Below are 61,632 nucleotides of genomic sequence, written 5' to 3' on the forward strand. Positions count from 1 at the left end.
CAATTTTTTTGTGGCTCACTTTTGACAAGGAAAAAAACTTAGTTGGAACATGAAAATTTCACAACTGTTAAATACCCTTCCAAAGTTGTTTCTAATTACAAAAAAATTTGCCCAGGTTCTAAGGGGTGGTTTTTAGGGGGGCAAAACTGTCATTTTTTGTTAATTTTGGTTTCAAGCACTTTTCAGAGATAAAAAAATGTAAAAAAAATCTGATATATTTATGGATGATGGATACATGACATATAGAATGCTAAGTAACAAAATTTTTAACCTTACCCCTGAACTTTTCATCCGGGGGGTCAAAATGCAAAACACTTTAGGAAATTTCAATAATATATTTACACTGGAAGGAAATGACATAAACATCTGAAAATTTCACAAATGTTAGAGAAACATTTAAAGCTGATGTTAAAATAAACATTTTACCTCTTGAAAAAGGGGGAGTATGTTAGGGGGGCAAAATTAAAATTCGGCCGTTTTTGTGTTTAGAGGTGTCTAAAAAACGTTTGGGAAGTAACCATCTAATGAAAATAGGTTAAGACAGACTAGGGCGCTGGTCTAGAATCCGTTACAAATTATTAAAGCAACGCACATTATTTGGGTTAGGGTGTGAGTTAGCGTTTGGGTGAGGGTGGGTCAAGTATTATTATTTAATAACATTGCTTAACCTATCCAAAACCAAACGTTAACCCGCTCCCTAACCCAAATATTGTTTGTTGTGGTAGGATTCCAGAACAGCGCCCAGACTAGAAATGTAATTCAATTTTATTTGCGTTACGTTGTTATAATAGGCAACAAATGAGCTTTTGTGAGGGAAATGGCTTCGTGGCCCGCACCTGGCTTCCACACGCGCTACAACGCTTCATACAAAGTTCTGTAACAAAACACTTCGCGCTAAATGTGTCAGGCATAACAACTCAGGTTCACACCGGTTCGCACCGCAGCAACCTTAGTTTACATGAAGCGGTGTGCAGACTGAAACGTACACTCGTAGAAGCTACATTGGCTAGAGACGACCTTTTGTGAATAAAGCGCGCTACTGTATTCGCTTAACAACCTCTGAATTCGTCAAACTAAACGCCCTTCATCCAATGTCATCATAAAATAGTACAGGGGCAACATTTTTCAAGTCACAGTTAAAAGCCAAACTCAAAAATGTATCACCGGCCCGTAATGGACCAAACTGAATATTTTGTTGTAAAAACATGTAGTTTTTAGGCTTTTTTAAATAACAACCGTTAATCAGGGGCGGATTTAGAATTGTTTTGCGATTAAAAATGGGTCTAATTATATTGAAATAAGCGTTCGCGCAAAGTTGCGTTTGTTTGGTTTAAAGTTAAAGTCCACACAGCGTCGTCAAAAACACAATGAAAAGGTGTCAAAAAAATAAAAAAATACCTTTGGGAAACGCAATAAATGAAATCCTTAATCTAGTTTGTCGTGTTATTACAATAGGATCGTTAAACTTTCAATGTTATGTCTAGATTTGACCGCCGACAATAGTTTGAAGTATGTGTACGAAAATCATGTAATTTTTTACAATAAAGCATAACTTTTTATCGGTGTAATGTTTGGAAAACGGCAATCTTCTCACAAAACATAATCGGCTTTAAGTGTCCAATATGAACAGCTTTATCTCACACAGCAATATTTTAACAACATGAACTCAAAATGTTATCTGTTGGAATAGTAAAACAATAAGGACACTCCTAACGCAAATACCGCTCATCTTACATCAGGTGTGCACCTGCCACAGAATGCAGACTGACCTACAACCATGGTTTAACGTGCAACTACAGGGCGAATAAATACCAGTTTGCAAGCCTCCTATCTTTATTAAAATACTGTGAGGGTTTTAGAAATTGAAATGGCTATTTATCCGGATCGCTCAGGTACACATACACCCATTAATGATCAAGCATTGATTTTGAGTTGGGGTTTGCAGTTGGGTTTAAGTGCGAGTTTTGCAATATTTCCATGATTTGTTGCCGTAGCATCTGCATTGGAAAATCCAGCTATTATATCAATATTTATTAAAAGGTTCACAATGCTACCTACTTCTTTAGTGGCTTTGCTATTAGTTATACATCTAACTAAAACCTCCAGCCATTAGGCTACAAAGTTGTATCATCTAATTATCTGTAACCGTCTTTAACACATTCTTTCCTAGGAAAGTTCCAGGGCCGACTCACTCGTCTCATCTGCTTATTAATATATGTAGTGTAAACAGAACTCGCTTCTGTTAAGACAAACCTTCAATATAAATAATAACAAGAAGAAACAAATTGTAATATAAAGCAAACTACATTGAGTAGAATTAAACCGAGTTTACAGCAAATCGTAAATGTTTATCCTGCTACAGCTGAAAGTACGAAACTCGACCAACGTAAATTAAACCAACATACAGGCGAGTTAGGGTTTACAAATACAGAACAGTTCTTTATTTCACTCACTACAGAGGCGAACGAAATATCCTAACGTCGCGAGAGACAAACATAACTTAAGACAAAGACAAGCCCAGATCAAATAACCTGTACTCTTTGTTACAATAAAGGGCGCTGGTGTAGAATCCTACCACAGCGTTCGAACAATTATTGAATCAACCCACATTATTTGGGTTAGGGTGTCGGTTAGTGTTTGGGTGAGTCAATTATTATGATACTGATAATTTAATAATAATGCTTAACCCCACCAAACACAAACACTAACACCCAAATAATATGTAGTGTGGTAGGATTCTAGACCAGCGCCCACTAAAGTCCGTTCGGCTGTGCTTGGCTGCTATGCAACACAACAGGACTCAAAACCTAAACAAGCATCGCCATATATACAATGTGCACTTGCCATATGTGCACCTAACAGTTGACATTCGAAGGTGCACTACGCCAAAATATGCAATTTAGACCAGGATTTCCCAAACTGTGGTCCGCGGACCATCGGTTGCCCGCGACGACTGCACAGGTGGTTTGTGGCGATATGACAAGGAATTAAAAAGTCACACATAATTAGAGTTGCCATACCTTCCTTATTTCTAAGATTTGTCCTAAAGAGCCAGGTTTTAGAAAACTTAAATGTCCTTATTTCTAAGAAATGTCCTTATTTTTGACTTGCGTTCTTATTTTGTCTTATTTTCAACAACTAACTTCAATCGTTTTCCTCTTGTAACATGTGTTGAATAATATTCTAAAATTGTGCCGAGATTTTAGGACATCATAAATGTAAAGGTACTCCCGTGGCGTATAAGTTTCACGATTTTACTTCTAAGTGGTAAGATAGGCAGGCCAGTGGTACAGCAGTTTTGGCTGATACAGCAGAATAGGGTGCGGTGAAAGCTGCATTTTTTTGCGAAGTGGTTGGTAATGGGGAAATGGGTGCAGTGAAGTCGTGATCGCGATCGACCATTTGATCGCCACATTTTACCTGGTCGATCGCGTTATGATGCATTTCCAAAAACGTTTTTAAATACTAATCTAATTTTTCGGTTGTCCTTATTTTGGGGTCCTTGTCGACGGCAACCCTGCATACAATTGTACAGTACGTACCCCCGCAGTTATTTCACAACTCTAGGATTTCGAAAGCTTTTTCCATCCAGTATCGTGAATCTTACTTATTGCGCCTTCGTTGTAAAAAGTTGTTTACGAAAAATTCTCGTATTCCTCGTCTATGACGTAATAATATATATTCTTATAGCCATTCGGAATTTACAGTTTTGTTGATATCTTCCAACCGTTTGCCTACGCAAAAGTTAGTGAAAAAAATTGTTGTGAGGCAGAGATGAGAAACAAACTGTCCCATTGATGTTGCCAGTTTTGTAAATAAATAAAATTCTGTTTTTTTATGTTTTGCTTTGTATTGCGGTCCGTGAAGAAACAGATTCACTAATAGTGGTCCGTGGTTCAAAAAAGTTTGGGAAACCCTGCCTTAGAGCACATCAGTAAGCTGCAAAACATCTGCTAATATTACGATGAAAACGGAAGTGTGTCCGCAAAGCTATACCAGTTAATAGCGGTGTAGCATCATTAACAGAAGCTGTAAATAAGCGAATAGGCTGTAATCAACTTTTAAGCCTAAATAAATTCACAGCCGATCGCAGTTGCTTTTAAACGACTCTGACTTGTAGCTAAATCCAGCTTAGTATATTCCGGGGTCGTTTAAAAGCTAGTCTTTGCCGAATTTGTTGGTTTTATTGAAATTGTGAGCCGCAGAGCCTTTTTAGTGGACAGCGAGTCACTTTTGAATATTTTAGCGTTATCATAGAATTATTGTGTGATAGCCGTACAATAGATTCATTGCACATAGCCGTACTTTCATTCATTGCACATAGCCGTACAATACATTCATTGCACATAGCCGTACATTCATTTGCATTTATAGCCGTACATTCATTTGATTTTGATTTTGGAATTGTTATTTCAACTCAAATTTGAGGTTTCGACTCAGATTCGAGCGAAAGAATTTTGCTTATAGACCAAAGACTACCAAAATACAGTTTTGGGGGGTGCATGGCCACGCCCCCCTGGATTTTCCTTAGAGCACAGTAGTATATTTTGGAAAAGGCTATTCGCCCGGCAACCGGTTACCGAACTTCGTAGTAAGGTAACCGACCCATTTGTCATATATGTAACAATGAGCCGGTCTCGGAAGTTCGGTAAACGGCTATAGCGTTAGTTTGAGGAAGTACCTCCTTGTAATAAGCCTTACCTTACAGCGTTGAAACAATTATTAAATCAACGCGCAGTATCGGTTATGGTTGGAGGTCAAGTGTTATTATATTTATTATTTATTAATATTTCTTAACATACCCAAACGCTTACCCTCACCCTAACCAAATTATTATTCGTTGTGGTAGGATTCTAGACCACCTGCAAGTTCGAACGCACAGTCCGTGCACATTGCATTTTCGGTGAACATAAATTGCATATTTCGCCGATGCACATTTAGTGCAGATAAACCTCAACTCATTTAAGTGTAGCGTCAACCAAATTTACCTTTTCAACGATAGAGCCAACTGAACAGGTCTGGATGTTCCGCACAATCACCCCCAGCCTTCCACTAGCCGACAAACTCGTTGGCTTGTTAATAAAAAACAAGCCCCAAAGTTAAAAGAGGGACGGAAATGGTCAGCTATAGTGGCTTGTATAACTGCACTTTTGCAACTATTAAATCCAACAGGTATACATCGAAGTGAACAACATTAACTGTTAAATAAATGCAATTCGCAAAACTGCTAACTGCTGACGTTTCTCTGTGAATTTTAACAATTGGAATAAATAAATTGTGACTAAAAACTACTTCTTATTTTTAAATTTCGTTTGTGGGGAAACGTTTATATAGATGACATCACAAAGTTACATCTAAACGTGACGTCATAAAAAGTAACTTAGATCACCACACAGTTCGTTTATTTGGTTAATTTTAAAGTTTGAGGGGGGTAAGCCTACTTTCAATCCAAAAGCTATAACAATGTTATCGATTGGCGCAAATCGAAAAAACAGCATTACAACGTTTAAGTTGCCAAAACTTTTATATTCGAAGTTGCGATGAGACGCACAACGCCTTTGGGCTGAAACCATTGAATAAAAATATAGGTTAAGACGGACTAGAAATGTAATTCAATTTTGTTTGCGTTACTTTTTCATAATTGGCAAAATGCAGTTTTCTCATATACACTTGATTAATGTAAGTCATTTGATTGAACAATCTTTGGTCAAGTATTTTATCCGTAAGACTTACGTCACGTTATTTGAAAAAAGTGAAGTGCAAAAACACCTTACAAACTATGATTAAATATATAAAGTGGAAATTTTGATGAAATTATATTTACAGCAGCAATTGCATGAAAGGTACATTTATTTGACGAAACTATGTTAATATCTTGTGCATTTTGCTTTTGCATCTGGCAAAAAAAAAATATGGTAAATATTCAAATAAATTACAATAAAAAATAATATAATTGTAGATAAAAACATAAAAAATATTTTGCATGATCGGTATTCTTTCTAAACCGTCCGTAGAACATTTTGTGTTCAATATGGTATCGATAATAGGCAACCAATGAGCTTTTGTGAGGGAAATGGCCTCGTGGCCCGCCCCTGGCTTCCACACGTTTGCTGCGCTACAACGCTTAACACAAAGCTCTGTAACAAAACACTTGTGTCGCGCTAAACGTAGAAAACATAACAACGCAGATTCACACCGGTTCGCACCGCAGCAACCTTAGTTTACCCGAAGCGGTGTGCAGATGTGTAACGTACACTCGTAGAAGCTACATTGGCTAGAGACGACCTTTTGTGAATAAAGCGCGCTTCTGTATTCGCTTAACAACCTCTGAATTCGTCAAGCTAAACGCCCTTCATCCAATGTCATCATAAAATAGTACAGGGGCAACATTTTTCAAGTCACGGGCCAAATCCAAACTCAAAAATGTCTCGGCGGCCCGTAATGGACCAAACTGAATATTTTGTTGTAAAAACATGTAGTTTTTAGGCTTTTTAAAATAACAACCGTTAATCAGGGGCGGATTTAGAATTGTTTTGTGAATAAAAATGGGTCTAATTATATTGAAATAAGCGTTCGCGCAAAGTTACGTTTGTTTGGTGAAAAGTTTGAGTCCACACATGATCACAATGAAAAGGTGTCATAAATATTTTTTGTGAAACGACATAAATTTAATTGTTAATCTAGTTTGTCGTGTGATTTCAATAGTACCGTTAAACTTTCAATGTTATGTCTAGATTTGACCGCCGACCGTAGTTTGAAGTATGTGTACAAAAATCATGTAAGTTTTTACAATAAAGCATAACAATTATTGGTGTAAAGGCTGAAAAACTGCAATCTTCTCACAAAAAATAGTCTGCCTTAAGTGTCAAATATGAACAGCTTTAAGCGGCAATATTTTAAACTTTATCCCAAGTAGCAATATTTTAACAACAAGAACTTAAAATGTTAGCTGTTAGCGTTTTAGTTCCGCATTTGGCATTCCGTACTTCGTTAAGCAGTGGCCATAATGATGCTTTGCGTATTTCCGCACGAAGTTGGATAAAAAACTACCGTCAACGATGCACTCCTTACTTACTGGCAACACGTTTTTTTACTATTTTATTAAAAGCGAGCTATGCTGAATTATGTGAATGTACAATAAATCTATAAGCGACCTGACAGTATGCACTTTGAAATGCAACGACAGTTTGTTTTAGTGGAGTTCAGTTAGCACGGTGGTCATGTCTCCCTGTTAAAATATACAACTGTTTATAGTTTCAGGTATATTGGTTGAAGGTTGCAGTTTGACGTCGAATAAATTTGAAAGCCTGCACAGAAGTGAGTTGTACTTTTTACATGTTTCGAATAAATGCGATTGGATAAGCTGTACGCGAAACCTTCATCAGGGCAGTTTTATAAGCGATACAAGCAGCAACATTACATTCAATCAAACATTACTTTCAATTTCCCTAGCGTTGCACAATAGCAGGTCAACACATTCCACACTAAAAATCACACCTACTTTCCCAAATAGTCGAAGGTCCTTTAACTATAGTATAGCGAGTTTACCCGCAAATGGCAACACTAAGCTAGCAGAAACCTTTTTCTTTATGATTTGAGAATAGAATCCCCGCATTTCAGAACGTCAGAAATTAAGCTGTAACTTACAACCATTAAACGGTGTGAGGTTCCAATTGCCTTCACCAATAACTTGTTTCCTTAAACTGGTGCTTTACCTTTTTTTAATGCTAAGTGTGAGTATAGAAACAAGGCTTTGGCAATCCAATTCTCTTCGCTAAACCTTTTGAAAGCTTACCCTAACAACACTTAAGACATTGGAAATATTAACTTTGAATTTAATTAATATGAGCCATATCTTTGTATCGCTCCCACAATTTTCTCACACTTTTGCAAATCTTGCTTATAACCAATCTCAATAACCATGTGAACTACTGCAGTCGGCGAACCAACCAAATCAAATGGTGGCACAAAACATGGCTCGGAAGCCGGCAAAACTTAAACATTTGGATTTAAAAGTTTAAATTCAATTATCACGAGCCACGTTTTCGAATCTTGTCTTACAAAATTTCGTATAAATTCTACTCAGAGCCAATCACTATAAATCCATCCATGTGAAGTAGCAGTCGGCGACCCAACCAAATTAAACGGCCACCCAGTTTTGGGTCGCGACCCATGGGTTAAGAAAAACTGCGCTAACTTATCCATCAAACTTAATCGCGGAGAAAAGGCGGCTATCATAGTTGCGTCATAATAGAGAGGCTCGAGCGTCGACGTAACCTGAAACTATGGATGGCGACAATTTAAGAGGAATCTAGGGTAGACTACACTTCCCGTCTGTATACTATTTCTGCTATATGTTGTGCAAATACACGCTTTTGGCGGCAGATCTAGAATCCTACCGTTCTTTTACAGTAACGAAACGAGTTGTCAGAATTGAAATTACCAGCAAGAAATAAATATGAGAGAATAAATATAATATTTAACTAGATCAGTGGTTCCCAAACTGCGGGTCATGGCCCACCAGCGGGCCATTACACTAATTTAAGTGGGCCATAAAGCTATTTGAAAATATTGCAACTACACATTTTTAGTGGGGGCGCTATCTGCAGTGGCATGCAAACGAAAGGTAGACGTGAGATTTTTGGCACAGATGTTCATTTTGGCGTTGTATTTTGATTTTTGCCCGAACCCAACTTGATTTCGGTGTACTCCTTTGACTTAACTTATTTTATAAATGACTTGACTTAAGTTACAGCCTACATGCGACTACCAGTCAAATGCACTTGGGTGATTTTTAAATAAAATAGTCTGCATTTAATGAACGTATATATTTTTGTCTATGTTTAAACCATAAAACAAAAAAATTAACGTCTGTAAGTTTGAAAACATGTGCAATTTTGACAACCAATGACGTCACTATGACGTCATAATTCGACTGGAGATGTAAAAAAAATCTATAAAACAAAAACGTGAAATCAATCTATAAAAGTTATAAGAATGAGGGGATATATTGATAAGGAAGACGAAATTCCCATTCTTGCGATGACGTCATCAAAACGTAAAATAGCCATAACATTAAAATTATAAGTCATAATACGGGGGGGGGGGGGGGGAGTACACCGAAATCAAGTTGGGTTCGAGCAAAAATCAAGATAAAACGCCAAAATAAACATCTGTGCCAAAAATCTCGCGTCTACCTATCGTTTGCATGCCAGAAGGTTTTTTGACACATGGCTCCCCCACTATTTTGTTTCACTAAAATAGTTGTTGGCAAATCTGAAAAGTATTCTGACTGCGAAGACTGTGCATGCGAGTTGTTTACCTTCAGCAGACTTATCAGAAACTTATTGAAGTTCTATTTGTTGTTAGACAAATGCTCTTAAGGAATAAAAATGTTTATAATATTGGAAAACTTTCGTTAATTAATATCACTAGACATCATTAGAGGTGTTAAAACGGTAGGCCACCATCCTGTTTTATAAAAAAAATTGAAAACCTGAGGTTTTTGTCTGTGCAAAGTGCATTAAGTTTTTCGTTCGCCCAAGGTTTGTTTACTTTTCAAACGAAATAGTTGGCGCGCAATAAAAACGAAGGTGTCTGTAGAAAAACAAACAAACCGGGTCGGTAGCGTCGGACGAGAGAGGGACCTTCTGGTTAAAAATTAATTTGAGTTTCAAGTTGCGAATCGTGAGATCGATCACTAATCCTCACACAATGCTCGGGTTGCAATATAAATTATTGCAACATTAAGTTAATAACATTTAACACTTTTTAATCTGAACCTACGCGACATAAAATAAAATGGTTGCGTAAACCAGTTTAACCATTCGTAAACCAGTTGAACCATTCGTAAACCAGTTGAACCAAAAATGGTTTCGTAAACAAGTTGAACCATTCGTAAACCAGTTGAACCATTCGTAAACCAGTTGAACCAAAAATGGTTGCGTAAACCAGTTGAACCATTCGTAAACCAGTTGAACCAAAAATGGTTGCGTAAACCAGTTGAACCATTCGTAAACCAGTTGAACCAAAAATGGTTGCGTAAACCAGTTGAACCATTCGTAAACCAGTTGAACCAAAAATGGTTGCGTAAACCAGTTGAACCATTCGTAAACCAGTTGAACCATTCCCATTAAAGCAAAGTGATGGTTAAATATACAACGCCATGTTTTGCCAAACAGCTTTCTGTCTCTTTTATTTTGCGCTCCATACACGAGTAGCTTTTATTATCACCTTTGGGTTTTTCATACTAATGTAAAGTTTTTACAAGACTTCAATGATTCTCAAACTGTGTGCTTTGAACGATTCTCAAGTGACAAAGCGGCGTGAGCAAAACCGTAAAGCTGCTGATATTTCGGGAAGTTTTTAAATTCGCAAATCTTGCTCAGTTGCGCCTCTTGTGGCTTGAGAAGCTGACAAATTGGCGAGCTCATTAGCATAACGTTAGCGCTGTCTGGAAAGCCACAGCGCAACAATTACGAGAATTTAGAATTCAATTCGGCTCTCTGTCGCCTCTAGCGGACAACGGCGGCTTGCTTTACAGAGGCTGACAAATTGGCGAGCTCATTAGCATAACGTTAGCGCTGTCTGGAAAGCCACAGCGCAACAATTACGAGAATTTGGAATTCAATTTAGCTCTCTGTCGCCTCTAGCGAACAACGGCGGCTTGAGAGGCTGACAACTTAGCGAGCTCATTAGCATAACGTTAGCGCTGTCTGAAAAGCCACAGCGCAACAATTACGAGAATTTGGAATTCAATTTAGCTCTCTGTCGCCTCTAGCGAACAACGGCGGCTTGAGAGGCTGACAACTTAGCGAGCTCATTAGCATAACGTTAGCGCTGTCTGGAAAGCCACAGCGCAACAATTACGAGAATTTATAATTCAATTCGGCTCTCTGTCGCCTCTAGCGGACAACGGCGGCTTGCTTTACAGAGGCTGACAAATTGGCGAGCTCATTAGCATAACGTTAGCGCTGTCTGGAAAGCCACAGCGCAACAATTACGAGAATTTGGAATTCAATTCGGCTCTCTGTCGCCTCTAGCGAACAACAGCGGCTTGAGAGGCTGACAACTTGACGAGCTTATGGTAACCAATTCAAATTTCAGTATTAAAATAAGGGATAATAAACTGAAACAGGTAAATTCAGCTAAATAATAGGCCTCATCATAGATGATAAATTGTCATTTAAACTTCATATTAAAATGATTGAACAAAAGATTTCTATGGGAATTGGACTCTTATCAAAAATGAAATTTTATTTAAACTCTCATGCACTTCGCCTTTTATATTGTAGCTTAATTAATACTCATCTTCGATATTGTGTTGTAACCTGGGTAGAGCTTATCCGACTAAATTAAAACATCTTGACGTATTACAGAATAAATAGGCTTGCCATTCTTTAGAAACATAAATCCGGGACGCATATTGAAAACTGCAAATAAACTTAATGTAGATGTAATACAACAGAATTTAATGCAACTAATTAACTTAACGGGCTTGCGGTTGTTTTATATTTTGTCGACGGTATTTTCAGGGCCCTATTTTTAAGTGCGGTTTGTCTAAGTAATTTAAATTGCAATCGGATGTAATGATCTGTATTGTGAAAAAAATGAGTCGGGTAATTCGTGTTCCCCGGACCAAATCATTCTCAAGCATAAGTTAAACAAAATGTAAGATTCCATCAAGCTGGCCTCTTAAAACTATACTACATAATATGTTGTACGTCATTTGTTTGAGCCGCGTGTTTTTGCCGATGATTTAAAAAGATAATTTATCATGTTACTGAAAAGTAATGTTAAGGATAGCGTAATATCCTGGCTTGAGTGCTAAATAGTGTGTAATGTCGTAAACATTTTAATTTTTTCTAAATAAAACTTATTTCTCTTATGGTTAATTGTTATACATATATTTGTTGGTCGTCCCTTGAATATTTTTTTGGCTTATTGTGCCTGAAAAGGGTTAACTGAATGTTAAAACATACTTTAGCCTTTGTGAAAGCAGCATTTAATCGGATGGCGCGTTATAAATTAACGTATTTATCTTCGTGACTGTGAAACATCTAATTGTTCGTCTTCGCAAACTAACATTTTACATTTTGTTGAAACAAAATTGCAAATAATGTGTTCTTATATGAAATGACTGACAAAATACCCAACAGCTAAGCACGTCAAACATATTTTACGTAACGAAAACCAGTGACGTATATCGATAGGGAACCACAAACGTAAAACCTTAAGTTGTAGCAGCCATGGTTCGCATTGCGTGATACTTGAGCAAATACGTAATCCTGGTGTCATACTGCCTCCAACGTAAGTAAAATGTCGTATAAACTGAAAATTGGTTAATATTAAAACCGCCGCATTAAATACGAAATTTTGCGAACTCTACCTGACTTTTGCGCGGTAACAGACATCAAAAAGCTTTTAAACATTTAAGTCTTTTTTTTATATTTATCGATCCAGAATTACTAACAAACATTAAACTTCAAGTTATAACAGCGATTGTTTAGATTTGCGTAACAATCAAGCAAATAATACCGGCACCAAACTGCGTCTTACGTCAAAAAAATCCTTGAAAACAAAAATTGCCCAAGGCTGACCGGTTTGCGACGGCGCTCTTTTACCTTCCTCGAAAATATATCTCCCAGCACCCGCCGGATAATATCCATTTATATTTTTTTACTCACCACACACGAAAACGAAACTACCGGTAGCCCCAGCAACCTCACACCCATAAAATTATTTCACCCGCTGGAAAAATAATTAATTTATGTTAAAAAATTTGATTGACAACCTTACCAACCGAAAATGAAAAGTAAAAAGTATTATTTATAGTAGCAAGAAAGAGTTGCTAAGCGGGCTAACTCAAGAGTTTTTACATTTTTTGAAGTTTTTTATAAATCTCAAAGTGAAAAATCCGGGACAAATTGATTAACCGGCCGGGGCACCGGAACAAGTCCTTAAAACCGGGACGCATGGCAAGCCTACGAATAGGGCAATTCAAATTTTAAGCAGCACCCCTCCCCAAATACTTACATTCCCATAATACAAGGCTGCGGGGTAAGCAAAACTATTTTCAAGTCGGCGCCTCCACCAATTCAGGAAGAAAAACCATAGGATATTTAGGAAAGGCCAAAATATTGGGCGAATTTAGAGATAAATATTAAACTATTACCATACAAGTGATTTGTTAAGGAAGTTAAACTAATGTTGTTGAACTCTTACCACGAGGGAACGTAAACACAAAATCAAAATAAGCCCTAGGCAATTGAAATGGTTAAATCAGCTAATCTGCGAAACAGGAGTAATAATGAAGTATTTTAGATAAGGAAAAAAATAGGTACAAAAACACTGCGTGCAATCAGCTCTGCATCAATAGTTGTTATAAATCATACCATTTATTTCTCAGGCAACCTTGGATTTTACGTGAAAATAAAACGTTACGAAAATCAAACTGAATCAAATAAAACAATGCAGTGAACTTGAATGTTGACAAGGTAATTACAAACAACAGTAAAGTATAAAAACACCGACTTAATAAGAAAAAACAAGACGCTAAATGTGTGGACAGCAAACAAGCGAGGTCGTCATTCTCGTCGAAGCAAAGTTGTGAAGCGACGTTAGGCTTTGGCACAAACTCACTTATTACAAGGCAACGAGCAAAACGACAAAGCGCTTTGGGGAGACGAGCGCTCGCTCAAATAAACACCGCTGTGGTTTTGGGAAAGAGTCGGCCAAACATGAACAAAACAAAAGTAACAGCGGTCAATAAAGAGGGATGACGTCACATGTTGCATTAAAACGTCCATAAGAACACATTTCGTTTATACATGTTTTAGGTTGAGAGGTGTTAGTTTTAAAACACAAGCGACATTAGAAGGATGTCAATAAAAAAACGCCTTTATGTATTGTTTAAGTTGCGATGAGACGCAAAGATGCCTTTCAACTAAAATCATTTTATCAAAATGGAACATACTAGAACCCCAATGAAAAAAACTAAAATTACGCACAATAGGTAAATAATAAAAGGCGTGGCGTGTTGCCCCACCCCCTGGAACCGCCCCTGCCCCTCAGTTCACTTCCATCAACAGGAAAGCTGATAAATGTTTCGCATCACGGAGGGACGATTGTTGGTCGCTCGAAGCAATCCAAGATCAGTCGAACTTCAGAAGTCAAAAACGCACTCTGTTCTCCTGCAAACACACAAGATGAAAATTTAAAAGCTGATGAAAGTGTTTTCAACTGAAAGAAGAATTCCAACCCGTCACATCTGTTTACAACAATTGTAATCTAGCCCATCTGATGTTGTTGTATTTACATCGGGGGGTAAATTAAAGAAGTGTTGTTGAACTGGGTCCGTAGGTGAGTTGAGACCCAACCCTCAACACCTGTCCCCCACAGTTTATCAAGAGTTTCCATATTAATAACAACTGTTTTGCAACTGACTTTAAATCAGCGCAAACCCATCAATTAACTTATTTTCCTTGCTGAGAATGTTACTTCTCATACATTAAGGCTATTATGTCACACTGTTCGTAATTGTGGTTTAAAAAAAATAATTACAATATTAAAGAACATGTAAAAAAGTGACAACATTTTAAATATTTTTTTAAGTTAAAATCGTATTTCATGTGATGTGATGAGGTCTTAAGATTTTCAAAAAACCAACAGGATTGAAACAGTTTTATAATGAATGCTTTCAATAATCTTTGTTAATATTCACTGTGTGGCGGTGAAATAACAAATAATTCAAACTGTTGACACTAGTCTTTGGAGCAATACATTTCATACAATACATTAGGTTTCATTGAAATGAATTTGTGGCTAATTATGTAAAGAAAGCTTAACTGTTGACAAAACACTTCAAACATAATCAATTCTTTATCAAAACACTGAAATCTAGACTCTAAAAGCATTAACATTAATAAACAAGCATTAATGCAATACAGCTAGAAGCATTTAATTCACAAAAACAAAGATAACAACAATTTAACTAATATATATCAAACTGTTGAAGCCACTGTAATAGCACTAGCATAATTCAGCAAAGATAATGTCATAACAAGGTGTGGGTTATTTATTAATGCATTTGCTGGTTTTTAGTTTTATATTTTAGTGTTTTATTAAAATTATAAATGTTGCCTTGGTGTCCTTCAGATATGTTGAAATATTTATTCAATTAAGCTCGTTGAATATGTATTTGAGTTTATTAACCTATTGGTTAAGTTTTATTTTGCATTGCATTAAGTTTGAATTTTTGAAAGCAAGAACACTCATTTTAAATTCTTATGTTTTTTAACAAATTATAAAAAACAGATTTCAAACTATCCACGAAAAGCTACAAGAAATGGAGATTGAAGTGGCAACAGGTTTTGGATGATGACTTAATTAACCGAATCTCACTTTTGAACAACAACAACAACAGTTTGAAACATGAGCTGCTGACAATACACACCACTGTGACATCATAATAGTAACACTTGAGAACACTTCAATAATAGCTAGAGTGAAAAGTAAGGGACTTAATAGACTGCTTTTGTAGCAAATACGTTTCACTATTTTTAATTTCCTTTACTACATTTTATTCGTTTTATCTTCACTTTATTTCCACAGTTAATGATGGCATGAGTTATTGCTAAAAGTTGGAAAATATAGAATCTGTTGATTGCATTGAATGTTATGACATTTAAGTTGTAATAGAAACTACTATCTCTTGCAATATACTGTTTTTAAAATTCTAAACTCTTTTCAACATTTTTCCAGTAGATTAGAATTCCCAATCTAGAAATTACCTAAAATCATAAGGAATTGCAATTTGTTTCCTGAGAAATGTGAATGACAAAATTCTTAAATCAAAGGCAATTTTTAGGCTGTATTTTCAATTGCAGTTCAGATATTTGTTTTAAATGAAACTTAAAAACGCCATTGTACATTTTAAGTAGTTTGGGTCAAAATGGAAATTACATTAGAACTAGAATTTAAACATACAAGGAATCCCTAGATAACATTAGAATTAACTACAAACTGATCCAATTGATCGCAATAAAAACTATAGCTATCTAGTTATTAGCAAACGTGTTTCATGGAATAACAACACTATGATGTAATGCTTTGGAATGTGTTTGTAAAGTGGAGATATCTTGAGGTAATCATTAATCGAAATGCAGCAGCGGCTGGAAGTAGGTCACCACAGGGAAATGCAAGCATTTGCAAGCACATATCTCCACCAAATATCACTACTCATAACTTACAACATAAGTAACTCAAATTAAGTATTTTGAGGAATAAGAGTGATTTGCTGCTGTGCCAATCTCAGTAAGAAATCAAAATTCAAATACTTTTCAAAAGCTTGTAACTTGAAACTCAATTCATGTTTGCTAATTTGACAATTAAGGCCATTTGCCGGGATTTAAATTTTAATTTGTGAAATGACTGTTGTGACAGTGATTTCTAAACTCTAGTTTTTATTTTCACCTAAAATGTCTATTGTCCAAAAGCATTCTGAGTTTCTCGTTTGAAAAAAGTTTTTGGCCATGAAGCTGAAATGTTAGACCTAAAAATTGCCAATCTTGGTCCAAACATTTCAAATGCGACATAAATTCAAAACTTTTCAAAGAAAAAACTTTAGTTTTTTGAAAAACCTAAATTGGATCGCTCAATAGTTTTTGAATAGAATTCTAAAACAAAAAAGTTTAGATGCTGAGTTTACCACAACAGCAAACATAGTTGAAAATTTGGAAAGAAATGATAATTTAAGCTGACTGACAAAATTCAAAGACAACCAAATACTTGTGGCAACTCTTATTAGCGATAATATTAACAAATCATTTATAATCTGGTAATCTTAACTTATCATGATATGCTACATGACAGTTTAATAAAATTATAAATTATTTACCAAAGATAGTTTTAAGGAAAGCGCTATTAACACTGGATAAATGACAATACATTTATTACTATCTAAAAAAAAAATACTATTGCTGTGCGCTTAAATTTGTCTAAATTCATTTGCTAAAAGTTTCTACTTTGACCTGATAAAGCAGCTTGTGCAAAAGCTTGTCGAGGATTTAATACAATTTGTTGTTTTAAAGTGACACCTGATTATCCTATTTAGAATCAGACAAATATGGACATTTACAAAGAATCAAATGTGAAAATAATTGCAGATATTTATTCGCTTTCTTTTTCTGATTGAATGGAAACAACAGAATCCCTATAGGAACTTCCTTTCGGCATATTTCAAGTGTTAGTGAAAAAACAATATTAGGTTAAGCAAAATGTAAGTTTACCAAGAACATAATTATGTAGGTAGCTGAAGTGCAACTTTTCAAAATATAAATTTACCAATTCGCTACAAATCTGGTTTTAAACATTTAGGAGACAAAAGTGCAGGAAGTGACTCGTGGTTGTTATTTAATCAAGATTTACCTGTTGCTTAGTAACAAGGTGAACGTAATTGTCGATGATTTCATCCTTGGTTTCATCGCCGCGCCCAAGCGAACGCAGCATCTGCAAAACACAAAACACGATAACATATGACAAACGCAGAGAATGACTCGTACAAGTAAAAACAAATCCATATGGTTCATTACAAATACTACTGTAGGAAATAAGCATAAAATTTAAATCCAACAGGAAAACTTAAAAACATTATTTTCTCAAGGAATGGTGAGATTTTTGCAAGTTACAGTAACCATAGCGACTTCATTTTAAAAGAAATATTCAAAGAAACTATATTCAAGATTGAATCTCTAAGTCAAAAGTTTTATTCCGATTAAAATTTCTCTTTTTTAAATGTGTAAAGTGTGTAAAGTATAGTTGGTAAGATAACTATAAAATCCTAGTTAATCTGACAAAGTTTCCGCTTTCAAATAATCATGACTTACTTATAAAACGGAACAAACAATTGGGTTCATTGCAAATGTTCTATTATAAAAATTCAAATCCACTAAAAATTAAAAAACTCAAGTATAAGACTAGGGATGTTTAAAGTAGAATATTGAACCTTGGATTCCAACAAGCTGGACATGTACTACAGTTTCCAAATTGCTTGAAATAGCAGTTGTTAAGAATGTTAACATTTGTTAGAATATATTTTTGATTACAATATACACAGGTTAACACTGTGGGCCTTGTGGGTTGTATGAGCAATGAGCCCTCCTTCAACAGGGTTGGACCTAAGCACTCGCCCGCTCGCCAATGCGAGTGCAAATCCCGACTGGCGAGTGCCTTCGGCGAGAAGTTTTCAACCTGTGTTAAGCACCACTACTAAGCGAAATATTACTTAGCGCCAGTTATTTTCTCAAACACCAAGGCGCAAATACATTCAACACTACACAAATAATCAGTTTAATCGAAGTCACGTTCAAAGCTCGTATTAAAGATTTTTTGTCCGTGGTAAGATCGTAATAAAGACTCTTTGTCCCGTTTTAAAAAATCGTTTACCGGCAAACAATCAAAGACGCTATTGCTGCAGTGGTAAATAGTTATGAGATTTATTGTTCAACTTAAAGGTTAATTTTTAAAAGTTTAACCCGGTCGTTGATGCTCATGGAAGAGTTTATTGGACTTGCGATGTTCCCAGCGATAAGAATTTTGCTTTTCTGTATTTATTGAATTGTTTGCATAAGAAAATTATAAGCAATTACTGGAGTTTTTGGTAACAATAAGTTTGAATGTAAATGTCTTATATTATTTGTAGGCAGTGTTTTTTAAGACGTTTAAGAGACCGAAACGGCCACTGAACACTACGGTATTTTAAAAACCATACAGCTGAGAATTACCAATTAGTTAACGTAGGTATGTTGTTGCCCCGCACAGAAACTCTAGTGCATACAGTTGTTAACTATGTGAAAGAATGGTGTAGTTGTAAATTTACAATTATTTTGTGATTATTTGCTGTTTAACCAGCTACTATACTGTTAGGCGAAGTTTTGCGTTTTGTTTCTAGCGCGAAGCAACCAGCGGTGAAACGTCCTTCAAGCATAGAAAAACCAGAATATGAAAAAAAAAGTGCGAGCATTTAAAAAAAAATGATAAACGAACAGGCCGTGGCTACTAAATTGTCAGTGTTATTTTTTTCACTGAAGACTGTAAAAAATGTTCACTGCTTAATGGGTCAATAATTTGTTGAACCATGCATGGAAATAAACGACCAGACTCTTAAAAAACAAATGTTTCGCATAGAAACCACAAGACAGGTTAACGATAACCCAAGAAATGGCAATTTGCAGACGGCGTGCCAACGAATTTGGCTATTGTTATTCCGTCTGGGCGAGTGCTGATGGATAGCTGCTCGCCTTGCTGGCGAGTGTAAATTTTTTCTTAGGAACAACCCTGTTCAAACAAAATCAGGGTTAAATAATTCAATAAAAATATACTAGGATTCAATATTCTGGATTCGTTGTTCTAAATTCGAAATCCAAAGTTCTAGAATCTCATGGGATTCCACTTTAAACATTCCCCATATAAGACACATTCAGACTATTAAATAAAAAAAAATTCTGCCTAAAAAGGTCATTTTTTTCAATTACTTTAACTGTAAAAAAAATAGATACAACACAAAGTAAATAACTCAAACACAATGGAATCCTGCTTTAAAAAATCATGACTGAGTCTGCATTTGATTGAACCTTTCGACAAGATCTTGGGTGTGGAGCTTAAGTTTGCAGGTTAACTTTTTCATGCACACCGGAGGTGCAGAATCTTAACACAACTCAGCCTTTTTAGAAAACCTGTCTGCATTCTGTGGCAGGTGCACACCCAACCTTTTTATAAAGCAATTTGTGTGTACACTACAATTTTATTGAAAATTTAGCGAGGTTTGGTGATTTTAGGTGTTTTTTCAGCAGACGCTTGGATAAAACAAAGTATGAAGACTCTAATCTGAAACTCACAAGATGAACCAAAACAGATGCTAGAGAATACATTATTTTCTGAAATAAAAAATTTACACATAAATTTTGAAAAAAAGTTGAAATGTGGTTGAATCTGGAACGTCGTTGTGCATAAAAACATGATTACACAATTGCACACCTGAAAATTTGGCTCTGCACACCTGATGTCCTCAAAAAGTCTAATCAAGTGCAGACTAGCACACAGTTAGTAAATTGACGCAGCCAACATTTGATACTGACCTTTTCCCAACCTCTGAACGCCATTTTCGTGACGTTACGCTTCAACCGAGCGCTACTTTCCTTTCTATTTCCAGAGTCCGACATTTTGTCGCTAATTTATGAAACAATTTGAAATTTAAAGCACAACTGAATTCTTTGATTTTATACTTTATGTCGTAATACAAAACATATGTTCGACCAAATTTTAGTTTTGCAGCCTGTATGGAAATGGTAAATTGATGTTAGACCTGAAAAATTATAATAAAATATTGCTAATGGTACGTCAAATTCTTAAAAACCTGCGGTCTAAATGTTAATTGGAAAGCCTATTAAACTGAAACTTTCAACCCATGATCTTGTAAGACCCAAGATTGCATTCTGTAATTTGTGGCCGTAAATAATTTAAACCAAAAAATACTTTTGCATAAATCTTATTTTCAAATTCGGCATAAGTCTAGAATCTTACAAATTTTTTTTTAAGTAACCAAAAGAGTTGTCCAAAATACATTCAGTTACCGTATTTAACTCCCAGTTTGCAATTTCAATTTTGACGACTGGTTTCATAATTGTTTTTCATCATTGTACAAAAAGGTGGCAGAATTCTTAGCCTGTGTCCCAAATTCGGCGCTCTTTCACTATTGTACGTAAAAATTAATTAAAAAAACAACTTTCTTCAAATGCCGCATACCACAACACATATTGTTTGGGTTAGGGTGCGGGTTAGCGTTTGGTTGAGGGTGGGTCAAGTTATTATTAATAATAAACATAATATTACTTGACCCACCCTCACCCAAACGCTAACCCGCACCCAAACCCAAACAATATGCGTTGTGGTATGCGGTATTACTTTGTTTTGTTTTTTGCATAACTTTTCACGTACATAAGTGAAAGAGCGCCGGATTCTAGACCAGCGCACTTAGCCAGAGCCTAAATAATGTGCATTGATTTAATAATGGTTTTGTTTATTTACAGTTTGAACGCTGTGGTAGAATTGTAGACCAGCGCCCAATTTTTCACCTTTTGTATTGCTGCATTCCGACATAGTTTTTTAACTGTACAATATTAAAAAGTTTGACGAAAACTTTTGCAAATGTTTTTATTTTGCTGCAAAATTTTTACTTCGCCCTTTTCATAGAATACTTAAACACAGAATAACTTCGAGTCCAAATCAACACTGACCTCTAAACTGCAGCCGATTCCCGTCAAATGAAAAAACACTTTTTACTCTATCTGAGCAGGTTTGTGTAACAAAAAACTCAGGATCAATTAAATCTACGTGATTGGGTATTTCCGCATCGATGAGAGGCTTCAAGTAAAATGTTTGGTTTTTAAATCTAACGCTCTTTGACACCAAAACCTAGCCAACACACAGGGGTCAGCGCACAAATGTCACGCCAAATTAAACATATTTATCGTAAATATTTAAGAAAAAAATTTCACCACAACTATAAGAATGTCCTATATTTTCAAAATTAAAAAAAATATTAAAATATTAATATTCAAAATTAAAAAAAATATCAATATTCAATATCTTATTCAGCATTAAATATGCGTATTTCCGCGAAGTTTCATACCAACAACAACCGACCAAAATAGACCCAAATATCAATTAACACATCGAGAGACCAAATAATTCGTGTAGCGCTTGATCATACCTTTCCAACGATGCCAAACATGACCTGGTGAAATTTGAGGATATCGGCTTTTATCGTAGATAACCGATATTAATATTTATGGCGATAGCGGTCATTTTTAAACGTCTGTCACTTGCCCATTTAATTCGCAATCGAGCGAAATTTTAAAGACACTTCTACAAATTCAATTGAACTAACAAACTCTCCTCAACCGCGAATTAATGTTTATTTAAGTTTTTAATATTTTTTTTAATTAAGAAAATATAGGGCATTCTTATAGATGCTGTGAAATTTTTTTCCTAAAATATTTAAGATAAATATGTTTAATTTGCCGTTTCATTTTTGTGCTGACCCTGTGTGTTGGCTAGCTTTTGGCAAAAATAGTTTGTTGCGATATTTGAACTGCTGGTTTGTAATTGCAACGTTATTATCTTTTGACCGAAGGTTTCTAAGAATATACCTTCTTCAAAACTAAAATGTAGCAAAAACATTGCTATTTTGTGTAGGGTAAGGTTGCCCGTGATGGGATATTTTTGTTTCATATCATTGTAGCTTTAAACTATGACAATAAATTCAAAATATTTTTGGTCGAACTGTTAGTTCCGTCATCCCTGCTTGTTTAACACTTTCAAGTTTTCCTTTAGCATTTTAACTTTTTTTGGTAAATGGTGATTTAAAAATCGTACTTTTGTCCCGTCTCATGAAACTTTGGACAGCATGAGCCGCGAAATGGGACACATGCAAACTATATTATATTTCTTAACATTATTGATATACTTATTTTACAACGCTTAATGTATACCATAATGATACAAAAGCTTTCAACTTACCTACGAGAAAACATGAATTTCAAAATAACCATTTAAAAGACAGACATTTCCATTTATAACAACGAATATTAGAAGTTTAAAACTGACAATCATGAGCTTATGTACATATATCACATATAAAGAGTGGTCCTTCTGGGTCAGCACATTTCTCAAGTGCCCATATTGGCTGCATTGTATCCAGTCTTCTGTGGAGGTCAAATAGCTTTCACCACACACAACGCAGGACCAATCTTTTTTGGGTGAGGTTCCTTTTCCATTTTGTGGTCTATTTTTTCGGAATAAATTTTGTTTTGTTTGCATTGTTTTGTTTTGTTTTTTGTACTATAGTGTAATTCTGTTGTTTCCAATTCCCTTTTCCTTCAAAGTTTTTTTATACGGTAATCCTGTTAGTAAAGTAGACGACTGCGCCCTTCCACTTCTTTTTTGGTTAGTGGCGACTGGTGGAGGGCTGACATCATAAACCGAGATGGATTCTAAACCCTCAATATTAACGTTTTTATCTTGCATAGAATTAAAAGCTTCTTGAGAAATGTCGGACCTTTGTTCAACAGTTATTGATTCAATTGCAGTTGACGAACCAGGAACATCTGGTTGAATGTTCTGAAAATCCTCCTCAGGAATGTCTGATGTTGCAGAAGCCGCAAGTTCATGTTCTTCGAATATATCTTCGTTAATCGGCCAGACTCCACATTTTCTAAATGCATTTACAGCTAGTGATACAGTTGCAGCTTTCCCAAACGATTGAGAAACAGCTTCGGCGATTTAAAACTGTGTAAATGCTCTTCCTGGATGCTCACGCAACCAACGTTCAATTGCTTGGTCGTAGTCAGTGTTGTAATGACTTAAATCATTGACTTGACTTAAGTTACTGTTTTCAAATGACTTGACTTGGACGTAAATCATTTGTCAGATAACAAGATCCACATTTTGTTACTTGGTTAACCGCTAAGAGTCGCACCGTTCACCAGTGTTTCAACCTTATAAGGCTAACGGCACCCCTCAGGAATAATTAATAGATTGCGACACCCTACAAGATTTTTCCGTAGGTAATTCACTAGAATGTTACAATAAACGGAACTGAAACAACACACATCAACTCTACACAACTTACGAAGTTTTAATTGGATTTATTCCACTCTAATCTTACACAAAAAGTTGAGCAAAAATCAGATTCTTGAAAATTGCCAAATATGTCGCGGCACCCTTGAGGATTAGAAATGGCACCCTAAGGTTCCGCGGCACCCTGGTTGAGAAACACTGCTTTACACACATGGAACAAAGTGAATAACCTATCACTCCATTTCTTGCTCACTCCCACAAAGCGATCGCAGAAAGCGCGAAAAAAGTGCCTTTATTTTGTTAAATAGACAAAATTTTAATTTAGGAGACGCGACGCATTGGATAAAAATACACATTTCTCGATTTAATGTCCTATATACATGTTACTTGGGCATATTTTTGCGTAACTTATCTTGTTCGAAAAGTGTTACTAAAAATACAATGGCCTGAGGAAAACAGTCGGAGTCGAAACGGACAATAACTTTACCAAAATTTTTTTCGAAAAAAATGAAAATATACCCAAAAATGAGTAGACCATTAACACCTAATGACTTCAGGCTAATAGCTGTTACGTGTATTTTTGAAAAAGTAATGCACAATCAACTTCTTAATTTTTTGCAAAACATGAAACTATCAGTAAACATCAACACGGATTTAAAAAATATCACTCAACCTCACTTGCCACAACAGAATTATATAAAACCTATTTAATTAACCAAGAAAACCATAGATATAGTTGTGTAGTTTTCCTTGATTTAGCCAAGGTCTTTGATACCATAGACAACCAAATATTACTTAAAAAACTAAATCATTATGGTATCAGAGACCCAACCTTGAAACTAATACAAACTTTTTTATGGCAGAGAAAGCATAGTACAAAAGTAGGAAGAACTCTTTCTAATCCATCGATGCCTGTATGCGGTGTCCCACAAGGTCGTATATTAGCACCTCTCCTCTTTCAAATTTGCATTAATAACTTACCAATAAACTCAAATATAAATTGTAGTTTATACGCAGATGATTCTATTATTCATATCTCCCATAATGACATAAAAAAATACAACAAATAGGCCTAATTAAATAAATATAGAAAAAATTGAGCACTGGTTTCGGGCTGACAAACTATCAATTAATCATTCTAAAACACATTACTTGGTAACCAATTCAAATCTGGAAATAGAAAATCAATTCAGTATTAAAATAAGGGATAATAAATTAAACAGGTAAATTCCGCTAAATAATAGGCCTCATCATAGATGATAAATTGTCATGGATACCTCAATTAAAATGATCGAACAAATAAATTCTATGGGAATTGGACTTTTATCAAAAATGAAAACTTATTTATACTCTCATGCACTTTGCCTTTTATATTATAGCTTAATCAATACTCATCTTCGATATTGTGTTGTAACCTGGGTAGAGCTTATCCGACTAAATTAAAACATCTTGAAGTATTACGGAATAGAGCAATTCGAATTTTAGGCAAGCCATTTTTTAGAAACGTAAATCCGGGACGCATATTGAAAACTGCAAATAAACTTAATGTAGATGTAATACAACATAATTTAATGCAACTAATTAACTTAACGGGCTTGCGGTTGTTTTATATTTTGTCGAGGGTATTTTCAGGGCCCTATTTTTAAGTGCGGCTGGTCTAAGTACTTTAAATTGCAATCGGATGTAATGTTCTGTATTGTGAAAAAAATGAGTCGGGTAATTCGTGTTCCCCGGACCAAATCATTCTCAAGCATAAGTTAAACAAAATGTAAGATTCCATCAAGCTGGCCTCTTAAAACTATACTACATAATATGTTGTACGTCATTTGTTTGAGCCGCGTGTTTTTGCCGATGATTTAAAAAGATAATTTATCATGTTACTGAAAAGTAATGTTAAGGATAGCGTAGTTTCCTGGCTTGAGTGCTAAATAGTGTGTAATGTCGTAAACATTTTAATTTTTTCTAAATAAAACTTATTTCTCTTATGATTAATTGTTATACATATATATGTTGGTCGTCCCTTGACCATTTTTTTGGCTTATTGTGCCTGAAATGGGTTAACTAAATGATTCCCCACAAATGGGACACATACTTTAGCCTTTGTGAAAGCAGCATTTAATCGGATGGCGTGTTATAAATTAACGCATTTATCTTCGTGACTGTGAAACATCTAATTGTTCGTCTTCGCAAACTAATATTTTACATTTTGTTGAAACAACATTGCAAATAATGTGTGCTTATTTGAAATAAAACGACTTAATACCAAACGGCTAAGCACGTCAAACATATTTCACGTAACGAAAACCAGTGACATATATCAATAGGGAACCACAAACGTAAAACCTTAAGTTGTAGCAGCCATGGTTCGCATTGCGTGATACTTGAGCAAATAAGTAATCCTGGTGTCATAATGCCTCCAACGTAAGTAAAATCTCGTCTAAAACTGAAAATTGGTTACTATTAAAACCTCTGCATTAAATGCGATATTTTGCGAACTCTACCTTAATTTTGCGCGGTAACATACTTCGAGAAGTTCTTAAACTAAAAGTAATTATATTTAATGAAGGCAAAATGCATAATTTAATTTTTATTTCCACGCAGGCAATTGCGATTAAAGTTTTTTATACAACGCAACAAAGTGGGTAACCAAAAGCAATTTGGGAAGCACTCACAAACGTAAAACCTTTAAGCAGATACGTAATCCCTACAACATATTGTGTCGAACGTAAGCAAAATCTTGTATAAACTGAAAATTGGTTAATATTAAAACCGCCGCATTAAAAACGAAATTTTGCGAACTCTACCTGACTTTTGCGCGGTAACAGACATCAAAAAGCTTTTAAACATTTAAGTCTTTTTTTTATATTTATCGATCCAGAATTACTAACAAACATTAAACTTCAAGTTATAACAGCGATTGTTTAGATTTGCGTAACAATCAAGCAAATAATACCGGCACCAAACTGCGTCTTACGTCAAAAAAATCCTTGAAAACAAAAATTGCCGAAGGCTGACTGGTTTGCGAAGGCGCTCTTTTACCTTCCTCGAAAATATATCTCCCAGCACCCGCCGGATAATATCCATTTACATTTTTTTACTCACCACACACGAAAACGAAACTACCGGTAGCCCCAGCAACCTCACACCCATAAAAATATTTCACCCGCTGGAAAAATAATTAATTTATGTTAAAAAATTTGATTGACAACCTTACCAACCGAAAATGAAAAGTAAAAAGTATTATTTATAGTTGCAAGAAAGAGTTGCTAAGCGGGCTAACTCAAGAGTTTTTACATTTTTTAAAGTTTTTTATAAATCTCAAAGTGAAAAATCCGGGACAAATTGATTAACCGGCCGGGGCACCGGGACAAGTCCTTAAAACCGGGACGCATGGCAAGCCTACGAATAGGGCAATCCACATTTTAAGCAGCACCCCTCCCCAAATACTTACATTCCCATAATACAAGGCTGCGGGGTAAGCAAACTATTTTCAAGTCGGCGCCTCCACCAATTCAGGAAGAAAAACCATAGGATTTTTAAGGCCAAAATATTGGGCGAATTTAGAGATAAATATTAAACTATTACCATACAAGTGATTTGTTAAGGCAGTTAAACTAATGTTGTTGAACTCTTACCACGAGGGATCGTTAACACAAAATCAAAACAAGCCCTAGGCAATTGAAAAGGTTAAATTAGCTAATCTGCGAAACAGGCGCAATAATGAAGTATTTTACATAAGATAAAAAACACTAGTTAAAATTTTAGATACAAAAAACACTGCGTGCAATCAGTTCTGCATCAATAGTTGTTATAAATCATATCCTTTATTTCTCAGACAACTTTGGATTTTACGTGAAAATAAAACGTTACGAAAATCAAACTGAATAAAATAAAACAATGCAGTGAACTTGAATGTTGACAAGGCAATTACAAACAACAGTAAAGTATAAAAATATTGACTTTGCAAGAACAAACAAGACGCTAAAATGCGTGGGCAGCAAAGGAGCGGGGCGGCCACCAAACAAGCGAGGTCGTCATTCTCGTCGAAGCGAAGTTGTGAAGCGACGTTTGGCTTTGGCGCAAACTCATTTATTACAAGGCAACGAGCAAAACGGCAAAGCGCTCTAGGGAGACGAGCGCTCGCTCAAATAAACACCGCTGTGGTTTTGGGAAAGAGTCGGCCAAACATGAACAAAACAAAAGTAACAGCGGTCAATAAGAGGGATGACGTCACATGTTGCATCTAAACGTCCATAAGACCACACATTTCGTTTATACAAGTTTTAGGTTGGAGAGGTGTTAGTTTTGAAACAAAAGCTACATTAGAAGGATGTTATTAAAAAAACGCCTTTATGTATTGTTTAAGTTGCGATGAGACGCAAAGATTCCTTTCAACTAAAACCATTTTATCAAAATGGAACATACTGGAAACCCAATGAAAAAAACTAAAATTACGTAACAAACACAGTTAGGCAAACAATACAGTTAGGGGGGCGTGGCGTGTTGCCCCACCCCCTTGAACCGCCCCTGCCCCTCAGTTCACTTCCATCAACAGGAAAGTTGATAAATGTTTCGCATTACGGAGGGACGATTGTTGGTCGCTCGAAGCAATCCAAGATCAGTCGAACTTCAGAAGTCAAAAACGCACTCTGTTCTCCTGCAAAACACAAGAGGAAAATTGAAAAGCTGACAAACGTGTTTTCAAACCAAGGCCTTAAAATATGTGTGTTTAATTGTGGTAGAATCACACATAATTCAATCAGCAGCGCAGTTTTAAGTTCCATGAACGGAACTAGCGCTAAATTACAAGCAAGCCTTTCACCACCTGCAATACTAAACGAAGATCGTTTTTTCCTGGTGTTATTATGCCACGATTGGCGCAACAATTGCGCCGAGCTGTGTGCCAAGTCAGCTAAATTACAAGCTGAGGTTGAGGGGAAATAAATCGTGTCCATTGCACACTTAGAACGTGGTCTTAGAGTATGCTTAAAGAGCATAATTTTGCATTAACTATCATTACTTAAAAATTTATACTTTAAAACGCGCACGACAGTCACCATTATACCTCCTTTTAAGAAACGGCTTTATTTAAACAAATGTCGATGTTACACCAACACCGGATATTAGCGCAGAGACCGAACAGCGAGAAACATACTGCAGATAGCTTGACGTTTTTTAGCGAGAAAAAAAGAAATAAGGTTTGACTTAGCGTTGTCAATTGTCGAATACACACTTGCTAATCAGTCAACCTAAACCAGCGCTTCTCAACCAGTGGGGGCCATAAGAACATTTAAGGTGGGCCACAAACCAATTTAAAAAGCTAGATTTAGTTTCATTTGTGTCATTATATTTCATTTTAAAGGAATAATCGTTTGGGAGGAATTAAAATGGAATGTAAATTTATTGTTCAGCCGCAAGTATCTCACTAATGCACGGTTGATTAAATAATCTGTTTTGAAATATGTTCTGCTGTGTTTTGTTCTAAACCTATTTTAAAGTTTTTTCTTTCATAAAAATTCTTTTGGGCCACAGAATTTTTTTGCAAGGTAAATGGGCCACGAAAGAAAAAAGGTTGAGAACCACTGACCTAAACAAATAAGGAAAGAGAAAAACTATCCAGCGTTTACGGTCGACCAAACTAAAGACGAAAAACGGCGTTTTGCGTTTGATTTTGGATTCGAATTAGATTAAGACGCGTGACCCAATTACTGGAAAAGCACGCCGCTTCGAACAGTTTGTTAAACCATGACAAAAACGAACCAAAAACGATAATATCACTTACAAAAAGGGGGGTAAGAACTCCCGCCCCCACTAGATACGCCACTGGGGTCAATGGATAGTGTATATTATTTTTAACCTTCATAAGTAATACATATTACACTTACAAATATACTAATAATCACATTTTGAAATTCCAGGGGGGGCGAGTGCCCCCCTCCCCCTGCGGGCGCCCATGGACCCAACCAGTCACATCTGTCCCCCACAGTTTATCAAGTTTCCATATTAACAACAACTGTTTTGCAACTGACTTTAAATCAGCGCAAACATATTACTTTGCTGAGAATGTTACTTCTCATACATTGAGGCTATTATGTCACACTGTTCGTATTTGTGGTTTTATGCTGATTTGCATAATAACCATATTTCCAAAGTACCCTTAGAAGAGACCACCGATCAGTGTTTCTTAAGTTTTTACGTCATGGTGCACCTGTAGACCTCTAAACACGTGGTGGCGCACCTTGCGAGCGATATCAATTGGGTATACTAAAGCTTATATGTATAGTTTCAACGTAACAAATGCAAAATGCACAAAACAATCTATTTACATCACAGCGCCAAGTTGCACACAATATTGACAATCGCCATTAACATGCTTAATTTAGTGGCATACATTTGGTGAGGGATGCAAGCGTCGGGTTTTACAATTAGATCTAGTTTTTTATAGTTCATCTAAAATTTCTAGTTTTTTTTCTTCAAAATAAAGAAAACCAATTTTTATTGACAAATATAGCTTTGTATCTAAAATAATTACAATATCGAAGGACATCTAAAAAAGTGACAACATTTTAAATATTTTTTAAGTTAAAATTATATTTCACAGTCCTAGAAACTTGTACTACAACATCAATGTAGCTAAGTACACTACAGTTATATTTTTGAAGGTAGTTGCAGGGTTTGCCAAATAATTTAAACAATAGCTAAGAAGAGGCACGGTGAATAATTACATTCAATACGTAATGTATACTGAGCTAAATCTACCTAATAAAAGAGAAAGTTTGTGAGATGTGTGTGGCAACATGTTCTCCCAGTCATTTTACAATCTATTTGTGTTACATCACAATGGAAATGTTACGTCACACTCAATGCGATTTACAACATGGTACAATGTTACAAAGATTGTGTTTAAGCATGTATCCCAAGCCCCAGCGTTAGTTAATTTAATATAGGTATATTTAGAAGTTTTTGTGGACTCCCGGTTGAGAACCACTGTTATAAACTATGCTGACAAACGTGTGCAACGATCAAAGTAAAGACGTAAGTTGAACAATGCCAAATTTAGACAGAGTTCGCAAAATATCGCGTTTGTTGTCGCAGTAAGTAAAAGATAGTCCAAGTTCAATTTACCTGACGGAAAAAAAAAACTTATTTCCTTCATAAAGTAAAATTTTAATGTTTCCAACTAAGACTATTATGTTTAGGAACTTATTGATGCCTGTTTACGCGTAAAATTTAGCTAGAGTTCGCAAATATTTTAAATGTGGAGTTGGAGTCAGATTTGGGACTCGACGTACCGTAGTCGATTTGTTTTGCTGAAGTCGGACTGCCTGAGCCGAGTCCGACGTGCGCAGTAACAATTTTAAAACTAATAATGCCGCCAACTGCAAATTGAAAGGCGAAATAGCATATGGTGGATATTTTCCAGCAATGTATTGTGGTTGGATGAGATATATGACACTCCTATGAGGGGATTGTTGAAAATCCACCTTAATTTAGTTGCGTACATGGGTGAAATAAAGGCTGTAGAGTGGCAGACGCACTCGGAATTTGACGAAATGGCACATTTGGTCGGAGTCGGACTCGGGAGTTGGAGTCGGGTTATTTTTAACCGACTTCGCAGGCTTCTTTATATATAATAAAATTAGGAGCCTGATGTAATAAAGACTGCCAGCAAAAAACAAAGTATCCAAACAAAGTTAGCAGTCGACTCGCTCGTCAGGTGCGCCGCCACGTTTTGAAAGGTTTACAAGTGCGCCCTGGGGTGAAAAAGGTTGAGAAACACTGGTTTAGGCATAAGCAAATTTGATGACATTTAAAAAAATATGTTTGCATTATTGATGTCATTTACGAAGATCTTACCAATAACCCGTAAATATTATTTTGGGTAATACTAATTTACGGAATGATGAATGGTCGGAACGCTCACTAATTTAAGTGTTACCCCGTTAAAACAATTATTAAACCAACGCACAATATTTGGGTTAGGGTGGGGGTTAGCGTTTGGGTAAAGGTGGGTCAAGTGTTATTATATTTATTAATAATACTGTAACCATTCCGACCATTCATCATTCCGTAAATTAGTGTTACCCTATTCTTTGTAACCTGGCCAACGCCGGGTATTTCGTCTAGTCTACATAATAAAAGAGAAAGTTTGTGAGATGTGTGTGTGTGGCAAGATGTTCGCCCAGTCAGTTTATAATATATTTGTGTAGCATCACAATGGAAATGTTACGTCACACTAAATGCGATTTACAACATGGTACAATGTTACCAAGATTGTGTTTAAGCATGTATCCCAAGCCCAGCGTTAGTTAATTTAATATAGGTATATTTATAAGTTTTTGTGCACCCCCGGTTGAGAACCACTGTTATAAACTATGCTGACAAACGTGTGCAACGTTCCAGGTAAAGACTCAAGTTTAACAATGCCAAATTTAGACAGATTTCGCAAAATATCGCGTTTGTTGTCGCAGCAAGTAAAAGATAGTCCAAGTGTAATTTACCTGCCGGGAAATAAAAAAATAAATTAAGCATATTTCCTTCATAAAGTAAAATTTTAATGTTTCCAACTAAGACTATTATGTTTAGGAACTTATTGATGCCTGTTTACGCGTAAAATTTAGCTAGAGTTCGCAAATTTACGAAGAATTGAATTTTTATTCTTAAGCCGTTTGTTAGCGATAGTGATTGAGGCCAAAGCCTAATGACCTCTTACAACGTGTTTACCCACGCAATACTTAGCAGAGTTCGCGAAAGAAGCTTTATTGCAGCAGTTAACAGTAAGCATTTGTTTTTTCAATGAGCATTTTTCTCACGTTTGACGCAGTTTAGCACCGGGATTACGTAGTTGCTTAAACATGACGCTATCAAGCAAGTCTAAGCAATTGCTGCTGCAACCTAAAGTTTTACGTTTGGGAGTTATTCTCAATTGACAAACGTCAAGGGTTTTCGTTACTTAAAATATGTATGACATGCTTAGCCAAGTGTTAAAAAAAATTAGACATAAAAAGCATAGTATGTAAAATTATTTAAAGATGCAAGAATTTAAACCAGTGGTTCTCAACATTTTATGCTTTGTGGCCCCCTTTAAAAGACTCTCGACCCTCATACCCCCCTGCTTATAAAATACCAAGCATTGCGTTTAATGTATTTTTACTTGGTTTACTTCTTCACGTGAATAACAAATACAGCCATTAATAAACGAATAAATGCACTGACTTTTAAAAAAATTGTACAAATAAGTCATTTTAATTTAAACTAACTTAGTTAGTCATTACAAAGCTTGTTCTTCGACGCCGCCCAGTTTTTTTTTTTAGAGTCGGCTCTGTTTTGTACTGAGCCAAGCGATGTCACTACATTCGTCGAGATGATTTCTCAATTTTCCTTTTTATTAACGCGTTACTATTAGCCTACTTGAATGTTGGCCTAAAAATGACCTTGAATATTTGAATAACCCTGAAGCGTACTTTATGCGTTTTACGATGAAATGTTTATTTTGCAACTGAACGCTCTTAAAGGAACTTGCAAACCAAATACACATGAGTTGCTCGCTTAACAGCATTTGTTGGACACTTTATGATTATAGGTAAAAGGGTATCGGTAAGTAAAAATGGCCGGCCCGAAAAAAAGCAGATGCCGCACTGCATGGCTATGTATGAAGCAGCACAGTAATTACAGCGACAGGCCTTTAACCAAACTTGCCACACGCGAGCGGCCAATTAGGCATAACTTTCCACGATAAAACGATTAAAAATGATCTAATATTCTACTTTTAAACATCCCTATACTGACGAGTCAGGCACGTGCCAGAAAATGGGTTACAAAACGTTACAAGAAAGGTTTACAGTAATAATAAAAAACACAAAATTAAGTTAGCTGTGAAATTTTAAAAATAGTGACACTTTGGTTTTTGTCATGTCTAGCTAGAGAGTTATGCCTGTGGCCCCTCAATGACCGCTCCGTGACCCCCAGGGGGGGCGAGGGCCACGGTTGAGAAAATCTGTTTAAACAATAGCTAAGAAGAGGCACAGTGAATAATTATATTCAATACGTAATGTATACTGAGCTAAATAATGTACATTATGTAGTGAGTGATGTTACTTTCACAATTTACATAAGAAAGGAGACAATCGAAAAATAATTTAAGATAAGATAATAAATATGTATTCTAGGTTCATTCCGCAAAATCTATTTTTTTTGTAATGAAGGCTTTTTATAATTTTTTACTGGCAACCCCACATTGAGTGACTTTATAAAAAGTGCTACCAGACGAATTGTTTGTCAAGATGCATTTTACATAGGCCGTTGTTATTAAAAGTACATGATTATGAAAATATATTACCTTTGTATTATATTTCTGTGTTTTGTTGTCTAACTTCCAAATATATATTTTAGCGTATTTGCTGTAACCTCCTAATCACCATTGTAATAGTTTATTCCGATTATTACTAGTTTACTTCGGATATTCAACAACTTACAAATTTGTTGTTGTATTTGTTGTTGTTACTCACGTCAAGTCCAAGTTCTCTCAGTTTCGATCTGATCACCTCCTCGCCTTCCTCAGTGATGCCACAATAATCGACCCACAACTGCTCGATGTTTGGGAGGACGCGAGAAAGCTCAAGAGCTCCTTCGTCGTCGATGCGGTTCCCATTCAGACCCAGCCGCTTGATCTGAAACAACAAATTGACGAGCGAGGTTAGATTTTGAAAGTGAGCCACAAATGGCGTCAAGGCACCAAATAGCTCCAGGTGATAATGTTCAGCACCTTAATGTCGGATTTCATCACTTACCGAAACGGCAACTAACTGATATTTTGAGTTTTTTTGATATGGCAGTGAATGTTAATATATCGGGAAAGAGAAGTGGAATATGATTCAAAGGAAAATAAATATTCAAACAACCAAGTAGATAGTTTAAATATCATGAATGTGAAGTGACATACCGAGTGGTTATAATATGTTACAGACAAAAATAGGTTTTGTGTGGCCACATAAAAATAACCACTGTTGTATGATATTTGTTTTATCAGTTTGGTGGCTTTGGCAAATTATAATTTTTATGTTTGTTGCAAACTTAAATGGCCTCGAAAAATCACAATTTGACAACAGCAACATTTTCTTACTGTGTCCCCACCCTAAGCATTTAAGCAAATATTTTTTTTTATTGAGACATAAAACTTGAACTTAGGTCGTACGTTTGCTATGGACTGTTTCTTTTGCAAGGGAATTTGAAATCTCTGCACCTGGCATTACACGTTAGGTCTCGCCCAACGGCATGTGACCGACAATTGATATTATCGGCAAGTAATTGGCCGCCCGAAAAAACGCTGACGCCGCACTACATGGCTACATATAAAGCAGCACAGTTAATGTTTCGCCACAGCGACAGGCCCTATCTAAACTTGCCACCCACGTACGTAGGATAAGGCGTAACTTTCTGCGATAAACAAATAAAAATTAACCGATATTCTACTTTAAACATCCCTATACTGACGGGTCAAAAAACGTGTCTGAAAAATGAGTTACAAGAAAGTTTTACAGTCATAATAACTGGCAATTGATAAAAGTGGTGGCATTTTGGTTTTGCAATACTTAGCTAGAGAGTTTTTCCCGTAGCCAGCCTAAAATGTTTTGTGTGGTCAAATATTTTGAACTTTAACTAGTGAGAGTATTTGGTTTGGTGCACCGCCTATCGATGCAGAAAAAAACAAGACACGCTGAGTAGGTAAAAGTTGAGGCTGATGCTGATACCTCACAGCGATAAATCGACTGTATATAAAACATAAACAAATAACTATTTACTACGAATCCGTAATGACACTACGATTAAAATTCCATTATTCGCTTCCCGCCAGCGAGGCTCATTACAACTTGATCGCTTTTTCCAGTCCAGTGCATCAACTGCCGTATCGAAGACAAATAAATATGAAAGCTCAAACCGTTTCGAGCAGCAACTGACTGAGTTTTGGCGCAATACTCAAAAACCATTCAGATAGCAGAAACAAAATAACTAAAAATATTAAAGCTACATTACTAAAAGTACAGCAAACATAATAACTATGTTGTCTGTGACGTAACAGTGTATGGCAATTGAAGGTGTGGCGTGCCTGTGATTGTTGTGGAACTGTTAATAAACGCTACCAACAAATTAATTATTAGGAGTACAATATTTATCTTTTTCGGTGGGAGGGTTTTAGGTCTTTTTTCTTGGCCCCTGTCACCCCCTGGCTACGCCTATGCCCGTGGCCCCCCAATTACCGCTACGTGGCCGAAAACCCTGGGTTAGTTACAAAAATATTTTAATTAGTTAATGCAGTATTTATAAACTTAACAGTATTAAGATATTAAAGTTGTTACCCTTGCGCTCACGGCAGTGGGTACATATTATTGGTGAATTTGACCCATTGGTTAATTATTATTATTTACTTAGGACGGTCTATTTATTTAGTGAGATGGTTTACCACAGATGACACTTTGTGGGTGAATCGGTCGACACAAACACATTTACAATTGAGGGCACTAAAGCGGTGGAGGTAAAGTAGCAAACATAATAACATGCCACACATTTTTCATCACGTTTGTTTGGCTAAGGCACAGTTTAAATTGTTACCTGCATGCTGAAGGTGCAGTAACTAAAATCAAAATTGTGACATTAAAAAAATAAAACAAAACAAAATTTTAAGAAATTTCGTTGGAAAGGTAAAGTAGCAAAACGTTTCAATGTTTGATTTAATGTGACATAAGTGTAGGTACAGTTTAAAATCACTACCCACGTATCAAAGGTGCAATAGCAAAACACGACTATATACAATCTTTGATAAAAATTAACAATATAATCATGCCAAATTATAAATTTATTATTTTTGTTAAATTTTCAAAATTTGCTTGTTCGGCAACTGTAGCAAAACATGGATTTAATCTTTGAATGAAATAACAAATATTATTATGGAATAAGCTATTAACTTGGCTAATAAAGTTGTTTAAAATAATGTTTAATAACTAATGGGTGTATGTGTACTCGAGCTAGCCGAAAAAAAAAACACATTTTATTTTACTTTTTGCTAAATTTTAAATGGAACATTTCTATTAAATTTCACGAACTTGCTTGTTTGGCTACTGTACCTCTGACTGTTCATCGACAATCCAACTTTAAAAACAACCTACTTTGCAATCTTTGTTCTTGATGGCGTCGGTGAGTGGACTGATGTCTGTGATGTCACAATTCATCAACACCAACGCCTCCAACTTGTGAACAATCTCCGACAAACTTTTCACTTCGGCGTTTTGGATTTGGTTGTAGCTGAGGTTAAGCACCTTCAACTAATTCATAGAAACATAACGTCGTGAGTTTAAATATTTCTATTCAATGTTTCGTTGAAATAAATTATTTTGTACAATAAACGTCACAAAAAGTAATTTTGGACGAAAATATACAAAGTACCAAAAACACCGCAAAAAGTTTTATTGTTTGTTTCAAGGTGACGTCAGGGAAGGTACAGTTTAAATTATTACCCTCATATGTATTAGATATTTGAATCAATTACCAAATATTTTTAATAATGGAGTAGTTATAAACTTAACTATTTCCCCGGCTAAAAAGTAGTTTTAATTAATGTTTAATCACTAATGGGTGAAGGTGTATATGTTCGCAAGCAAGCCAAAAAAACTTTTTACTTTTATTTCGAAAAATATTCTCTTAAGTTTATACCGAAACAAATTTCAAGTAATTTTGGCCGAAAATTGAAGGTAAAGTAGCAAAACATAGCAATGTTTGATTTACTGCAGAGGTGTGCATGTTAAAGAAAACACAAATGTTGGTGCGCGGCACGTTTTATTGTGGTATCGATATTTTAAGCAGAATGTAAACCGCGGTCACGTTTGAACTCGTAATAATGACTCTTTGTCCCGTTTTAAAAACATCGCCATTGCTGCAGTGGTAAATAGTTATGAGGTTTATTTTTAACCTAAACGTTGTTAATTAAAAAAAATGTTTAACCCAGTCGTTGCCTTTGAAAAGTTTATTGGACTTGTGATGTACCCAGCGATAAAAAAATTAACTTTTTTGTATTTATTGAATTGTTTGTATTCGAAAATTATAAGCAATTACTGCAGTTGTTCGGTAAAAAATAAGTTAAATTGCAAATGTCCCATAATATTATTTGTAAGCAGTGTTTTTTAAGATGTTTTGAGGGACCGAAACGTCCCACTGAACAATGCGGTATTTCATCGCATACTTGTGCTACAGCCGAGAATTAGCAATTAGTCTACGTAAGAATGTTGTTGCGATCTCTTAAGTTCATAACGGTCAGCCAAGCCAAAGCCTAAAAAATAACTGTCTGTGAATATTTTATATCGCAATTATGTTTAGATACGAAACGAAACCATTGCGGACGCCCTTGGAAAATAGAAACGACCCACTAGAGGCGTCACGCAGCACGGAACCTCTGGTGCATATGGTTAACTTTGTAAATGGTTTAGTTATAAATTTACAATTATTTTGTCATTATTTGCGGTTCAGCCATATAACTGAACAAGTCAGCAAAAATGTTGTGTGGAAAAAGTAATTTATGCGCTAGAAAAAAGATTTTCTGTTGGAACTGACAGCTTCGTATCAGCCACAGCGATTGCAAGCTTCCCAAGATGGCCTTCGTTTGACAAAGAAGAATTAAAAGTAACTGGTTATGGAATAACTACAGTTTTAAGTTTTGATTATTTCTCATATTTTGCAGTATTTGGAGATAAAGAAGTGCAAATGATCTGTACACACTATTCCACATTGCTCGTAAGCGCTGGAATAGATAGTGTTAGCGTGGCAGAAAAATGGCAGCTGCTAAAGATGCATTTATGCAGACGGTATCAGCGTCAATCTAAAATTATAATCTATTTTAGTAATTGCAGTATTTTATTTAGATTCAAGGAATCGGTCGCGAAACTATCTTGGTATGAGGTTGGTCGTTCATTTGGTGACGATTACAGCAAGATTTTTGCTCTTATTGATTTACTGCTTTGTTTGCGGCTAGTTCTTCCGAAAATGAGCGTGGATTCAGCAACATGAAATTGACGAAAACTTGTTTGAGGAACCGTCTAGCCCAGTGGTTCTTGGCTCACTTTGGGGGGAATTGAAAATTTTGGGGAGAAAAACTATAAGACTTAAATTAAAGTATACGTGAAGACTAAATGCTGCTTTAACTGTGACGCCATAAGGAGTCTGTCTGGTTTACAATCTCTATATTGTTTCGTCACAGTAAGTAAAGTCTAGTAGCACCAGGGTTCGGACCCCCCCTTTTCGGAAGTGACATTAACGTTTTTTGTTCGTTTTCGTCAGGGTTTACCTCACCGTCCGAAGCTGCGTGTTTTTTTTTTCAGTGTAATTGGGTCACACGTCTTGCTCATAGGCGCCGAACGTGAGTGTGCAGAGCGTTTTTTGACGCCCTGGATTTCTTGCAGGGTGTCAAAACGCCCTGAAATTCGACCAGGTTTCATGTGCAATTAGTGTGCAACTCCATCTCTGTAAACACTATATTACAGCTAGCGCAATGTACACCGCTAGTAGCACAATCGTGGTTCACTAACAGTATGCGCGACTTTCCTGAATTACATGGGGAGAAGTACCATCTGCGAAAGTGTTCGTTCGCACGTATTAATAAACTGAAGCGCTGAAAGTACGAAATACCAAGTCGCGCTAACGTAGGTCAGGCTTAAGCTGATGCGAAATTTATGTTTAGTGAAAAATATTCTGTCATAAAAGATGCGTCAAGCCAATTACCGAGGCTAAAATATACAAGTGTTAACCTATTTCCTAAATTTTAAACGCCGAATAACACACAATGCTTCGTCTAGAGCAGGGGTTCCCAACCTGTGGTACGTGAAGGTTGTTCAGGTGGTACGCGAGTAGTTTTTCGTTTTTAAAAACCTGGATTCACAACTTTTATATTTTGTTTATTTGTTGTTTTACAAAAAAAATCCTGAAGCCTATTCATTGTTACGTAACTATCCCCGTTGTTTTGTACCATTATACGATCTTCGAAATACAGGTCATGTCAATAAGTAGCACAGTTGCTTTAAAAAGCCATACAACGCTGTGGGACAGTGGGTCCTAGGGGGCGCCAAGCAATTCTTAGGTAGGCGCAAGGTCTACCTTCCAGTATTTAACTTTTTATACTGATTTATTCAGTTCCATGTTGCGATAGGTATTAAATATGCTTGTATGCCGCCCTATGCATAACATCAAAATTACACGTTTAGAAAAGAAACTGAGAAAAAATCGAGTTGCGAACTTCGAGGCTGCTTATGTTTAATATAGTTTCTCGAATTTTGGGAGAATATTTGCTACTTATTACCGCCTATTGGGCTGTGTTTAGTCAGAACTGTGTTTAGTCAGCCTATTGGGCTGTGTTTAGTCAGAACTGTGTTTAGTCAGCCTATTTGGCTGTGTTTAGTCAGAACTGTGTTTAGTCAGCCTATTTGGCTGTGTTTAGTCAGAACTGTGTTTAGTCAGCCTATTGGGCTGTGTTTAGTCAGAACTGTGTTTAGTCAGCCTATTTGGCTGTGTTTAGTCAGAACAGTATGATATAGTTGAAGAAGATCCACCTTCTCCACAAACTGTGTTTTGTCAATTTTAACAACAAAACTACGTAAACATTTAGCGTTTCGCGCGAACTACGAATTACTTCTTTTTGCGCAACACTAATTGGGGGGAACTCAGACATTTTTGCGCCAATTTTGAATGTTATTTGCAGTAAATAGCCTTCGCATTGTGTGTCATAACACTTTTTAAAACACGATTACCGCAATATGTCTGTCAAAATCAGCTCGATGTAAACCAATATATCGAGCACGAGCAACTTTTGTGTGTCTCCCAAATGAAAGTTTAGCCAATACAAACCAAATGAACGCAATTTATTTCGCTCTTCGCGCCACGAAGAGTTAACTTTTACAGAAAAAACACGGGACAATTACCAAAGGGGCGCAGCAGAAAAATAGGTAAGAACCACTGTTCTAAAAAAAGTGGTACGCGTGGCAGTACAGAGTGCCCCAAGTGGTACGAGATCGTAAAAAGGTTGGGAACCCCTGGTCTAGAGTCATAATTCCTAGTGTTCAATATGCTGAGACGTTTGGTCACTCAAATCGATAAATAGACGTAATATTCCGAACAAAGCTTTTCAACGCCAAACTTATATAAAAATAAAAAAAACACTGCTTGTGTGGTCGACCGTAAACACGGAATGCTTTTTTTCTTTCACCTTTCGTTCAGGTTGGCTGATTAGCAAAAATGTATTCGACAATTGACCACCTTAAGTTAAGCCTTTTTTCTCTTTTCTCGCTAAAAACGTCGAGTTAGGGTACTGTTTAACACTGTTCGCTGTCTGCGATAGTATTCGATGTTGGTGTAACAACGGAATTTTTGTAACTAACGCAATTCCCTTGAAAAGGTAGTCTAACTGTGTTTGTTTAAAGTCGCCTTTTTTATGTAATGATAGTTGCCGCAAAATTATTTTCAAATCCAAAGACCACGTGCTTGGTGTGCAATTGACACAACTTATTTTCTCTAAACCGCAGCTTGTATTTAGCTAACTTGACACACTGCTCGGCGCAGATGTGGCATAATTCAACCCGGAAAAACGATATTCGTTTTGCAGGATGCGAAAGACGTGCTTGTAATTTAGCGTGGTCCCTTACATGAAACTAAACTTGGGAAACTGCACTGCTGATAGTCGAATTATGATTCTTCCAAAATCAATCACACATACTTACCGTCTTGGTCTAGTTTCTCGCCTGAAGTAAACGATTGCACACTGAGCTGTTTCGACGCACGTGTTCGCTTTACGTCTTAAAGGTTCGCTTTTTCTGGACGTTTATTGGCTGTGTCTGGTTGTATGAGTCGTTCTCTTTACTATTTTATAACGTCATTCCAGTCACTATTTTATGACGTCATTAGTGATTAAGCAGACAAAAATTAGGGTAATTCCCTAAGTTGAAATTTCGGGATTCCTCTTTTCAAGACTGTTTCAAAAGACGCCCTGGGATTTCGAAAGTTCGGCGCCTATGGTCTTGCTAATGGAAACCAAAATCAAACGCAAAACGCCGTTTTTCGTTTCTTGTTTGGTCGACCGTGAACGCAGGATATTTTTTCTCTTTCACCTTTCGTTATTCGTTCGGGTTGGCTGATCGACAAGTGTGTGTTCGACAATTAATAACATCAATCAAGCGGTCGCTGTAATTCATCGGGCCCGCTGCCTCTTTAACAAACAATACACGAGTCCATTTTAAATACTTTTTGACTATTTTAACTACGTAAGTGCGAAAAATTTTAGCGCATCGCGCGAATTTTCTTTTTACGTTTTGATGTTGTCTATTGATATAGATTAGCGCTTCTCTATCCTTGCGCCGTGGAAGGCTGCCAAGTGCGTCGCGGACAAACGGAAAACGTATTCAAAAATATTGGACACATATTTTTTAACATTTCTTTTATTTTTATTTTCGACAATGTAATAAAAACTTGCAAGAAATTTTTTAAAATGCCGTTTTCCCCCAAAAAAAATCGCGATCGCTTCGCTCGCCAGGTGTACACCTAGTTTAAAAGGTTAAAAAACACTGAACTAAATTAACTATTAAAGTGGCGTTTTTGCAGATGTTGCGCTAATCAAATAACACCGGGGAAAAGCGATCTTCGTTTAGTATTGCAGGTGGAGAAAGACGTGCTTTTAATTTAGCGTAGTCCCGTAAATAGATTTACCAAAATCGATCACATATATTTCTCCTGAAGTTAACGATTGCACACTAAGCGGTCTCGCAGCTGGTGTTACGTGCTTAATTAGCACTACAAAATTATCACCGGTTGCTAATTACGCCGACTGTAAATTCGAACATTCATTATTAATTTAGCGCCTTTGTTTTTAAATGTAGTGCTAGGAATTAGGTTTTCGCATTTCGGGACAAGTATATTAACGTAATATTCTTGTGCGCTGTGGTGTTCGCCGTTAATTGGACTCTAGACATGTTTTTTCCTGTCTCCAAACATTTCTGCAAATCTCACGATCATTTATCGCTTGTTTTCCGGCGCGGTTTAACTTCTCACGAAAAGGTCCGCCCAATGTTATCTTTCCACGAAACGGCCGCCCTGTAAGGCGGGCCTCGGGTTTCGGGAGCGCGTCGGTTCCCGTGAAAAGGAGTTTTGTTTTAGCGTATATTACGAGCGGCTGACCGCCTACAGCTCAGTAGACGTCTGGGTGTAGCCTTGTGAAATTAGCGAGTAAAACTTTAAGTGTCATTATGCTCTGTCTGTCGGTTTTTTGTAAGTAATTGTGTGTGTCTAAGTGTCATTATTGTTTGTGGTGTGGTAATATTCTACTCTTGCAACCAATACATCTGTACATTGGGTTTTCTTGTTGTGGTCTTTAATATAAGTTCTCTTTGGTAGGTTATCCAATGCCCGAAAATAAGGACTCACTAGCGACTTTACAGAAGGCCGAGGTAATTTTCTAGAATTACTAGTTAAAGTCGTAACACTGGCGCCTGGCAGGATTGTCGGCGACGTACGTGTGACGTTGTGTTTTGCGTCTAAAAGTTTGCTTTTGCTCGACGTTAATTGGCTGTTTCTGATGATTTTTTTACAATCGCTGATTTATGGCGATTTATGATTACAATCGCTGATTTATGACGTCATATCTGTCACTATTTTATGACGTCATTAACGTCAGACGGAAAAACGGGGTATTCCCGAAGTTGAAAATTCGGGACCCCCCCGTTTTGGATTTCTGGATACGCCCCTGGCTCGGATGAATACGACAAGGACAGTGATTGTGACCAAGCTACAATTGACAAATGTTGAAATGAAAAGTGTTCTCATTAGCTCGTGTAGCTCTCATATCAGCTTGTAAATATTGTCAGTGTTATTTTTTCACTAAAGATTGTAGAAAAAATATATTTAAGGAATTGTTACATTCTTTACATTGATGTTTTATCGCTTTTATCTTCACTTGATTTTTACACTGATGATGGCATGAGTTATTGCTGAAACGTCTGTAAATTGCGAAATGTCGATTTTATCGAATATTATGGCTTTGAAATTTTTATTAAAATTACTAAAAAAAACGTATATTGTGTTCCAAATGTTTACATTGTTTTAAGCGTGAACTGCTTTATGGGTCATTAATTTGTTTATCCATGCTTGGAAATAAACGAACAGACTTTCATGAAAACTAATGTTTATGTATAGAAACCATAAGACAGGTTAACGATAACCCAAGAAATGACCGCGCTAGGATGGAAATTTGCAGACGGCTTGCCAACAAATTTGGCGAGTGGTATTTCGGCAGGCGGGCGAGTGCTGATTGATAGCCACTCGCCCTTAAATTTAATGAGCGCCAAAGCGCTATGCATACTTGCGCATGTTGCGCCGCGGTGATTCATGAACTCTATAATAGCAATTTATCTTAAATCACGCTATAAATGGCGTTATTGCAAGGAAAATTCGAATGCTGTAAAACGATGAAGGGAAACATATAGTGGCGATCTATTCTGATCCTAACAAAGGTATACTTGCTGTCGTAGGGCCACAAATATTTAATATTTCCGTTATTTAGCAGATAAACTTTAACTGGTGGACACAAAGTGTTGTTTTATTGTTGTTGGTCTTAATACTATAGTATTATAGAGCATCCGGCTTTAAATATTGTTACTTTATAGATCTTATTGTTGGTTTCCGCTGTTACTTCACTGGGCAGTGCTTACATGTTATTTTACTGGTGCGATGGTGGGTGAAGTAGCAAGTTTGGGTATTAGAAATAACTTTATTTCTCTTCAAGAATTTTCTGTGATTGAACACATTTTTTATTCCAATTTCCCATATGAATTAACAACTCAAACTTGTACTAATAGGAACGAAATAACTTTGATAGGTTAGTTCAGTGGTTCTCAACCTTTTATGCTTCGTGGCCCCCTTTGAAAGGCTCTCAACCCTTGAGGCCCCTGCTTAAAAACAACTAGCATTGTATTTACTGGTTTTCACTTCTCCAGGTTAATAACAAATATAGCCATTAACCAACAAATAAAGGCACTTAGTTGGAAAAAAATTTAATAAATCAGTTATTTTAATTGAAGTTAACTAATTACTCATTACAAAGCTGGTTCCTGCCAAGGTATTTTTTATATTTGGCTCTATTTTGTACTCAGCCAAGCGAATGATTTATGGATTTTTTACTTTTTTTACATGCATAACCTAGCTGAATATTAGGTCTCGACCAACGGCATTTGACCGACAATTAATATTATCGGCAAGTAATTGGCCGCCCGAAAAAACGCTGACGCCGCACTACATGGCTGCATATAAAGCAGCACAGTTAATGTTTCGCCACAACGACAGGCCTTTATCTAAACTTGACACCCACGTACGTAGGATAAGGCGTAACTTTCTGCGATAAACAAACAAAAATTAACCGATATTCTACTTTAAACATCCCTATACGGACGGGGCAAAAAACATGTCTGAAAAATGAGTTACAAAACGTTACAAGAAAGTTTTACAGTCATAATAACTGGCAATTGATAAAAGTGGTGACATTTTGGTTTTGCAATACCTAGCTAGAGAGTTGTGCCCGTAGCCAGCCTAAAATGTTTTGTGTGGTCAAATATTTTGAACTAGTGAGAGTATTTGGTTTGGTGCACCGCCTATTGATGCAGAAAAAAACAAGACACGCTGAGTAGGTAATAAGTTGAGGCTGAAGCTGATACCTCACAGCGATAAATCGACTGTATATAAAACATAAACAAACAACTATTCACTACGAATCCGTAATGACACTACGATTAAAATTCCATTATTCGCTTCCCGCCAGCGAGGCTCGTTACAACTTGATCGTTTTTTCCAGTCCAGTGTATCAACTGCCGTATCGAAGACAAATAAATATGAAAGCTCAAACCGTTTCGAGCAGCAACTGACTGAGTTTTAGCGCAATACTTAAAACCATTCAGATAGCAGAAACAAAATGACTAAAAATATTAAAGCTACATTACTAAAAGTACAGCAAACATAATAACTATATCGTCTGTGACGTAACAGTGTATGACAATTGAAGGTGTGGCGTGCCTGTGATTGTTGTGGAACTGTTCATAAACGCTACCAACAAATTAATTATTAGGAGTACAATATTTATCTTTTTCGGGGGGAGGGTTTTGGGTCTTTTTTCTTGGCCCCTGTCACCCCCTGGCTACGCCTATGCCCGTGGCCCCCCAATTACCGCTCCGTGACCGAAAACCCTGGGTTAGTTACAAATATATTTTAATTATTTAATGCAGTATTTATAAACTTCGCAGCATTAAGATATTAAAGTTGTTACCCTTGGGCTACACGGCAGTGGATACATATTATTGGTGAATTTGATCCATTGGTTAATTATTATTATTTACTTAGGACGGTCTATTTATTTAGTGAGATGGTTTACCACAGCTGACACTTTGTGGGTGAATCGGTCGACACAAAACACATTTACAATTAAGGGCACTAAAGCGGTGGAGGTAAAGTAGCAAACATAATAACATGCCACACATTTTTCGTCACGTTTGTTTGGCTAAGGCACAGTTTAAATTATTATCTGCATGCTGAAGGTGCAGTAGCTAAAATCAAAATTGTGACATTAAAGAAAAAAATTTAAGAAATTTCGTTGTAGAGGTAAAGTTGCAAAACGTTTCAATGTTTGATTTAATGTGACAAAGGTGTAGGTACAGTTTAAAATCATTACCCACGTATCAAAGGTGCAGCAGCAAAACACAAATATTTATTATCTTTGATAAAAATTAACAATATAATCATGACAAATTATAAATTTATTATTTTTGTTAAATTTCACGAATTTGCTTGTTTGGCAACTGTAGCAAAAATGGATTTAATCTTTGAATGAATTACCAAATATTTTTATGGAATGAACTATTCACTCGGCTAATAAAGTAGTTTAAAATAATGTTTAATAACTAATGAGTGTATGTGTACTTGAGCTAGCCGACTTTTTGCTAAATTGGCTACTGTACCTCTGACTGCTTATCGATTCTTTAAAAACAACCTACTTTGCAATCTTTGTTCTTGATGACGTCGGTGAGTGGACTGATGTCTGTGATGCCACAACCGACCAACCACAACATCTCCAACTTGTGAACAATCTCCGACAAACTTTTAACTCCGGCGTTTTGGATTTGGTTGTTGTTGAGGGAAAGCACCTCCAACTAATTCATAGAAACATAACGTCGTGAGTTTAAATATTTCTTTTCAATGTTTCGTTGAAATAAATTATTTTGTACAAAAAGCGAAACAAAATCTCAAGTAATTTTGGACGAAAATATACAAGTGGCAAAAACACCGCAAAAAGTTTTATTGTTTGACTTAAGGTGACGACAGGGAAGGTACAGTTTAAATTATTACCCTCATATGTATTAAATATTTGAATCAATTACCAAATACTTTTAATAATGCAGTAGTTATAAACTTAAGCTATTTCCCCGGCTAAAAAGTAGTTTAAAGTAATGTTTAATCACTAATGGGTGAGGGTGTATATGTTCGCAAGCAAGCCAAAAAAATATTTTTACTTTTATTCCAAAAAAAATTCTCTTAAGTTTATAACGAAACAAATTTCAAGTAATTTTGGCCGAAAATTTAAGGTAAAGTAGCAAAATATAGCAATGTTTGATTTACTGCAGAGGTGTGCATGTTAAAGAAATCACAAGTGTGGGCTGCCGTACGTTGATACAAATTTTGTCAACTCAATAAAAGTTGGTTTGTGAAACTGACCTAACAGCACACATGTTATTAAATATAGTCCTAATGCGTCAAGTCTCCTTCTAATAAACCTCTTGCCATTTTGAAACCCTTTTTTAGCTTCGCGCGATTGACGTTAATCAGTTGCAAATACAAAGGCGTTCACTTTGGGTCGCGACAATCTTGAAATTATGTATAGCGGCGTATTTTTGTTACGATTTATGGTTTGCATAAGCATACAAAGGGAATGTGACATCGCTGCCTCTGGTTTTTTCACACAATATTATTGTCAATGTTTATTAGAACGTCACACAGGTCCAGGATTGGGCTTGTACCTTTAAGACAGTGGTCGGCAAACTGTGGCCCGATGTGCAACTTTTTGTAATTTTTAGTGGCCACAAGCTATTTTTTAATATTTCGGTCATATCACGTAGTTGTTGGGCCGCGTACTAACCGAACATTCATTGTACTGTATTTTATTACGGGTGGTTAAGAGTTTTTGTTTTGGCCCATTGTTGCATCACAGGGCAGCCAGGCCATGTGGCTTCGGCGAGAAATGTAATTAGTTGGTGTAGGACAACTCGTGTTAAGCACCACTACTAAGCGAAATATTACTTAGCGCCAGTTATTTCCTTAAACACTAAGACGCAAATACATTCAACACTACACAAATAATAAGGTTAATCGAAGTCACGTTCGAACTCGTAATAATGACTCTTTGTCCCGTTTTAAAAACATCGCCATTGCTGCAGTGGTAAATAGCTGTGAGGTTTATTTTTAACTTAAACGTTGTTAATTAAAAAAAAATGTTTAACCCAGTCGTTGACGCAATTTGAAAAAGTTTATTGGACTTGTGATGTACCCAGCGATAAAAAAATCAACTTTTTAGTATTTATTTAATTGTTTGTATTCGAAAATTACAAGCAATTCTGCAGTTTTTGGTAACAATAAGTTCAATTGCAAATGTCTTATAATAATATTTTTAAGCAGTGTTTTTTAAGATGTTTTCAGGGAGCGCAACGGTCCAATGAAGTTTAGATACGAAACGAAACCATTGCGGACGCCCTTGGAAAATAGAAACGACCCACTATAGGGCGTCGCGCAGCACGGTGCATGTAACTTTGCAAATAAATGGTTTAGTTGTAAATTTACAATTATTTTGTCATTATTTGTGGTTCAGCCATAAACTGAACAAGTCAGCAAAAATCGTTGTTAAGTTTGATTATTTGTCATATTTTGCAGTATTTGGAGATAAAGAAGTGCAAATGATCTGTACACACTTTTCCACATTGCTCGTAAGCGCTGGAATATATAGTGTTAGCAACATGAAATTGACGAAAACCTGTTTTCTCACTTGAAAGTACTGCGGAATTAATGAGCTAAGCTTAATAGGAAAGTAAAAATAGATGTTTTAAAATTTTAAAGCACACGAGCATAAGGTAAGTTAAGAAATTAGCTAAATAGCAAACTTTACTCTCAGACACGAAGGAATTTTGGTTCCTCAAGAAATTATGAAATTTTAGATTTATCTTCGTATTTGACCCTAATTTACCCAATTTCTCGAGAAGTTGTCTCTAACACATTCCGGGAATCGCTTAAATTAATTGTTATTTCTTTTTGGGTTTGAAAAAAAAAAATTGAAAAAATGTGATTTATTTTAAAAGAATTGGATTAAAACTAAAACATAGGCCAAACAACTGATTTATTTAAAGGATTAAAAGCCACTCTGTTCATAAATACTTTGTCGCCAATTTTAACATTCTTTGCAATAAAGAAACAGAACTTTTATTTACACTGATGATGGCATGAGTTATTGCTGAAACGTCTGTAAATTGCGAAATGTCGATTTTATCGAATATTATGGCTTTGACATTTTTATTAAAATTACTAAAAAAAAAACGTGTATTGTATTCCAAATGTTTACATTGTGTTAAGCGTGAACTGCTTTATGGGTCATTAATTTGTTTATCCATGCTTGGAAATAAACGAACAGACTTTTATGAAAACTAATGTTTACGTATAGAAACCACAAGACAGGTTAACGATAACCCAAGAAATGACCGCGCTAGGACGGAAGTTTGCAGACTACGTGCCAACAAATTTGGCGAGTGGTATTTCGGCAGGCGGGCGAGTGCTGATTGATAGCCGCTACCCAGACTGGCGAGTGTAAATTTTTGCTCATGAACAACCCTAAAGAACTATACTTTTTTCGCGTCACGAGCGAACTTTTATCCGTTTTAATTAAGTTCAATGAGCAGTTGAGCACTAAAGCGCTATGCATACTTCCGCATGTTGCGCCGCGGTGATTCAAGAATGCTACAATTGCAATTTCAGTCAAATTACACTATTAATGGCGTTATTTCAAGCAAAATTCGAATCGCTTCTTATACGTCACGTACATAGGCGCCGAACTTTTAAATTCCAGGACGTTTTTTTTGAATCAGTGCGAAATTCTTACAAAACAAAACGTAACTTGGGAAAGTGATTTAGTGCTTTCGCGTGTTAGCTGAATCGTACAAAAGAGCGGGGAAACGGATTGATCTACATCAGTGTTTCCCAACCTTTTTTACACTAGTGCCCCTTGCGCTCCATATTATTTCATATCGCCCCCCCCCCCTCCATCTTGCTTTACAGTAAAGTATTATGTTAATCGTTTTCTGACATTATACTGTCTGTACTTTTGTTTCGATGAGCTGTCAGTCATGTTTTAGGTTGACTAACATGCATTCACTATAGGAATTTACGTGAGCATGTGTATAAATTGAACTAAATTAATTGCGTAACTTAAAAAATAAGGCATGTAGGTAACAGGACAAGAGGACATAAAATTTACATACAACAATATTTCAGGGAGTCGAACCGGTACCGAACCGGAACTTTATGAACCGGGTTTGGATCGATTTTTTCCGAACCGTAACCGGTTTTTATAAGATTTTAAGGAGCTGAACGGGAACTGAACCAAATAGTTTAAAATAACATAAACCTTAGCCGAACCCGGACCTGTAAGCACTCCAGCATGACGTAACAACTTGTATTTTACAGAGTCAAGTTACGCCATGTTCGAAATTTTATGAAAAAAATATAAATATTGATTAAATAAAAGGTTGATTTTTTATTTTTTAGATATTTCAATATTGAGTTGCTGTTTTTTTAATAAGTCACGTAACTTAGATTAAATGACTTACAATTCAAAGATTATTCTCTACATTTATTGACCCACATTTTTAGATTTAACGCAACTTATATTGGATCCGAACCGGAACTTACGAACCGGTTTTGAAATAACGATGGTCGAACCGGAGCTGAACCGGAACTTTAAAATTGCTCGAAACCGAAACCGGAACTGAACCGAATTCCGAAATAATTCTTAAACCCGAACCGAACCTGAACCGGAAAATTCAAACGGTTCGACTCCCTGCAATAATTGCGTTAAGCTTTAAACACACTGGTGAATACTTCTTTGCGCTATTGCAATAAAAATGGCTGACAATTCAACATATAGTTTCATAATGCAATCCAGCTTGGCGCTAGCTGAACATAAAAGATTAATTCCTACTAGACATACATTATTTCACAAGGTTATGTTATTATCACGAAAAATTCAACTTTCTGCACCAAGACTTAAATCAGGGGTCGGCAACCTTTTTATAGTCGCGGGCAAAACCAAACTCAGAAAGATCTTTGCGGGCCGCACAAAATGTTAACTGAGAATTGTGTGATTAAAATGTTAAAACAACTGTAAATCAGGCGGGCCTCGGATATTTTTTGCGCTTAAAAACGTGTTTAATTACATTTAAGTGGCAGTAAAGTGTTGGCGCAAAGCGAGAAAAAGCGTTTGTTTGGTTTAAAATTCGAGTCCACATCATCCATACTACTAATATTAGTGTAATAAAACTACTTTGAGGAAACGCGACAACCTTTATAGTTTATCTAGTTGAGTGTTTGTTAACCTTTTTAAGTCCGGGCGCACCTGGCGAGCGAAGTGTGCGTGATTTTTTTTGGTACCGGCATTTCTTTTAAATTTCTTGAAAGTTTTTGCTACAATCCCGAAAATAAAAAATAAAAAAATGTTAAAAAATATATGTATATATGCATAACATTTTTGAATACGTTTTCCGTTTGTCCGCGACGCACTTGGCAGCCTTCCACGGCGCAACGGTAAAGAAGCGCTGCTATATGACAGCATCAAAACGTAAACAAACCGGAGGTAGAAAATAAAGCACATTGAAATTTTTCGCACTTCATATTTAAAATGGACTGTGTCTAGTTTGTCAAAGAGGCGGTGGTCGAATGAATTACATTGCCGACCCCTGTTTTAACTATACAAACATTTTCCCGCGTATAAAACGGTTAAGCGCAACAACAACCTTACATAAGAACAATACCCTTACTTTGTTACGTCAGAAGTTAAGAATGAGAGAGGGGGGGGGGGGAACTTCTACAAGTTCTTAGAACGAAATTTGCCATTTAAGCTCAAATGTTACATACAGTATTACAGTGCTGTTTGTTACTGTTTATATGGGAACTTTTTGTAAAGTTTTGTGGAAAGTACTTTTATGTAACGCCACCTTATGCGTGTTCGGCGCCCCCCCAAACGAGAAAAAAAAACACCCCCTTGTAACTCGGTACCGCCCACGTTGGGAACTTATGATCTACATGAAGCACATGATGCGCGTCAAGTACAAAATGGCGGAAACCCAGCGAAGTTTAATCCATGTTAACCGTGAACTCCCAGGCACCAATTATCGGATTTTGTTGATTGTCATCATAAATTTGTGGCGATATGTTGTGACCACATCTCTAAGGATACTCTATAACAGGGGTCGGCAACCTACGGCCCGCCGATGTAATTCATCCGGCCCGCCGCCTCTTTGACAAACTAGACACCAGTCCATTTCACATACTTTTTGACCATTTTAACTATGCAATTGCGGAAAATTTCAATGTGCTTTATTTTCTACGCCCGGTTTGTTTATGTTTTGATGCTGTCTTTTGAACTAGATCAGCGCTTCTTTGCCGTTGCGCCGTGGAAGGCTGCCAAGTGCGTCGCGGACAAACGGAAGACGTATTTAAAATAATGGACATATATTTTTTATCATTTTTTTATTTTCGGCAATGTAACAAAAACTTGCAAAAATTTAAAACAAATGTCGGTTTACCAAAAAACAATCGCGCTTACTTTGCTCATCAGGTCTGCCCTAACTTAAAAGCTTAAAAAACGCTGAACTAGATTAACTATTAAGGTTATCGCGTTTCTCAATGTAGCTTTATTAGACTTTTCATTAGTAGTATGGATGACGATACTACTAACATTAGTAGTATGGATGATGTGGACTCGAATTTTAAACCAAATAAACGCTTTTTTCTCGCTTTGCGCCAACACTTTACTGCCACTTAAATGTAATTAAACACGTTTTTAAGCGCAAAAAATATCCGAGGCCCGCCTGATTCACAGTTGTTCTAACATTTCAATCACACAATTCTTAGTTAACATTTTGTGCGGCCCGCAAAGATCCTGAGTTTGGTTTTGGCCCGCGACTAGAAAAAGGTTGCCGACCCCTGCTCTATAATATGCAGTACTATTTTCAATAAACCTAATTCAAATGGTTAAGTTGTGTGGAAACGATAACTGTCTCAATATAACGATAATTATTTTGTGCAAATATTATTAACAACACCCATTACCTAATGTGTCCAATGTCCATATACCTATTCTAGCCTAATATGTATATATATATATATTAAAATATTGGTGAAAATATGAAATGTTATAATTTTAACAACAAATCGCGAAGTAAACGCCAAACCAAGAGATAGAAATTTGCTTAACACACTTGTTAAGCGACTAACCTACCTCTTACAAACCACCGTATTTAAAAAGTTACCACCGTCTTAAGACTGGCTTGTATTTTTAAATTTTGAAAAAAAAAATAATTTAAAAAAAAAATATATTAATATTCAATATTAATATTCGCCATAAAAATAAAATTACAAATTTTTAAAATGTAGACAAATATACACGTTGTTTTAATGGTAACGATGGGATGGGTGCACTTGCTTCTTTGCTATCAGTTATGTTAACCTCTAACGAATCACTTATTTGAGTGAAGCAATCACGAACAGTCTTAAAACCGTGACCGTATATAGCCCACAGTGTCAGCGCAGCAAGCTGTAAAAACGTAATTCTTATTAGCACAACGCAACACTATGACGTCACAATGGACAATTTAACTTAAAGCGTGCAATGACGTCAATGGACAACTAATAACCAACTTGGTTTGGAAAAGTAAGCTGCCTGAAAAGTTTATTAAACAAAAAAAATTCTTCTTCAGGAGCGTCGTGTTGATTTTTTGTTAGGTGCTTCGCGGTCCCAGAAAATTGTCTTGCGGCCCCCAAAAGGACCGCGGACCCCAGTTTGAGAACCACTGTCTTAAGCCAAAGCGTCATAAGGATTTTGAACTCCATAAAAATATAATTTAATAGATCAATGCGTTTTTGCTTAAAGCGCAATTCCTGTTTAGTCTTTGCAATACAGTTTTAATGCTTTCGAAAAAAACGCTACAAACTAACATTCGTAAACCAATCGTTTAACATGTTTGTGGCCCCTGAAGTAAACTAATAAGTTGTCCCGGTAATTAATTTCATATTTATTCTGTACCTTTAAAAACAGGGGGGGGCGCGATTCTGTTTTAACATGCTTCCTTATATGGGAAACCACGCTACAAGTAACTGTTAGCCAGGGCATGGCATTGAAATCTTTATATCAATAATGTAACAAATACAAATTAATCTATAAATAAATTAAACGAGACAACATGCTGATAATTACATGAAAGCACTTTACCTTGTGAGTCATTTTCCCGATTCCTTCGCAAATGTGTTCGAAACCTTGACTTGTCAGCTTGCAGTTCCCCAGACCCAACATCTCGATTGGTTTGTCGACATGCTGGAGCATCCGCCCCAAAGCGTGGCATGAACTTGTACCGATGGGTTGGCGGCTAAAATCAGCCTCCACAGGGAAGTGCTTTGCGAAAGACTGGATCACTGCTTCATTGCATTCTTGCAAATCAATAATCATTCCAATATCTAAACACAGTTTTCAACAAATATTAAAAAAGCAACAAAAATAACATTGTAGGTTGAACCAGCAATTGGCACTGTGACGTCACAAGTGTGAATTGTTCTAACAATGGTTGTTTAAAGCAGAAGTTCCAAATTTTTTAGACGAACTGATTAAATAAAAATATGTTCACAGACCGGCAAAAAATCACAATAAATAAGAGAGATAGTACTTGTGTAAGATATTGTAATATTTCTGCCATGTAAGCGGCTTGTTTTATGTTGTTGGACAACTAACTTTCAAAATCGTAACTAATAGTAAAAAGTTTACGTGAGTAGATCAACCCAGAGAAGAACTTGTTTCTAACGAAGTCATTTTTACACGAAGATATTTATTTAATGCTAGGTTATCCATAGATTGATGATTTTATATTTTTACCGCCATCTACTTAATGTGTTTCTTTAATCGCGTTCACGGCTAAAGCTTGTAGCGCCCAAAATGCTCACGTGTGTTTTACTTGTTTGAATATATATGTCCAGTGAAAATATAGCACAAAGTAAAATAAATGTTGTAAACTTACCAGTGGGCTCTCGTTTGAATTGCTTTGAAAGGCGTTTGTACAATTTCTCAGCCTTGCCTGGAAATATATCAGGAAAACATATTTTACAAACATGTAAGTTTTTCTGTTGACAAACTTTCACTTTTCGCACTTTTAAGTCGCCCATCAAGCTTAATTAGATGCTGAGCAGGCGCGGATCTAGGATTTCAGTTTGGGGAGGGCCATGAATTTTTTTCAGATATGACGTCACAATTTTTTCAGATATGACGTCACAAAAGTATACCATTGCGTGACGCCATAATTCAGGTAAAAATAACATCGGCTGGCCGAATAAACTAACTCCTGCAGAATAACGCGAAAAACAGACCTTTTGAAAGCACGAAAAAGTAATAAGGTTAGCCTCTACAGTGGGCCGGTTTCCTAGTTTGACCCGGTATGAAGAATATCGCTGAAAGACGCTACCATGTCTATTGTCTACACATCTTGCTTTTTCCCGAAAAGGCGAGGACAACCGCACATGCCACCGAAAAAGCGCCGAGGCCACGTCGCAATAAAACCATAGCGTTGTCTGCTGCGGTCAGCTGTGGTTCTTTCATGACACTTTTCTCAATTTTTAAGTTACTGTAGTTGTTTTTTGCCAAATAAGGTTGCTGAAATGAGCAAAACTCTATGCAGAGTTGATCCTAACATTGGATAGTTTATTCAAATCTTTACACAAGGGTCGGCAACCTTTGTGTAGTAGTCGCGGGCCAAAAGCAAACTCAAAAAGGTCTCTGCGGGCCGCACAACATATGTTAAATGAGATTTTGTGTTATTACAACTTTATAACAATTGTGAATCAGGTGGGCCTCGGATTTATTTGCACTTTGAAAACGTGTTTATAATTACTTTTAAAGAGGCAGCAAAGTCGTGGCGCAAATTCGCTAAAAAAGCGTATACTTGGTTTAAAACTCGAGTGCACACGTCTCCATCCCCCTACTACTATTAAAAAAGTGTAATAAAACTACTTTGAGAAAACGCGATAAATTTTATAGTTAATCTATTTTAGTGTTTGTTAACCATTTGGGGCACACCTGGCGAGCGAAGCTAGCGAGCGCGATTTTTTTGGTATACCGGTATTTCTTTTAAATTTCTTGTTTTTGTTACATAAAAAAAAAAAAAAAATCGTTAAAAAATATTTGTCGATTATGTTTGAATACGTTTTCCGTTTGTCCGCGACGCACTTGGCAGCTTTCCACGGCGCAACAGTAAAGAAGCGCTGATCTAGTTCAAAAAGAGCATCAAAACGTAAACACACTGGATGTATAAAGATCATTAGCGCGAAGCGCGAAACTTTTTTGCCTTTACACACTTAAAATAGTCAAAAAGTATTTAAAATGGACTCGTGTCTAATTAGTCAAAGAGGCGGCGGGCCGGATGAAGTATATTGGCAGGCTGGTTCTGATACAGATTTGCATTAACAACAAAAAAGCTTTTAATTGTACTTGGATATAAGTTAGTTATTATAAAGTCGAGGTCAGCGTACGGTCACTTAAGCCGTCTTTGCAAATCTGAAAAACGCCGCTTTGCGCGAGTGCGCGAAACGAATTTTACCATTTTTTTGAAATATTCATTACATGGCGCCATAAGCTCGAACACCACTACAAAGCTTGAAAATATGGTTTATTTTGGCGAAAATAGGCCATACTACCTAGGGAACCGCGAAAATAAGCTGCCTATTAAGTAAAAAAAATGTACATAGTTTTTAATTTTGGAGGGGGGCCATGGCCATATCGCCCCCCTCTAGATCCGCCCCTGATGCTGAGCAGTTAATGATTTCCAAATGAAGGATAATCTGAATCATTGCCAGTTGTAAGTTCATCAAATGGTCGCTTACCTTCATTTGTTGGTTTCTGCGGATTGTCCGTTCTGCTTTGGTCGACATTTGGTTGGTTTGGTTGATTGACAGGTGGTGTAGCTGCTTGTTGCTTGGCAACCTGCATACAAACATAGCTGGTGAACAAACAGAACAACTCTTATAATTATAAAAGCGTATCAAGCAGAAGCATGGGCGCAAAGTGTGAGGTTACCTGGGGTTGGGAGGGGTGTTATTGGTGACGTCATAGCCACAGTGACGATTACAGCGCTGGAGTGTGAATAATGTTGTCTCACACAACTCATATTTAGCGCTTTAATTTGAATACTGGTTTATTTTCGTCCATTGTAAAAGTCTTAACTTACGATGAGTTTGGTTTTTGATATTCGTTATGCGAAATATTGCTCAGAACTCAAGTTTAACATTTGTTCTAAAATGACAATGTTGTGACTTAAGTTTGACTTGGGCTTAAGTAACTAACGACTTATACTTGTTATTTGTTAAGAAAGACTTGAATTGGACTTTAGTTGCTTGCTAATGATTTGACTGGGATTTAGTCATTTTAAATTATCTTGTTTAGAACACTGGGTGTGATGCGACCCCGATAGCGTCCAGCTACAAAACGTTAAAGTTCCCAGATGCCAACCAGTAGGCTATATTTATCCCATTGTATTCACATGCGATCAAACTAAACTGCTACTAATATCAATCACACCAAATTATAGAAAGAAAATAGCAACCTGTTGGTCAGTTTGTTGATGTGTCGGTTGTACAGCAGACGAATCTTGTGCCAACTGTGACTGGGCTTGCTGTGGGTGGAAGCTCCCGGGTCTCAACTGGCTACAAACAAATAAACTTTCACGTCAAGTAGTTTATTAGTAATTAGTTTTACCAAAGAACCATAATAAAGTGTTGCTACATATCCACACAAGGGCTTACAGGTTTTTTTTAAGGTTTGGTTTGGGTGACCGCTAAGTAGTTTTAAAAGACCGCAAGTGTTTCATTTAAATACCAAACAGTTGCAAGTCCAAAATTTTGGAAACCGCTGGAGAAATTTCACCGTTTCCCAAAACACCTTAAAAAAACACTGCTGGCCGCAATCAATACATTTGTCGCAACGTTGTTTTCATTGGGCTTAGGTTACCGATTCCTGATGGAAGCGATTAATCCAATTAAATATGACCTGAACAACTATGATTTCTATGGATAAATGGGCCATATCTTAGTCGAGGTGAAATATTCTGGCACGACCAAATCCTAAATATGTTTAGCGTTACACAAAACTTGTGGCAATAAACAGGTTGGTGGTGATAGCAAACCCGTAGCTTGAAGTTGATTGCGCTTCTCTTGGAGAAACGCTTGGATGTTGATCGAGCAGCAAGGAGCTTCCCTGTATCTTCTCCTCACACACAGATGCCTGAAAGAATTGCATTTCAATAAATCATAAAAATATTAAAACTATTCCAAACATCCAAAACAATTTCTTTCATTTTCACTAATTAGTTAGCTAAATTAATTTATATAAAACTTTTAAACAAAAAATTGCACTACTTAAGCAAAACAGTACAAAATGCTACTGAAATTTATTTGTTATAATATATTTTTGTTTGTAAACATCAACTGCAATACTTGTAGTGTGGATGGTGCGCCATCAAGTGGTTGCGGAGTTGCCAAGTGCGTCGATGAACTAGTTGATGGTTCTGACGTTCCTGGGTAAAACATAACATCACACTTTTCACATATGACCACCTTACATGGATATTTTTCAAACAGCTTCCCAGGATCCATCAAATTATGCTTACATGACAAACCAAACAGAAGCTTTAAGCACCAAGAATTGATTTTCAAATTTAACCTAACTTTTGCATATTTTGTAGCATGGGCGTAACTAAGGGCATTATTGATAAAAAGGAAAACTTAGCCCGGTTGGTAGAGTGGCGGTCCCGTTAGGCCGAGGTCGTGAGTTCGAATCTCACCGCATGCAGTTTTCTAAAATTAATAATTAAGCGACTATTTCGGTTTGCCATTAAAACCCGGGATGTAATATTTATTTCAATATTTTTTTTCCACGTTTAAGCTTTACAGAGTTGAGCAAGAAATATATTTATGATATCTATTTGTACAAGCTATAGTCAGCAAGATTGTGTAGTGTAATAGTTTTGTAAAAAAAGATTCATAACCACAAAGTAATTTCAGAAAAATAATGAAACAAATTTCGTTTAAATTCCCAACCTAACGAACCGAAGCAAATAGAGATAAAATAGTTAAGACTAACCCTTTAATTGCTTTGTTTTTCGCCGGAATATCGCAAGAAATCTGTTGAAGAACTTCGCAGGCAAACCTGGAAACATTCGGTAACATGATTAATATTGAACACCAGGTTACATGGCAAGCACAAATTGTTAACTGAGGTATATTGCAAAAATTAGGAGTTTAACAACTAGAAATTCAAGAAATATTTATTCAAGAATAAAGTCGTTTTCGATTCTAATACACAGGATTTAATTAGGAAGGGATATTTATTGTTATTAATTATAACACTCGATTTGGTGACACATTGCACCACGACATAAAAGTAAAGGTTTGCAAATCGCATACATTTTCATCATGAAGATAGCTTCTGTATTAAAATGATGTGTTTTTATTTTTTTGCAATTCTTTTTACAATGTATTTTAATCAAACTGTTTGCTCAACAATTTTCTAAAATAGCTAACGTCTTGTTTTTTTCGGCATTTTAATAGTTGTTTTCTTCTTGTAATGCCAAAAATATCAACGATGAACACTAATGCGGTACTTTTATACAACAAAGCATTGTTTAAATCTTAAGGAACTTCTCTATTTCCCATCTATCGTTAATGAGTAACGTTATAAAATAGTGATTTGTAATAACGTCATGAAAAAATAATCAGAAACAGCCAATTAACGTTCAGCAAAGCAAAGCAAACTTTTACGACCCAAGGCGAACACGTGCGTCGAAACCGCTTAGTGTGCGATCGTTTACTTCAGGCGAGAAATTAGACCAAGACGGTAAGTATGTGTTGATTTTGATAGAATCATGTTTAGACTATCAGCAGCGCAGTTTCCCAAGTTTCATGTACGGGACTAGCACTAAATTGCAAGCACGTCTTTCACCACCTGCAATACTAAATGAAGATCGTTTTTCCCGGGTTTTATTATGCCACGATTAGCGCAATATCTGCGCCGAGCTGTTTGCCAAAGTCAGCAAAATAATAGAAAAATAAGTTATGTCAATTATACACTAAACACGTGGTCTTACGATATGGTTATAGAGAATAATTTTGAGGTAACAATCATTAAATGCCAATGTTACACCAACATCAGATATTAGCGCGAACAGCGAGGAACATTAGCTGCGCCTAACTCAACGTTTTTGACGATAAGTAAGACGGCTTGACTTTGCGTTGTCAATTGTCGAATACTAAACCTGAACAAATAACAAAAGGCGAAAGAGGAAAACATCCTGCGTTTACAGTCCACCAAACAGGAGACGAAAAACGGCGTTTTCAACCCCTTCCCCCCTGGATACGCTACTAGGTTAAAGTTTTGTCAAAATTAATTATTTTTACGTCAGAATTTTAATCTATTAGGTCAAAATTAATTATTTTTTAGGTAAAAAAAGCGCCTTACATATCAATACAATACATTTCATACTAGCGAAGTAGTTTGTACTACACGGTGTACTTTGCTCATGTCACCAAACCAAACTATAATCTAAGAAATCACGGTTAGAAATGGTGTACATACTTCTTTTTTTCTTTTTTCTTTCATCGGATTCTGCATCACTGGAGGATTCATCGGATTCTGCATCACTGGAGGATTCATCGGATTCTGGAACCGTGAAGTTATCTCCGAGTAGAAGCCCACATTGGAACCTTCTCACCATCGCCCAGTGGGGACTATCGACCAGTTCATCGACAATCTGACTAAACTCATCTAAACCCATGTTCTGGCTTATATGGAGGGCTGTGAAGAATTCTTGAAGTAACTGATGTGAAAAATAAAAATTTTTGTCGCCGTCGAAAAGTTTCTGGTTAAAATGAGAATACCCAGGTACTGCGATTATAACATCCTGGACTATGACATCACTAAAACCTTGCTCAGCCATTTGTGGAAAGGGTTAGGGTTAGGGTTAGGGTTAGGGTTAGGGTTAGGGTTAGGGTTAGGGTTAGGTTAGGGTTAGGGTTAGGGTTAGGGTTAGGTTAGGGTTAGGGTTAGGGTTAGGGTTAGGGTTAGGGTTAGGGTTAGGGTTAGGGTTAGGGTTAGGGTTAGGGTTAGGGTTAGGGTTAGGGTTAGGGTTAGGGTTAGGGTTAGGGTTAGGGTTAGGGTTAGGGTTAGGGTTAGGGTTAGGGTTAGGGTTAGGGTTAGGGTTAGGGTTAGGGTTAGGGTTAGGGTTAGGGTTAGGGTTAGGGTTAGGGTTAGGGTTAGGGTTAGGGTTAGGGTTAGGGTTAGGGTTAGGGTTAGGGTTAGGGTTAGGGTTAGGGTTAGGGTTAGGGTTAGGGTTAGGGTTAGGGTTAGGGTTAGGGTTAGGGTTAGGGTTAGGGTTAGGGTTAGGGTTAGGGTTAGGGTTAGGGTTAGGGTTAGGGTTAGGGTTAGGGTTAGGGTTAGGGTTAGGGTTAGGGTTAGGGTTAGGGTTAGGGTTAGGGTTAGGGTTAGGGTTAGGGTTAGGGTTAGGGTTAGGGTTAGGGTTAGGGTTAGGGTTAGGGTTAGGGTTAGGGTTAGGGTTAGGGTTAGGGTTAGGGTTAGGGTTAGGGTTA

General features: G+C 36.4%; 1 protein-coding gene and 1 long non-coding RNA gene across 3 annotated transcripts; both read right to left on the reverse strand.

The window, feature by feature from the left end:
• Nucleotides 1-26,215: 26,215 nt before the first annotated feature.
• Nucleotides 26,216-57,161, reverse strand: LOC146162949 (ribonuclease inhibitor-like). Its single transcript, XM_083385340.1, has 8 exons — nucleotides 57,153-57,161; nucleotides 56,878-56,977; nucleotides 55,023-55,079; nucleotides 54,227-54,468; nucleotides 46,698-46,853; nucleotides 36,801-36,956; nucleotides 34,146-34,307; nucleotides 26,216-28,294 (listed from the first exon to the last, which is right to left on the reverse strand). Exons 1-8 carry the CDS (start codon nucleotides 57,159-57,161, stop codon nucleotides 28,274-28,276), a joined length of 903 nt encoding a protein of 300 aa, XP_083241466.1. The 3' UTR covers nucleotides 26,216-28,273.
• A 447-nt stretch (nucleotides 57,162-57,608) lies between these two features.
• LOC146162950 (uncharacterized) lies at nucleotides 57,609-60,742 on the reverse strand. Of its 2 annotated transcripts, XR_014494710.1 has the most exons (4): nucleotides 60,623-60,742; nucleotides 59,132-59,197; nucleotides 58,486-58,565; nucleotides 57,609-58,273 (listed from the first exon to the last, which is right to left on the reverse strand). It is a non-coding gene; the product is annotated as an uncharacterized LOC146162950 (long non-coding RNA). The 2 variants fall into 2 exon arrangements; XR_014494709.1 differs by lacking the exon at nucleotides 60,623-60,742 and having other exon boundaries at nucleotides 59,132-59,239.
• Nucleotides 60,743-61,632: the final 890 nt, after the last annotated feature.

This window comes from Ascidiella aspersa, chromosome 3 (genome assembly GCF_963924565.1).
Source record: "Ascidiella aspersa chromosome 3, kaAscAspe10.2, whole genome shotgun sequence".
Taxonomy (NCBI): Eukaryota; Metazoa; Chordata; class Ascidiacea; order Phlebobranchia; family Ascidiidae; genus Ascidiella; species Ascidiella aspersa.

What these genes read in the sequence shown, in the direction of transcription:
- LOC146162949 (XM_083385340.1), bottom strand. An exon ending in GCAGAAACCAACAAATGAAG is followed by an intron (nt 55,080 to 56,877) that starts GTAAGCGACCAT and finishes ATATATTTCCAG; the next exon opens with GCAAGGCTGAGAAATTGTAC. An exon ending in TCAAGAACAAAGATTGCAAA is followed by an intron (nt 34,308 to 36,800) that starts GTAGGTTGTTTT and finishes TTGTTGTTTCAG; the next exon opens with ATCAAGCGGCTGGGTCTGAA.